The following is a 69496-nucleotide window of genomic DNA, read 5'->3' as shown; positions in this document are numbered from 1 at the left end:
TGGTTTACCACTGGAAAGAGAGTAAAGGCAAAAACCAGCATCAAGTAAGCAAAGCCAAACATGAAGGAGGTGTGATTAAAAACCCGACACGCAGTCTGGACATAGTGCTGCTCCTCGGTGCTGGCCTCGGCCAGCTCTCACTCTCGTACTTCTCGCTGGTGGCTGCTTTGGCTGTCGGAGTCGGAGGCATTCTTGAAAATCTACACCTGTCATATTCACTGCTCAGCCTGCTGGAGCTTGTGTTGCAGAACATCTTCATTATCCAGGGTCTGCACTCTCACACACACCCACACACACCATCACACACCCACTCAGTCAAGAACGAGATGGATGGTGAGAGGGATGAGGCAGAGCTCACCTGTGAGGTCAGTGTCAAACAATTTATTTATTTATTCATTATTTTTATTTATGGCTCAGTTCAATTCAATTTTATTTAATTTTATTTGTATAGCGCTTTTAACAATTTAAATCATCACAAAGCAGCTTTACACAATCAAAAGAATTAGGTTTGTATGAAATGTGAATGTGTATAAATCAAAAGGACGACGGCGACGGTGGCAAGAAAAAACTCCCTGAGATGGTAATAGGAAGAAACCTTGAGAGGAACCAGACTCAACAGGGAACCCATCCTCATCTGGGTGATAACGGATAGCAGGGATTGATGTGCATAATAATATGCGAGACTGGAAGTTCAGTATAAGAGGAGATGTGTAAGATTAAAGTCCAGTATGTTCCTGGAGGCTCAGGTAGACTGTGAGAAATTCCAGTCCTGAACTATTGAGCGACTGAAGTCACAGGTCCTCAGAGAACAGCTGTCTGCATCAGTCGAGGAGGACAGGACCACTAGTTGATGGTGTTTGTGTAATGTCTCAGTTGTAAATGTGTATAGATGTGGTTGGATGCAAGTGCATCCTGCGACAACTACAGGTCGAATTTCATATAGATTTGTAAGATCTGCCAAGATATTTCAGGGATGTTTGAGGGCATAGATTGATCAAGTCGTGCCATCACAACAAGAGGCAGAAATGGATCAAATAGTGAAGGTCATGACTTCCCTCACATAACTAAGTCAGAACCATGACTTGGGAATGTAAAAGCAATGTTTATTGTCACAGTTTACTCAGACATCCCAACTCTCCTGGAAGTTCTGGGAGCTTCTAACATATTGACAGCATCTCCTTGTCATCCACAAATCATATATGGGGTGGGTGAAAATTAGCTAGGCAATATTCAATGGTTATAGAACTTGTAGTATCACTGAAGCACCACCCCATGGTGCATCGCCCCACTATGCTCTTACTGTGTGTGGTTCGACCAGGATATTGGCTAAGATGACATGGACCTCGTGTTTCCCATAGAAGTCCAGATCTCACTCCATGTGATTTTTTTCCCCCTGTGGGCCTCCATGAAGGAGGAGCTGTACCAGACAAAGCCTCACACACTGGAGGACTTGGAGGCACGGATTCAGAAGGTTCTCAGCAGTATCCCAAACCACTTCCTTTACTCCATCCCTGGACATTTGGAGAAACTGGTTGATGTTACTGTTGCCTGCAGTGAAATTTAAGGATTTGTTTGCATTTTCCTATGAAATGAAGTACATTTAATAAATTTGTATTGGAGATATGGGCTTTATTATCTATTTTAATGCCCTAGTTACTTTTCACCCACCCTGTACAATATCCTGGATATTGATTTTGTTTTTAGAGTGATGGAGCACAGAGAGCGAGAGAGAGAGAGAGAGATAGAGATCTGACACATACAGTAAAGGTTCCCACGTGGTACATTTAGGCCACTAATAACAGTTAACTTGTGATAAGCTCTACAGTGGAGGATTTCTAGGTCCCTAAGGAATAATATTATGATAATACTGATAATAATGTGATAATACAGTGCTACAGTACTACGGGTCACCCTTGAATGCTATAGAAATAGCTTAATTTGTTTTAAGTGTCACTTTTACTCACTTTTTTACTGCATTTCCACATCACCACACACACCAGTTTTATAATTTAATATTTAATAAACATGTGAACGTGACTGTGAAGCAGATGATTAAGAAAGGAGAGAATACAGAGAGAGGAGAATCGTCGCCATGTCCGAAACCAGACGCTCATCACCGGAGTAAGAGGGTCATCCAGGAGATCTGTGCTTTCCTCATCCTCGCTAACATTATGGTATTTTATGTAGTTAACTGTTTATATATTTAATGTAATATTTAGTGTTTACTTTGTTCCTGAACCTGTTACATTTATACATTAGAAGAGGGAGAATTAAACAATTTGATACAATGTTTGTGTGTGTGTGTGTGTGTGTGTGTGTGTGTGTGTGTGTGTATAGCTGTGGGTGATCCCAGCGTTTGGAGCACACCCTCAGTTCGAGAGCGGAGTAGGGAAGGATTTCTTCGGGTTCTCGGTGTGGTTCGTGTTGGTGAATCTCAGCCAGCCGCTCACCGTCTTCTACAGGATGCACTCTGTAGGCGCGCTGATAGAGCTGCTCATCTCTGCATGAACATGAACACTAGGAGCAGAAACAGACATTTTAGTCCAACATATTCATGTATCTGTGTAAACATCTGTAAACATGTATTCTCTCCTTGAACTGTTGAAATAAAACGTTTTTGGTTAACACATTATCTAAGTCTTGACAGCTTGTTCCATGTAAGTTCCATGTAAACTCCGCCCACTTCAATTACATGATGTCATGTCTCACTGAATATGTCTATTAATTTGATATATAAATTAATTAATATGAACTTAATTTTGCTCTTATGTTTCATTCACACATTTGGAGCATCATGGACAAATAATAATAACATTTATAACTATAAAAATGAACTAGAAATATACCAACACAGGTTAACAAATATATGTGTTGTAAAGTACTAGTTTATGTTATTACATACATATTATACTCATAAAGCAATAATATACCTGCATACCTTTGATTATTTGTCCTATTTGTCCTTTTCTTTCCCCTTTTTTCTAAACTGGCCAATTACCCACTCCAGTTAAAGGTCAGGACTAAACCATTTCACTCAGCAGTGTGTAGACTAACTATTTATTATTCTCTAATCAAAGCATCTGCTGTATTTTCTTATTAAAAAAATTAAATATATTATTTATAATGAATTGCATAATTAAATAACAACTGTGGGCTGATTTATCCTTTGTGACAAATCTGTAGGAGGTAAAGTTGTAGCATTTTGTAAATTCAAAAACACAATATTCACCCTGAAATAACCAAAAACAATTTTAACACATTTTTGCAGTTGTGCCTAAACACCCATGTTACGGGAGGAAAACACATGCTTCAATCAATAAAAAAACTTGTTTTTCCCCAAACTGCAAAAAGATTGAAAAGTTCTCATTTACTTTTAAATTGTTCATATTTAATATAATGCAATATTAATCATCAGTTTGCTTCTGATGTACTAAAAAGGTATATTGTCATACATGTGACTTATATTTTACTATAAAGTAAATACTTATAGATTCATAAATCCAAATAAATGTCCAGATATCACAATAGATTTTTACATGAAAGTCAAAATATATGGTTTCTATCCTTATTTATCATTTTTTAAAATGCATAGCTTCTCCATGATAAAAATGAAATAAATGAATTGGTCTTGTGTTTGTATAAGTTAACTAAAGACAAATGTGTTAAAGTGTTACTCAAACATTATGTAAGAACTGTGTTTACGTTTAGATTTTATCCTGTTTAAAGTCATGGACCTTTACATCAATAAGGTAAAAATTTAATATTTAAAATTTGCAGACGTTCAATTACTAATAACTGTTCTGCGCCATTTTAATGACTCATCACTTTTCTGCATGTGTGAACACAATAAATTAACTTGTATGAAACGATTCAAACAAATTATATTTACAGAACTTACCAATGATCCTTTGTGTCCAACATTTTTCGGATTAACACATTCCCTTAGCCAGGCACCGGATCAGCATTGGGACTTCAGTGGATATTTTGAGGGATCTATGCTGTATTGGCTTTACTGTGAGATATGGGTGAAGCCTCGGGTGAACATGATCCTGTCACCAGTTCACTGCTACTCCAACATCACCTCATGTCTGATCATTTCCATATCTAGTCTGGTTGTTATATTTACAGCATGTATCTTTATCATCCTGCTTTTCCTCAACTTAGAAGTTCCCTGAACAGTTGTATATCTCTGGGAACAAAAATCAGATTTTTGTTTTACACACGCACACGCACACGCATGCACACTGACCTGCGCCGCAATTTAGGCGAAACATTTTGAAACTGTTAGAGACAAAATCAGGTAAGTTAGACTAACTGGATATATATTCAATTCGTTTTCTTTAACTAACTTCATGTCCTCTTTCACTGCATCCATAAATCTCCTCTTTGGTCTTCCTCTAGACCTCCTGCCTGGTAGTTCAAACCTCAGCATCCTTCTACCGATATATTCACAATCTCTCCCCTGAACATGTCCAAACCACCTCAATCTGGCCTCTCGGACTTTATCTCCAAAACATCTAACGTGGGTTGTCCCTCTGATAAACTCATTCTTGATCCTATCCATCCTTGTCACTCCCAAGGAGAACCTTAACATCTTCAGCTCTGCTACCTCCAGCTCTGCCTCCTGTCTTTTCTTCAGTGCCACTGTCTCTAAGCCGTAGAGCATTGCTGGTCTCACCACTGTCCTGTACACCTTTCCTTTCATTCTCGCTGATACTCTTTTATCGCACAACACACTTGAAACTTTTCTCCACCCATTCCAACCTGCCTGTACTCACCTCTTCACATTCAAATTTTCTTTCACCTGTTTCCTGCTCTCGTTACAAAGCACAATGTCATCTGCAAACAGCATTGTCCATGGAGACTCCTGTCTAACCTCATCTGTCATCCTGTCCATCACCAGAGAAAACAAAAAGGGGCTTAGAGCCGATCCTTGATGCAGACCCACCTCCACCTTGAACTCTTCTGTCATAATATGAGACTCTTTTTAACATTAATAAAGTTAGTATTTAATATTAACTTACCGCTCAATCGCAGGCTCTCTGCTGGACCAGGCTCCACGCTGTCTGGTTTGGATGATGAAGGTAGATGGTGTCATTGGACAGAGGGGTTCTGACTCGATCACACTGGATGGTTTTTATCCTATTGTTTATCTTTTTCTTACTTCAGTATCGCACCACGCGCTGTGTGCTGCTGCAGACGCAGTTTAACTCTGCACGGCCTACCTTAGTGCTGCTGTACTCACGTGTGTCCAAATGCTTACCCTTTGGCCTTGAAGGACTTAAGTATAAGGAAGTTTACAACTTACCTTCGACTGGAGAAGCTACTTGAATGAGTAGTGAAATGTTTCTACTAAACTAAGAAGAAGTTCAGTTGACCTTACTTAACTTCCAGATATCAAGAACTCGTAACCAACCAGATTCCAGCATGATATAATGTTGTGTTCTCATAGTAAAAGTTTATTTATTTATTCAACAAAATAGAGTTTTTCTCATTTTCTCTTAAATTTTAAATTTCTCTTTAAAGCTAAACTTTATTGTGTATTTACAACATGTGTTGTAGTTCATGCTCCAGCTGCCCCTGAGTAACTTTTTTGGGAGAGTCTCCTTATGAACTCCAGAGCATTTACGAATCCCGGTCACGCTGCTTTAAAGTGACCGATGTTGTAGAGAGCACGAATGTCCCACTGTTAATCCAAGGAAACAGGATTAAAAAAGAACGGAACCCCAGAAGAAGAGAGAATCTTGAGATACAATATAGTGAGCATCAGAGGTGAGTTCATCGCTTCCACCGCTTCTTTTTTCATGTAGTTATTTAATAAAGTGAGTAATTAAAGTAGACAAGTGCTTCTAGATAAGTAGTGTGCGTGTTTGTTTATATTTCATTATATAGAATAGATATAAAGATGTTTAGGGCAAAAAGAAATGCAGTTAAAGCACCTGATTTGTGTATTTTTCTTATTCAAACATATCTTAATTTTCAAAGTAGATTAATCGGTGTCTTCACATTTGCAGAAGCAGAGTGTGATGGACAAGGCCATGAAGAGGATCGCTCAGCGCTGCACCTCTGATCGAGGTTTACAAGCTCTGAGTGTAAAACACGAGGTGACTCGTACCTACGAACTCAAAGTGGTGGCCGAGCATTTTAGGACAAATCTCTTCAACTGGGAGGATGATGAGGTACCTCCTTTTAATTAGTTAGTTAATTAGTTAGTTAGTTAGTTACTTACTTACTTACTTAATTTGTTGGTGCCTATTGATACTTGTTTATTTCCTTAAAGCTTCCAAAGTTTTCCTGTAAGATCCAACAAATATATTGTTTTTTAAGCACCTGCACGCAGGGGCGCTGTAAAGGGGGGTAAACGATGACGATTCTCGGGGCCCATGACTGACAGGAGGCCCAGAGAAGCCCCCAATAAAATTGTGGTGCTGATAGTAAAAATTATTAACTTAAATTTATTCTATTTGCTGTTTCCTGGTGTCAAAAAATGTGTTTGTTTAGGAAACACAAACGTCGGTGAGCCCCTCTCCCCCTCTCGATTATCATAAAATGGTTCAGTCCGCCCAAATTGTATCCAGGCAACAGCTTGACTTCACTTATAGCGCCGGCAGAAACAAAAATGCCTCAAAAATCTGGAAGCCAAAAACGGAAAGAGAAAAAAATAAGACAAGTGAAAGAGGCAAAGGGTCGACAGTATGTTACCCAATATTTCAGAAGAAAAGGTGGGTTTGTAAGTAGGACTAAATTGTTAGTGGACCGCCCGTGTGACAATGATCGTAGCCTACGGTTTAAATATTTATTTACACAAATATTTAAACTACTTTTAATGAAAATTCATGTAGTTTTAGGAAAAGTCAGGGAGCAGCAAGGCTTTGTGATTTATTTAGACAAAGGTATTGAATATGCAAATTTCAAAACGGTCAAAATGACGCCTTGTTCGTTCTAGTGTTAAAGATAATTACCCTAAGTTTAAATGTTGCGGTTAAAACGACTGCTGGTGGCCGGTCTAGTGTTAAAAGTGCATGATAAGGGAACTAAATTTTCTCCCCATGTTAGATAGCAAGAAAACGCTGAAAAAAAAAAAAACAATACACAGTTTTAATTAAACGTTCAATGCAGTCAAACGCACTTTGTGAAAATTATACCTCGTTCCAAACAGAGTCAAATGAATAAGCAGCAGCAACTGGTCCAGCTGTCTCCCAACCCCTAACTTCAGCATCCCCTGAATCAGCCCCTGCGCTCCCACATGAAGAAGAAGGTGAGCGGCTATTAGTATTATGTTTAGTATTAGTTTAATGTGCAGTATTACAGAGGACAAATTACGGGTGTGGACATGGGATGGAGTTCAATTATCTGATTGACTTAAATATATGAGAATAATAATCAAAATACCATAAAAGCGCATGATTTTATGTAAATTAATATGAAAAAAGTCTCAGCTGTGTTGGGGGCCCTGTCAAGATTCTTTTCATGGGGCCCAAAATCCTTAGCAGCGCTCCTGCCTGCACACTTTTATTCATAAATTAGTGCTGTAATTCCAATAAGTAAGAAATGAATTATGTTTATTAAGTTGTAGTCATTTATTAAGTTGATTTCTGATCATCAAACACATTTAACTTTTAGTTAAAGATAACACAAGTAAACACAAAATGCAGTTTTTAAATGATGGTTTTTATTATTTAGGGAGAAAAAAAAATCCAAACCTACATGGCCATGTGTGAAAAAGTAATTGCCCCCTGAACCTAATAACTGGTTGGGCCACCCTTAGCAGCAATAACTGCAATCAAGCGTTTGCGATAACTTGCAACGAGTCTTTTACAATTTCAATTTCAATTTCAATTTTATTTGTATAGCGCTTTTAGCAATTTTTCATTGCCGCAAAGCAGCTTTACACAGTCAAAAGAATTACTTAAGTTTGTATGAAATGTGAATTTGTATGAATCAAAATGGTCAGTTTGTCCCTGGTGAGCAAGCCGAGGGCGACAGTGGCAAGGAAAAACTCCCTGAGATGGTAATAGGAAGAAACCTTGAGAGGAACCAGACTCAACAGGGAACCCATCCTCATTTGGGTGAAACAGAAAGCAGTAAATGATCTGCGTTTATACAGTATGTAGGGTGGGAGGCAGTTCAGCTATAATAGCTGATGTTAATTGATGTTAATATGGAGTCCAGGTAGTTATTGAAGACCCAGGTAGACTTGTAAGAAGTTCCAGTCATAAACTATCGAACTGTCAAGTCCCCAGAGAAACAGTTGCCAACACCAGTCAAGGCCAAAACCATTTTCTAGGTAGAGAGAATCATTCCCAGACACCAGACGCATCCCAGAGAGACACATCCATGTGACCAGATCTTCAGCCAGAAGCGGGGCACCAGGATGGGTCAGACAGGTCCGGAGGGCAGAGGGAGTCTGGATCACTGGCAGCTCAGGAACGACATGTGTAGCTCGACAGAGAGAGAGAGAAAGAGTGAAAGGGGGGACAGGAGGAGAGAGGAAAGAGAAAGAGGGGGGGAAAGAGAAGAAGAGGAGAGATGGCAGTTAGGTATGGTCACAGTCACACAATGTATAATGTGAATGTATATTAACTGTAGAGTGCAATCAGAGACTCCGGCAGGACTAACTATGACATCATAACTAAAAGGGAGGAGCCAGAAGGAAACACAAACATGAGGGGGAACTGAGATGTAAAGCAAACAATCACCTCACCGTCAGCAAACCTGAGTGATCAATGAGAGTGAGGAAGACAGCATCCAAACATACCAGTTCACCATAATACTCTACGTCCATGAGTCCCCCAGATCTGCTCCTTTACCTATGGCAAATCTATTTATAAAAATGCTTGGCTAAATAAATAGGTTTTTAGCCTGGACTTAAACACTGAGACTGTGTCTGAGTCCCGAACACTATTTGGAAGACTATTCCATAACTTTGGGGCTTTGTAAGAAAAAGCTCTGCCCCCAGCTGTATTTTTCATAATACGCGGTACTGACAAGCAGCCTGCATCCTTTGATCGAAGTAGGCGTGGCGGATCGTAAGACACTAGCAGTTCGCTCAGGTACTGCGGCGCAAGACCATTTAATGCTTTATATGTCAAGAGTAGTATTTTAAAATCAATGCGAAATTTCACAGGGAGCCAATGGAGTGAAGATAACATAGGGGTGATGTGCTCATATCTTCTGGTTCTAGTGAGGACTCTCGCTGCTGCATTCTGGACTAGCTGAAGCTTATTTATGCATCTAGCTGAACAACCAGACAGTAAGGCATTACAATAGTCCAACCTAGAGGTGATAAAAGCATGAACTAGTTTTTCTGCATCGTTTAGCGACAATAAATTTCTTATCCTGGCAATATTTCTGAGGTGAAAGAATGCTATCCTGGTAATATTATCTACATGTGCTTCAAATGAAAGGCTGGAATCAATAATCACACCAAGGTCTTTCACTGTTGCATTTGATGGAACAGAAAGGCCATCTAAAGTTACGGTGTGATCTAAAATTTTATTCCTAGCTGTATGCGGTCCTATGACTAGAACTTCTGTCTTATCCGGATTTAGCAGAAGGAAGTTAATTAGCATCCAATTTCTTATGTCCTGCACACATTGCTCAATTTTAGTAAGCTGTTTTTTCTCATCAGGTTTTGCTGAGACATATAACTGTGCATCATCAGCATAACAATGAAAACTAATATCATGCTTACGGATTATGTTGCCCAGAGGAAGCATGTAAACGGAAAAAAGCAGTGGACCTAAAACTGAACCCTGCGGAACGCCAAACTCCACTAGAGAGCATGCAGAATAATCACCATTTAAGTCTACATACTGATAACGATGGGTCAGATAGGATCTGAGCCAGGAGAGGGCTGTACCCTTAATTCCTACTACATTTTCTAATCTGTGAAGAAGAATAGCGTGATCAATGGTGTCAAAAGCTGCACTGAGGTCGAGTAATACAAGCATAGTTACACAACCCTGATCAGAGGCCAATAGGATGTCATTTACTACTTTAACGAGTGCTGTCTCTGTGCTGTGATGAGGCCTAAATCCTGACTGATACAGTTCATGTATGCCATTTCTATGTATACTGTATATGAGCATAGCTGCTCCGCTACTATCTTTTCCAGAATCTTAGAGATAAAGGGGAGGTTTGATATTGGCCTGTAACTGGACAGCTGACAGGGGTCGAGGTCAGGTTTCTTAATTATTGGTTTGATAACTGCTAATTTAAAAGATTTGGAACATATCCAATGCTGAGTGAAGAATTAATTATTCTCAACAGGGGTTCTGTTATTGCTGGTACTATCTGTTTAAGAAAATGTGTCGGTACAGGATCTAATATACAGGTTGATGAATTTGAAGAAGAGATGAGTGAAATTAGTTCATTCTCTTCAAGGGGAGTAAAGTATTCTAGGTTCTGATCTGACATGGCTAGATTAACATCTGCATCAATTACATTGTTCGGTTTCAAAACCTCAATTTTATAAAGTTCATGAAGTCCTCACTATTGCATGACGTTGTTGTGGAGATTTCTGCAGTGGTCTTATTTCTGGTTAATTTGGCTACAGCATTAAATAAAAATCTAGGATTATTTTTGTTATTTTCTATAGGAGTGGAGAGATATGTTGATCTAGCTACACTAAGGGCTTTTCTATAGTTCAGAATGCTCTCCTTCCATGCTATTTGAAATACTAACGCAATTTACGTTCTAATTTCCGAGCGGTCTGTTTTAAAGTGCGTGTGTGATCGTTATACCAGGGAGCAAGTTTCTTATCTCTAATAATTTTTCTTTTAACTGGAGCTACATTATCTAAGGTATAGCGAAATGTCGACTCTAAATATTCAGTCGCCTGATCGAGTTCTGTGGGGTCAGACGGTGATCTAATCGAAGTTGGGAACTCTGGGAGATTACTGATAAAACTCTGTTTGGTAGTTGATGTGAATGTACGTTTCATACGGTAGCGCGGCGCTGTGCGTACATTATTACTGTGACACACTTGAATTGAGACAAGGAACTAGACCAGCTACAGATACCGGAATTAAAAAAGAACCATTTAGTAAGAATGTTATTAATAAAGGCAAAAGCGGCAAAAAATAAATAAAAATCTTAAAAACCCACTGACACTCAGGAGGAAGAAAAAATGGACGGAATCTAAACAAACCAAAAACTATAAATAAGACTGTATGACTGAACCTAAAATAAAAGGAAAAATTAAGTTGGAGTTGTTGGTGGGTGTTGCGTCTGATGGTGGGTGTTGCGTAGATCCGAACACCACAGTGGGATGGAGGGTCAGGTTTTTTTTTTTTTCTTTATAATAAAAAAAAAAAAAAGTACGTATGTTTAAATATCGTGTATGGGTGCACGTATAAGTGTGTGTGTATGTATTTAAATTAGTATATAAATTGTAAAATAGTCCCCTTCCTTAATTTGTAATAATAAAGTGAATTTAAAACCTCAACCTCTCTCTCTCTCTCTCTCTATGCAGTTTGTTTTCACTCACTCACATCTGCAGGTTTAAGTAAATCTGTGTGAGTGCTGCCAGGACGTTACGTCATGTGATGATTTTCAGTTCCTTTTTTAATTAATTTGATTAATTACATCTACATAGTTTTTATTGACTCTTTGTCACCTTCACTAGCACTGCAGCCATTGATCTGATTTGATGCGACATTTGGGAAACACATTACATTTACTACTGTGATTATTTTGTTCATAAATACATTGAATACTTGGTTTTTGCTCCCTGTAAAATGATACTGTGAAAAATGATACTGTGATATGTGAAAAGAATTTGTACCTAAAGCTACAGTACACAAACTATAGGTCTGTATAAAATCTCCAAAAGTTTCTTTACCAAAGACCTTTTTAAAGCTTTTTAATAAACATTTTTGTTTCTTAGAAGTATAAATGTATTGAATCATATTTGTGATTGTGATTTTCTACTGTAATCAAACCCACATCCTACAATAACATGCATAAAAGATTTGACATGCATTTATGTTTTTTATTTATGCAACTTATGATTCATGTATGTAATAAAACTCAAAAACAATACTTTGATGGTTCATGTGTTCCTTCTTTTATTCATCATTTTCTTTTCACTTTTCTCTCTGGGAGTTGTGGTGCTAACAGGCTGAGAAGGTCAGCCCAGTTCTCATAAACTGGTTTCAGCTCCTCCTGAGGGATTCCCAGATTTTCCCCTCAAACCTGTGAGGTATACTGTAGTCCCTCCATCATCCTGAATCTCCACTGAGATCTCAATCCCTTGGCTTCTTTCCGCAGCTCTCCCCAGGGTCCCGTTAAGATTGTTGACCTCCTGAGATTACATCTAGGTGGAACCCCATTTCACCGGCTGAACTCACAACCATAATCAATCAAAGGAAAAATAATGTACACCCTCACCCTTATTTGTTAGATATTCACTAACACTTCTTGTATGTTACAGGAACTAAACTGGGAATTATTGCCCCGCCCCCCGTACAGCCCTGACCTCACTCCAAAACATTTTCACATGTTTGGGACATTAGAGGAGTTTCTGGTAGGCCAGTGTTTCAGACATAAATCAGACAGTCAGACAGATCACGGCGCCGGCGTACTAAGAAAACTTTCGACTACCCAACTTTCACACTGGGAAAAGTGCAATACTGTATCAGGGGATTATATAGAGAAATAAAGGAAGTTTTTACTCTCAGAACTGTGTTCTGTTATTCTGTACAAGCAAAAGTTTGCTTTGACTTTGCACAATATATCTAGAATATGGCACAGTCTCATATCCACATTACAAACCCAGACAATAACATACAGGCATGTATAAAAGTTAGTAACCCCACTTTTATGTTATGTTGAATGATGTTAAAACATAATATAAACAATTCATTGTTTGTTTGACTGTTGCAGATCTCAGTATTCGGCAAATACAGCCTCAGATGTACCGTATATTTTTTTTTACACAGTGGAATTATTTATTTAACAAAAATTTACTCAAAGAGAAAGAATTATGTGGGCAATACTGAGTACCCCTGATTCAATAGTTTAGCAGCAATAACCTAAAGTACAGTGAACCCTTGGATTGTGAGCATAATTTGTTCTGGAAGTGTGCTTGTATATCAAAATACTCGTGAATCAAAGCAAAATTCTCCCACAAGGAATAATGAAAACTGAGATTTTTTGTTTCACAACCCAAAAAAATAAACATGAAAATAATAAAAAATATAAAGTAAAAATAAAAAAAAATTACCTGCACTTTACCTTAGAAAAAAGTACAAATAAATTCCGATGCATGTTTCCGTTAGAGCAGTGATTCTCAAACATTTTCTGTCAAGCCCCACTTGTCAACAAAATGATAACGAAAACGGCCAAGTGTACTATTTATTGAAAAATCAATTTATAAACCAGTAAAATCAAATAACACCAAGTTTAAAACAGATAAAATACACGTGCAATTGTTATAACAGGCTTACTTTGTCACTTATCTAGAGCTTTCTTTCAAAAAAGTTAAGTGGCTTATTAACGTGACTGGGGTGTGTTGTCGATAAGTGTCTGCCTACTTTGTCTCATGCTGTCTGCTGCCAGCGGTTTAAGACACAAAACACACAAAGGTCTCTCCTCTGCCCCCATCCCCACCATGAATCTAAGCGCAACATAGGCTTCATCATGTTTTCCTTTCGGCTGGATTTTTGGTTGATTAGGCTGATGGGGCTGAATCACCTGCTTTTTTGTGGTCCATGTAACAAATGTATCCATTGATGTTATTATGCTCACTACATACAGTACGCTACTGTGTTATGGTCTAAAATGCCCCCGACCTAGGCCACGGATTGCCTACCTAAATTCATAGGTTTATGGTTTACAAATTACAAATTATAACAAATGAATTCAATTATAAAGTAAGCAATATTAAAAAAAAGGTTGTATAGGGGGAAAAATATATAAATTATATATATTTTTTCATATACCACATGTATATGTTTATATTGCTTATTTTATAATAAAAATCGTTTCCTGTAATTTTTCACCACAAACAATATTTATTTAGTGTAATTTGTGATACATAATTTGTTATTTGTACATTAACAAACCCCTGCAGAATAAATGTGCCATAAAATAATCATTTTGGGGGATTTGTATTAATCGTCTCGAAGTGTGTCACGTGCCTAAGGGTTAATTATAATAGTAATAATATATTCGATAATAATAAACCTTTGAATGTATGTCCTAATACAATATTTGATAGAGATTATGTAGGGGGGCAATCCGTGGCAGGGGGCATTTTAACACCTGTTTGTATCCGCGGTAAAGTTAGTTTGATATTCGCATCTCCGAATTCAATAGCTGCGTAAATAAACCCGCGAATAAGATACCCACATATATTTCCTCTCTACATTGTCTTTAAGCTACATCCGCCTTAAATTATACATGTTTAAAAGCATAAACACCATTATTCTCTACGGCACAACGAATGATTTAGGGATCATCGCAAAATGCCGCACACCAACAAAAAGCGTAGAGCGATATTGATCTTCCCTTCTGTTCAGCGCCTGAAGGATCAAAAAGCAACTTTGTTACCACACTGGAAACTAGAAATGCCAGACTAGTACTGCCTGAAAAAATATTAATGTTCAACAAAAATACAGAAACATCAGCATACACATTGGAATAAATGAAATGACATATATAATACCGAATGTTTCCTTATATTTTGTTCCTCTGCAATTAACATGCTGACGTTAAACCGTTATTGTTGTACTGTGGTTCCACTTTTTCTTTGATGTTATTTTAATTTACTTGTATTAATGATCCATTTCTTTGTGTGTCATTATTTAGTTTCGAGTGTCCGATAAAGAAAATAAAGATTAAATAAATTAATAAAGAAAAGCATCATTTAGAATAGGTACTTTCCTATTATTTTCCACTAATTCCCTCCCGTTCATTGCGCCCCACCTGTCATATCTGTATTCCCCACTAGTGGGGCGCGCCCGCGTGTGTGGAAAGCTAAAGTAAGATGAGAGGAGGAATGACCCCCCCGCCCCGTCTTGTCTTACACAGTAGCCATCTTGTTTGAGAGGAGGGAGGGCTACTGTGTGGGATGACTTTCTCACGCACATACACACACGAAAACTGTTGTATATGGAAACTTTTAACAAAAAATCTCTCCAATGACACTCAAGTGTGCGCACACACTAACAAAATTACTGCTGTAAAGTATTAATAAAATAAATCAACCTGCACTTTACCTTTGTAAAAACTTGCGACAGAGCAGTGTGTCCGTTAGAGTGTGTGTGTGTGTGTGTGTGTGTGTGTGTGTGTGAAGGTGAGAGGAGGAGGGAGGAGTCACACACTCTCTAATGATACTTGATACACACACACGCACACACACTAACGGAATCTCTGCTTTCTGACACAAAAAGAGAAAAAGAAAAAAGGTGTGTGTTACAATAAACAGTACATGTGCGTGTTAAAGGACAACTTTCTCACACACAAAAACACAAAATAAAAGATGCCTTACACACACACACGGTCACAGTGTTATAGTAAACTGTACACACTGGAACCCAGCAGGGAAGACGATTACCCACAATTCCGCAGCACGAGAGAGAGAAGAACCATTGGCTCAGTTGTGATCACAAGGCGCTGAGCGTCAAAACAAGAGGACCATGTGTGCTACGTGATACTCGATGATACTTGGTACTCGTATATCAAGACTCCTCGTTTATCAAGTCAAAATTTATTAAACAAACATTCTTGCTCTTGACTTTATTGTTTGCTCTCAAAAACAATCTTCAAACACTGACAAGACCTGTCTCTTTAGGTTTTACACAGATCCCTGATCCTTGATTTATTGTCTCCTAATGCACAGAGAGCAGAAGCCCACAAATGATTTAATGAAGAGAGGATGACTCAGAGAAAACAGGTTTTTTTTTTTGTGTGTGTGTGTGTGTGTGTGTGTGTGTGTGTTTCACTTTCCGACTTAATAAATGCACTAAAAATGCACAAACCTTCACTATACTCTTTAGTATAACCCACACATTACTTCTACATAGTTTTTTTTTTTTTTTTCATTTTGCTAAATCTTAAAGCGTTCACAGGAGGTGACATTCAGGAGGACAATCCAAGCAGGCAGAAAAGAAAACACTAACAGCAGCAATAACACAGCCTTTTATAACCACTACAGCATGTTATATTTTCAGGTCTGAGTTCTGATTTAGTAATAAAAGGTTTTGAGTTGTGAACACAGACCTTCATAATCAACTATAAAAGTCCCTGCTATTCCCTGCAAACTCACCCAAGAGAGGAAACAAAAGTAAAACTGTTCTGATTACAAAAGAACACTTGATTCACATGTTTCACTTAAAAAGAAACCTAAGCTGCAGCGGCTGCTGGAGAGACGAGAGGTGAGAAACAACATATTCCTACTTTGTAAATTTTCCTAATGTTACTTCTAGTGTGGTTACTTAATATAAATAAAAATATGCAGAAAGAATATATTTATTCTAGTTAGAGAGAAATGAGTTAAGAGTTCAATTCAAAGAGTTGATTTGACTAACATTTGCCTGTCGAATGGATTATGAAAGTGTTTTTTGAGTTTTTACATGATGGATTTTTGTTCTGTTTATTCTGATTATTCGTATTATCAGTGTTGAGCTTATATAACTCTGTACCGCAGTTTCCAGCCGCATCACTCCTGGGTTATTTTTTTTTATAACATTGTATTTCTTTTTATCTGCGTTGTTTAAAGCTACACGTGAAAGCGAAAATAAGACCAATTCTATTCATTGTTCTTCAATTAGAACCAGAAATGATTTATTTATTGGAAAAGGGATGAGCTTCCTCTAGATGTCCGTACAGCCAAGTCACTGGCTATCATTAAGTAAAGACCAAAGACTGATATGTTTCTTAGGTATTTGAGCTAAATCTACTACCCACAAAAAAATCTTTTTCCCACTGTGTTTGACTGATGGCTAGAAGTTAGTAACGTAAAAACCCAGTGTAAATATATATTTACTGTAATTTTACTCTGGATAAGATCATCTGCCAAATGCCTAAATGTAAAGATTTATTTCACATGAAATCCTTTTCTGCTTTCTAGTCAATATGGGTAACAGCAGCGGTAAACAGTGGGTTCTCCTGGCGGCGGGTTCTAAAGACTGGAAGTACTACAGACACCAGGCGAGAATCAATATTATAGATAGTGTGTACGAATATAGCAATAATGTGCATTATATTTAAAATTTACTATTGATAGTAGTTTCTTACTTTCTTACTCTAAACCTTGTACTTCTGTTACAGGCCAACGTGTGTCATGCTTACCAGGTCGCACATCGTAATGGGATTCCAGACGAACAGATTGTGGTGATGATGTATGATGATATTGCTTATAATGAAGAGTAAGTAGTACACACAGTATTTTATTGTAATCTATGAACACATTAGGTAACATATTTTATAATGCTATACTTTATGCTGCTTATCCCTCTACAAGTCTAATAAAAAGTTAATCTGTTGTCTGCCTAAAGCAATGAAAGTAACGTGAACATAAATAAAATAAAGTAAGCAAAAGTATTATTGTGACAGATTCAGCCAGAGGATAAAAAACATGCATGGAACATTTATTGACAAAAATTACCCAGGCAAACATTGTTCAAAACTGAATCCTAAAACCCTGTACAGAATCAGGCAACAATAATATTCAAAAGTGCAGAACCGCAGCCTTGACCAGCCTAAATACATTCACTACAACATGTTTAATGGTTTTAGTGGCACAACAGCTTACATCATTTTGTCAAGCTCTGCCTTTTTTCTAAGCTTTTCTGACCTCTGCTGGCAAGGAAGGGAAATGTGCAGAATCCACTTTTCATATACTCTATACAATGAGTGACTTTTGCTTGTACAGAATAACAGAACACAGTTCTAAGAGTAAAAACTCCCCTTATTTCTCTGTATAACCCCCTAATTCACATTTAAAACGCTGGCCTCCCAGGACCTCCTTTAATGACCCAAACATGTGGAAATGCCTTGGAGAGAGTTCAGGACTGTACGAGAGATGTGACAATAACTAACAGCTGAGTTCCTGTAATGAGCAAGTGGTGTTGGTGAATGTGTGTGTGTGTATCTTTTGTGCAAGTCAGTGACAAGTTATCCATCAATTTTCAAAGGTCAGACGCTCCACTAGCTGAATGTTCACAGGAACAACTTCAGTTTGCGCCATTCAGATGTTTTACTGCAGCTAAGAGTCTCATCACTGTATTGTGCTTGAAGTCTTCCATAAATGTCAATCCCTGTTACTCCTTCATTTACCAGAAATTTCAGCACAAGTTTCAATTTGACTTTAACACCCCTTGTATACAGTACACACTCAGCAAAAAATGAAACGTCCACTGACTTTCAACTGTTTTTACTTTCAGTAAACTTAATGTGTAAATATTTGTATGAACACTAAAAGAGTCAACACCATAAGACATAAACTAAAAATGTTTCCCAATGTGTCCCTGAATGAAGGGAGGCTCAAAATCAAAAGTACCAGTCAGTATCTGGTGTGGCCACCAGCTGCTTGAAGTACTGCAGTGCATCTCCTCCTCATGGACTGCCTATTGCGGACAGTCTGAGCACTGATGGAGGGATTGTGTGTTCCTGGTGGGACTCGGGCAGTTGTTGTGGCCATCCTGTACCTGTCACGCAGGTGTGATATTCGGATGTACCCACCCTGTGCGGGTGTTGTTACACGTGGTCTTCCACCGCGAGGATGATCAGTCGTCCTTCCCGTCTCCCTGTAGCGCCGTCTTAGGGTTATGCACGGTGCGGACATGGCGATTTATCGCCCTAGCCACATCAGCGGTCCTCATGCCTCCCTGCAGCATGCCTAATGCACGTTCACGCAGATGAGCAGGGACCCTGGGCATCTTTCTTTGGGTGTTTTTCACAGTCGGTAGACAAGTCTTTTTAGTGTCCTGCGTTTTTAGAACTGTGACCTTAAATGCCTACTTTCTGTAAGCTGTTAAGGTCTTAATGACCATTCCACAGGTGCATGTTAATTAATTGATTATGGTTAATTGAACATGCATGGAAAACATTGTTTAAACCCTTTACAATGAAGATCTGTAAAGTTATTTGGATTTTTACAACATTATTGTTGAAATGAAGGGACTTTTTTTTTTTTTTACAGAAATCCCTTTCCTGGAAGAATAATCAATGTACCTGATGGGCCGAATGTTTACTGTGGAGTTCCAAAGGACTACACTAAAAAGGTAGTGTGTTCGGTAACATACAGTGGATAAACACTATGACCAGACTTTTTTTTTAAGTGGAATGAATCTGTTTAAATTGCTCTTTAGGAAGTATCAGCTAAAAACTTTCTTGCTGTACTGCGTGGAGATTCAGCTGCGGTCAGGAAAATAGGAACAGAAAAAGTCATACAAAGGTAGGAACTATCTCATTTGCTCTATTTAGATTTATAATGTTAGATCTATCTGTTTTAATCAAGAATTGTATATCTATTTCACATGACCTTTTAGTGCTTCTTGATTCAGGTTACACCAGACTGCTGTTGAATCCTAGATTCTAATTGGTCAGAAGGTGTTGTTTAGTTTTCAGTGTGAGGACAGTGGAGTTTATGGTTTGTGGCTCCTTAGTAACATGAAAAGCTGCATGTTTTTTTTATTTTTTATTAATAATATTAAGAGAGAGAAGAAAGCAAGGGTGGTGAGGTAGTGTGTAGCTACTATAATGTAAGTGAGAACAGAAGCTAACTTGTTTTATGGATCTTCCACAACAAAACATAAAACAAATATTATAATCTGTTTTAGTGGAGGAAATGATTCTATCTTTATCTACTTAACTGACCATGGCGGATGTGGGATCTTCCATTTTCCTCATACCACTGTAAGTCTAATAACAAGTTACCAAAACTGTTGAGTGCCGGTTTCACTACAGTACAAGGTAAACAATGTGTGAAGAAACTGGCAGTGTGTTATATTCTTTACTCCCATTAACTGTATAATTCAATTCAATTCAATTTTATTTGTATAGCGCTTTTAGCAATTGTCATTGCTGCAAAGCAGCTTTAACACTTTTCTGTTACAGCTTTATGCACATGACCTCATTGAGACAGTGAATGCGATGTCCAGCAATGGCAAATTTGCAAAGGTGCATTTTACATTTTTTTAACTTCCTGTTTTCATGTCAAATTCAAATTCAAATTTTATTTGTCACATACACAGTCATACACAGTACGATATGCAGTGAAATGCTTATACGACCGCCAGTGACCCTTAAAAAATAAAAGCTTATACATAAGAAATAAATATGAATAAAATGAAATATGATAGAAAATAAAATTAACTAGTGAAATATACTGTACGAATAAGGACATAATAACAATATAGCAAAATATAAAAATATAGAAGAAAAAATTTAAATTTGTAAACATTTTGAAATGACTGGGGGTGTGGCCAATTATGCCTAAAAAGTGACTTATTAAAGTGTCTTGTGCAATGGTCCAGAAATGAAAATATAAATAAGTAGTGCAAGTGTGCATGAATGTGTCCATAGTGGCCATGAATGCTCAGTCAATCTTTTCTCTCTTTCATTTTCTATCTCAATTTCCTATTTAATATTTACAAGTATGCATTTGGGTATAAGTAAGGGGCCAGTAAGTGGCATTTTTTGTGGTGCTAGGTTTAAATCTGTGATTTACCAATGAGCTGGTTAATGGCTTAACCACTCTGCTCTACCCGTGTCCATAATGCAATGTAGCAGAGCCAAAACTAATCAAGCATGAGTATCAGAATCAAGGTAAAACAACTGCAAGAGCAAAACACATAACAGAGGACATGCATGCAGTTCAAAACAAAGCAGGGTAGAATTATAAACAAAAAATCCAGGCAGGATCAAATCACAAATATCAAATCAGTGAAACATGGCTAAGTGAATGACTGGTACAAGAGACACATTTGGGTGAGTGCAGAAAGAAACATTACAGTATAGAGTGCAGCAATTTGTAGTCTGGTGAACTTCAGCATGTATGTTCTGAGAGAGTTCTTATCAGCCAGGTTTGTACTGTATGTGCTGCAAATGATGTACAGATGCACTTCTGTCAGATAGTTGTTTAAATAAAACAACTTTTGACCAGTGCTGTGATATTAGATTAGATGTGCCAAGTCCTGCTGGAAAATGAAAGCAGCATCTCCATAAAGCTGATCAGCAGAGGGAAGCATAAAGTGCTTTAAAACCTCCTGGTAGACGGCTGTGCTGACTTTAGACCTGATAAAACACAGTGGACCAACACCAGCAGATGACACGGCTCCCCAAACCAGCACTGATTGCAAACACTGGACCTCAAGCAGCTCTGCATTCTGTGCCTCTCCTCTCTTCCTCCAGACACAGGGACCCTGATTTCCAAATGAAATGCAAAATTTACTTTCATCTGAAAAGAGGACTTTGGCCCACTGAGCAACAGTCTAGTCCTTTTTGGCACATTGCTGCAGTAATTCATGCAAAGGGAGCCCTGACTATTGAGTGCTGTACATGTCCATACTTCTCAGGAACAAGTTTTTTAATTGGTCTTAAGTAATATTTAAATGTACTGAGATAGTGAATTTTGGGTTTTCATTAACTGTAAGTCATAATTATCAAAATAAAAAGTATTAAACACTTAAAATATATCAGTCTGTGTTTTTTTTTTAGATGATATTCTTATTTATCGAGAAGCACCTGTATTTATGGAAAGTTGACTAGGCTGTTGTCAAAAGAAAGATGAGAAACACCCGACCCAACAATACAGATAGACTGCTAACAAAGCAACCTGATTAATGCTGCAGGCTGATCACCTCCAATGAGGCATTGATGGAGTAATAGTGATTAAGCCATGATCAGCTGTTTAAAATGCACAGGGTAAAAAATATTTAATATATGATCACATAGTGGTATCTTTCATAATGCCTTTGCCCTTTGCAGGCAAGGATTTTTGTAAGTGTCCTCTATCATATAAACTGTCATATATTACAATGTGCAAACTCTTCCAGATGAATTGCAACACTTCCCCTCTCTATCTTCATTTATAAAATGTCTAAACTATGTTTGTGGCCTTCTATTTCTTGATCCCATAATATGATATTTGAACAACTTTGTCAATGTTTGTAGATGGTGATTTATTTGGAAGCGTGTCATTCTGGATCCATGCTGGAGGAGCTTCAGAACAATGGCAACGGTCAGTATGATTTCTACTGATTAAAAACAGTTTAAAACCAGAGTTTTAATATGTATAGGTGTGTTATTGTAAGTCTGAATAGTTTTAATGGTGTGTTACAGTGTACGCAGTTGCTTCGTGCGAGCCCTCTGAAAAGACCTATGCTTTGTTCTGGGACAGTAAAAGAAAAACCTTTCTTTCGGACGTCTTCACAGCTCACTGGCTATACCACACTAAAACTGTAAGTGTGTAACATGATTTTCTTATCTCTTCTCTTATTGAGAAATGTCAAAACCATGCTACTTAAGAACCCAACTGACCCAGTGTGAATTTGCTTGTAAGCAAAAACGGTTCTATTAATTTATATTTTAAATAGAATTATAAATTCAGGGCATACATTTAAAATGTAAAAAATGTGTACATTATAGCTTTATCAATTTATACCCAATGAGCAAGCCAGAGGTGATGGAGTTAAATAAGACCTTTGAACCTTGAAGGGGACCAGACTCAAAAGGGAACCGATCCTCATTTAAGGGCTACCAGACCAATTTGGTTAAATGGGCAAAACAACAATTGTATAGCAAGTAATGTAAACCTGTTTGTACAAAATGCAGTCCAAAGCCATCTCCATGGTTATTAAGTGAATTATCCCCAGATGTTACATGCATCTACAGACGGACCATATGGGGGCCATACTTAGCAGCAGTTAGTTGTCTCTCCGTTGTGAGAACTCCAGACATAATGAGAGGAATCAGGATGGATCAGGCAGGTATTTAGGATTGGGATCACGGGTATCTCAAGCTGCCATGTGTAGCTTGAGTAAGAAAGAGACAGAGTAAGAGGGAAAAACACAATTTGTTATGCCCACTAGGTACATTTAAATGGACCCCAATATTTTAATTAATGTGAATAATCACACAATAAAAAAACTGCATCATTTAAACACCTCAATCAATTAAACCTTAATAATCTGTTCAGTCTGTAAATATAAGCCCTGTAAACAGTCAATACATTAGTTCATCTCTTGATGGAATAAACATTTTCTTTCTAAGCATGTTTCCCGCACATGAATTGATGAGATTCTTGGAGAGAAATTTTAACTCTGTTAGAAAATACACTCTCCCATCAATCTGTAGTTTGGACTCATTGGGTCTTTGGTGTGGGAAAGGCACCATTTGATCCGATTTTATCCGCTTGGGACCGGCACTGCATGCCTTCCACATGGCAGGCGAGAAACCTACCACTTAGTCACCAATGCCCTAAAATATTACACCAGTGTATTTCTTTATTACTGTGCTAATTGCTTATATTAATTATTATTTTTATATAAAGCAAGTTCAACAGTCTTCATCACTACTTAAAACACTGCACATAAACATTTCTCTTCTCTTCCCCATCACCTGTCTAAATGTAAATCTGATCCAGTCTGATTCATCATCCCTACCGGACATGCCCTTGTGATTATATTTCTCAGTAATAAACCTAGTGGCCCCTTCTCCCTTTAAAGAAAGAAATTTAGAGATAAATGCCTTCTGCCTTAGTCATCAGATTGCAGCGGATTCTGCACTGAGAGTGCTGAAGAGTTTTTAATCATAGGATTGGGCCGAACAAGCCTTTGGCTTACACAGCTTTCTTAGATAAAATAATAAAAAACTGACTTTGTAGTAGGCAGAGCTAAATGTTAAACTAAGACACCGTAAAATCTGTAATTTATCTAGATTGTTGTGGATGCGGAACACAAATGCAGGCTATGCATTTTTAATTAGAGCGTATTTTATACAATTCCTTTTAATACACTGATAAACAATATTTTACTGCAAATTTATGCTCAAAATGTAACTTCTGGTTGGGTTTGGCCAGAATGACATTTTTGAGTGTGCACTCCAATTGGCATCTGCCTATTTCATCTACAGGTATCTGCTTTATCTATGCTGCGGAGAAATCTACTGCACAGCTTTAACTTTTGTGTCCATGTGCTTTGTTTGGAAAACGTTACCTAGCTCAGTGTCTTTACAAAGTACATTTGTGTGTTAATTATCTACCATATAGATTTTGGGTCTCAAAACAGACACTTCTCTGACCCAATTGGCCATATGGGCCTCCAGTCCACTGGTCTCAGACGCGGCTTATGTTAATATAATAGACTAGGTTGTGGACAGCCGGTTTGCCAGTTCCAATGATGCCTTCAAATCTTTGGCTGTCACTCTGGATGTTTCTTTACCTCATGGATGAGTCCTCGTTGTGCTCTTCGGGTCATTTTGACTGAGTGCACATTCCCAAAATGTCTCCATTGATCTAACTGTAGACAGGTAAATTTCTAGTCTTTGAGATCACTTTATAACTCTTTCCAGTTTTATGTGAATCGACTTCGTAGATCCTCTGAAAGCTCGTGTTGGTGAGGCATGGCTCACATGGGCGTATTCTTCTTGTGCGAAGCAAACTAGAGCTACTTTGTTTTTCTTTAGTCAAAGTAGCTCTAGTCCACACCTTCAAACTCATTTTCTTAACAAGACTCCAGGTTCGCTAACACCTGACTCCCATTAGCTTTTTTAGGGTAATTTACTCAAGGATTCACATACTTTTTCCACTAGCACTATGAGGTTTTTATGGTTGTCCTCAATAAAGACATGAAAGATTAGCATTTTATTCTTGTATTTTTGTGTTATTATTTTAGGCACATTATATTTGTCAATACTCTTGACTTCAATGAAGATCAGATCACATTTTATGACAAATTAATGTAGAAAACCATGAAACTACAAAAGGTCCACATACTGTGATGTGATGATTATGCTTTTACACAAAAACACATAGGGTTAAGAGAGGGGATACAATTTTTTACACGACTGTAAATCCATGAGTCCCCCAGATCTGCTCTTTTACATAAGGAAAAACTATTCACAAAAGACTTGTTCTTGAAAGGTTCTGCAACCTACCACAGTCTTTATTATATTAGGCAATACAAATAGCCAGCACCTTTTGATTGATGTTGGCTTTGTGAACTACAGAATATTAGCAGTCCAATCAGATAATATGGGGTGAGAGAATTTTCAAGACGTTCAATTAAACGTGCATCCAAATGCACACAAGTATTTTAAAAAAATTAAATAAAAAGAATATTTAAAATTCTATGTTTTTGTTCTTGCCTTTTCTATGAAGGTAAAACTCAACATGACTTCATTTGGAGAACAGTTTTCCTATCTGAAAAAGAAAGTCAGTGAGGCTGTGAGGAAAATGACAGGAATGACTGAGACACCATGTAACTATGGAGACATGGTATGTTCAAATACAAAGTATTTTTTTTTGTAAGTATTGTTGTTATCTTTTGAAGAATGCCACTTCTGGTAACCAGTTAAGGAATGAAGTGAAACACAAATAAGTAATTTCCAGATCATTTTAAAACCAAGGAAAATTAATTACTTTTTAATGAATTGCTCAATTGCTGTTTACCCCAAATATTAATTACGTTTAAAGATGACCTGTTTGTTTTTTATTTATTTTATTTTCCTCTTTCTACTAATTCAGCATATGCTTCAGTTAATGTTGAGTGAGATGCTTGGACAATCTCCTGCTTCTAGAGATGGCTACACACCCCAGCCCTTAAACTTCTCAGTGTCTGATGTGGTAGACAGTACAGAGGTTCCACTGATAATCCAAAAGAACAGGATTAAAAATGAACAGGACAGAAGAAAAAGGGAAGCCTTCAAAAGACAATATCTTGAACTTGTAAGGGTAAGTAAGCCATTTCCACTGTAGTGCATTAATTACAGTCCTTATTTCTTAATACAGTGGATATTTTTCCTAAATAACTTTTGGCCAGGTTATGATTTTGGAGGTGCAAAATACTCAATTCATATAATTAATACATACTGTATCCATATCTTGATTACTCATCAGCGTAACCAAACACAAATTATATCAGTACAAAATTAATTTATCAAACAGAACATGAATGCAATCATTGGCATTTATTATTATTTTTATACAGTTTTCTTGGGCAGCAGATTTTGTAATAAAAAGCAACAGTATTTTACATAATCCATTATATCAAATTTATCAGTGCCTTTTCCGGGGTTATTACTCCTCTGGGTCATGTCTAAATCCACCCATCATATCCTACAACTCCTCTCTGACATAAAGTATTGTGGCGTGGGCGGGGCGGCGGCTGACGACCAGCATGCTTTGCGGGAATGTCGGTGTGTTCACCATAATGGGGAAAGGTGTTTGGGTTAGTGACTTCGGCCCTGTTTGTGTGTGTAGTGTGTGACGTGTGAAATGTGCTCTAGTTCAGGCTGACGCTGAATTAGAGGTAGGCGCCTGAGTGAAGGTGCTGCTTATGCCATACCGGCTGTATGCTAAATAAAGTACTCCCAGCCATTGCATTGGGCAGCAAATAAGCTCGCTCGTCTCTCCAGCATTTCTTCAGGCGTAAAAACGCTACATTGGTGTCAGAAGTGGGATGGAGAATAACGGGTTTGAGCGCACAAAGGAGGACCTTCTGAAAATCCAAGCGGGCCGCCGAGTCGCGGAGCGACTACTCGCGAAGAAGAAGCGCTTTCCCGACGGCGCTAAAGCGAGCACACCACGGCAACCAACGCGGAGCGGCGAGGTGAAAATCCCGGCGCTGGATCTCGGGGCGGAGGCTGGCGCTGCGCATGCGCCGGAGCAAGATACAGCTCCGTGCGCCGTCAGCCGGCAAAGCGACCTGCCGCTGCGCGAGGCTGAGCGCGCTGAGCCCATATCGGCGGTACATCACGGCGGAAGAGCCGAGCGACCGCCCGCAGCTCAGTGGCGCTCGGTTCGTAAACCTAGCCGGGGACAGGGCTACCCGTCGCGGCTAGGCAACGAGCAGCGCTCCGACGTTTCGCGGCGAGGCCGAGGCACGGGACAGCGTACACCAGCAGCCGCTAAACTAGCGCCGGGAGGACGCGTGGGAAGCCGCGCTGGGCTTTACATTGACTGTGTGCTGGATGGCGTCTTACTGCGGGCGCTCGTGGACACCGGCTCCACTGTTTCGCTGCTGCGCTCTGGAGTACTGGGGCGAAGCAAGCGTGTTCGCCGACGGCCTGATCCTGCCTTCAGCATCCGCACCGTTGCTGGGGGCTACGTCAAGGTACGGGCGTGTCGCACGGTGCGAGTCCAGGTGGGTGGTCGAACTTACGCACACGAGTTCTTAGTGGGGAGTGTCGAGGAGGACTGCGTTTTGGGGTTGGACATTTTGGATAGATGGGGTGCGGTGCTGAACTTGTCCAGCGGAACTCTGCGTGGTAACTTCGGGGTAGCCAGGTTGCTCGTACCCAAACCACAGCCGGACAGGTTAGCAGCACACCGTGAAATGAAACTCCCAGTAGCCGACGTAGAACCCTCGATGCAGGACGTTTCCCCTGTGCAGCCCTCCAGACCCTCCGGTGGTGATCAGCCGTCCAAGCCAGCATGCAGCCGTCTTACTGCGTCACCCAGAGCGTCACCCGCAGTCGCTCCGCCGGTCTCGCCGGTCTCACAGCTGAACTGTGAACCGCTCATCGCCAGGCAGAAGGGCCCCACCCAGCGTTCGCGGGCACCGCTGCAAGACTTTCGGGTGGGGGCACCTATGGGGCGAATGGGCGTGGACACTCACAGCCAGGGGCGAGATTTTGCTGCTGGCGAGCAGGTGTGGGTGTGTTCCTCCGGAAGGAGAAGGAGGGGGCTCTCGGCCGGGCGTGTGTCTCACTGGGTGGGCCCCTGTACGGTAATAGCTCGGCTCTCCGATGTCATCTACCGGGTGCGGTTGGCGGGGCGGGCACGAGTTTTGCTCCACCGGGACCGTCTTGCGCCTTGCCAGCCGCACGCCGGGGAAACATTGAACTCTGTGGAGGCCGGACCGCCTCAGGACTACGTTTGCGTTCATCCCTCACCTGCCAAAGGACGCCGGCGTTCCCACCGCCAGCGCCGACCGCCTCTACGCTTCCGAAACAAAGTTCCTCATGGTGACCAGGGACGGTCACAGCTCGGGTGGGGGCAGTGTGGCGTGGGCGGGGCGGCGGCTGACGACCAGCATGCTTTGCGGGAATGTCGGTGTGTTCACCATAATGGGGAAAGGTGTTTGGGTTAAGGACTTCGGCCCTGCTTGTGTGTGTAGTGTGTGACGTGTGAAATGTGCTCTAGTTCAGGCTGACGCTGAATTAGAGGTAGGCGCCTGAGTGAAGGTGCTGCTCATGCCATACCGGCTGTATGCTAAATAAAGTACTCCCAGCCATTGCATTGGGCAGGAAATAAGCTCGCTCGTCTCTCCAGCATTTCTTCAGGCGTAAAAACGCTACAGTATGTTACAACTCTGTGCTTCTCACCTCAGGACAATTATAAACTCTATAAAGGGAGACGACCATTGATTAGAAGACAACATGCAAGTGCATAAATTTAGGAGTTGGGAATTTGTACACAAAGGAGATCAAACGCAAATACACAGAATGGTAAAATTCATTAGAATTCAAAAGAGGGGCGAGTGGTAAAGTGCTCGCCCTATCACCTGGAGATCCCCGGGTAATGCTGTAACCTCCCACAGCCGGAGGTCTAGAGAGAGCTGATTGGCCGAGCTCTCACAGAGGGCAGGGATGAGAGGTACTTAGTGCTCCCACATTAATCATGGCTCTACAGCCAATCAGGGGCGTCTGTAAGCTTGCGCACGTAAATCCCCAAGAAAAAGGATTCAAAAGAGGAACACAACAGAATTATAAAAATGTCTTTCATAGTGCAACAAAGAGATCCTATACATCTGGGCAGAATATGTACAAGTTCCTGGAGGAAGCTGATGTTCTGTTTAGGGTTGGGGGTCCAGACTTGATAATGTTAGCAGTGGAGTCTTCCACATGATGTTGAAACTTGACTAAAACCAAGCCACCACTGTTTGGCCCTTGAGCAAGCCCCCAACATCAGATGCATAATGAGATAAATGTAGAAGCAGGTGAAGCATTGATTACATCCTCCGTGCAGTGAGAAGGAGCTAAAACATTGATGCCATCTTCCCTGACGAAATAAGAAAGTGAAACATAGCTGCCATCCGTTATGTACTCAGGAGTAGGTGAGGAAATGTCATTCTGAAAGTAAAGTGGGCATCATGGAGATTAATCACAAAGGCTGGCAGTAAAGTAAAGATGCCATCCAGTAAGGCAGCCACAGTAAAATGTATATACTAAAGTTAGATAAAAGACATGTTGACATCCTTGGTAAAGCCAGAAGGCAGTAGGAAATTTGTGGAGGATCCTGGAGCTGGAGCTGCATCTTTGGCCGAGAACTGATCCGCTGTGAGTGCAGCAGGTGGTTGCATTTAATTTGGTCTAGGATGTTTTAGTTAATGGGACAAACATGGTTCTGTTCATTAACAAGTATGAATTACTTTCTGCCTGGTCGGGACCATAATGCTTGCTATTAAGTCTCAAGTTTACATGCAGAAAGGGTTCAAACACAATGGTTGATATCACAGTTTCTGCCATTATGTAATGAATTACACATTATCATGTGACACAGTATGTGAATTAATTTAGATATTTTATTTGGTAATGATGAATTTGATGAATTTATTGACTAAAAGTGCACATTTTGACCAATTTTATAGAAGAGGAAGACAATGGATTTAGCAGTAAAGAAGATTGCTGAGCGCACAAGAATTTCTCGAGCTTTGACAGAAAAACATGAGGTGACTCGCATGTACGAACTCAAAGTCGTGGCTGAGCATTTCAGGACAACTCTCTTTAACTGGGATGAAGATCCGGTATGTTTGTTTGTATGTATGGTTATCTAGCATTAAGTATAATGCAGCACTAAAGATAATTTAGGCAATAATATACAAATAGTAATTTTTACATTTTTATGTTCTTGGAATATTATTAAGGCATGTTCCATCACCTTAAACCAAGGTGCCTCTATCCCTCCCCACAGGAAAAAACTCATGCCCCTACCATATCACAGAGACCCTGGTCCGACATCGCACTTGACTTTATCATAGATCTGCCAAGGTCCAGGGAAAATACAAAAATCACAGTCATCACAAATAAATTCTTGAAGTCACTGGATCTAATTGAGCTAATTAAGAAATTTGATGGTTCCTGAGAAGTTACAAATGCAAACAAAGGCGGTTGATATTTCTGCACATGGCGATCCCCCTTCCAGTGTATGCTAGAAACCACCCGTCTTAATTCCTGTGAAATGCCAACACATCAGATTTTGCAAAGAATCAACAATGTAACATATAACCTTGACCTACATCGTCCCTGTTGCTAAGCCCCATTCTTTCACATCTCACAAGGTGGTAGCTCCTTGGGGAGGCTCTGTCAGACCACCTGTAGCGACACATAAAAGGCAGGACAGAAGCAGGCTATGATTCCCAGCATGTGTGCTCTGGATTGCCAGAGTTCCCGCTATGCATATCTGATCCAAATTACCAGAGAAGTATAAGTAGAGCTCTATAGTATACACTCTTGTGAGCTTACTCCAGATTCTATCCAGCACCCATGATATACTGGTAACTTTTCCATTATGCTTTTCGTATGTTTTATTCTGAGTGTTTCAATTAAAAAAACTCTCTTTTATATCCGGGGTGCCCAACCAGTTGATCGTGGTCGACCAGTCGATCACGAGATTAAACTGCCTTCTGGTTTGTCCTTACTCTTTCTTCACTGTTTCCATGTCTCAGACCTCAAATACATAAAATATTAATCTTTATAGATATAGTATTTATTGAGTAAAGAAACGCTGTACTTATTTTAAAAAAAGGTTCTTTATTTACCCTTACAAGGTCACTGATTACGTTCGTCTCTGTGCTGAAAATTTTAACCGACGGAATTAGTAGCTGAATTTGAAATCACATACTAACATACTACTCATACTATTTCATATAAATGTATGGCTGAAATAGCGAGAGTAGTATGCTAGTATGCTAATCTGAATTATGCCAGTGTTTTAGCTATAGGCATGTTACATTATTAGTAGGGACTCACTGTTTAAGTAGAGAAGTTGAGAGAGCTGCAACTTCAGCAAAGTAAAACCCAACTATGGCAGAAGCAAAAAAAAACCTAAAACATATAATTTTTATTCAGATTGTGAAGAGGATTATTTTTTGGTTTATTCAAATTTGAAGTCCATCTGTCTTATTTGCAATGCGAGTGTGGCTTTACCAAAGAAGGGCAATTTGGAGCGCCATTTCAAAACTGTGCACAAAAGCTACGATGCAGATTTCCCGGCTAAATCAGCTCTACGCCCCTGAAAAGTCCAGGAATTAAAGAGGCAGTTAGCAGCATACAGTAGCAGTCCATTTTCACCAGGGCAAACACCAAGGGTAAGGCTGCAACTATAGCATCTTATCGCGTCAGTCACGTTATTGCAAAACACGAACTCTTTCAAGGATGGCGAAGTTGTGAAAGAAGCATTTGTCAGGGCTGCAAACGTACTATTTGGTGACTTTAAGAATAAAAGTGATATCATAGCTGCCATTAAGGACGTGCAATTAGCACTGCTACACGGCAATGTGAGGGAATGGCAGAGGATGTCGAGGCACAGTTAAAAAAGGATATTGAACAGTGTGAATGTTTTTTTCTTCAATTTGATGAGTCAACTGATGTTGACATGGGTGCAAAAGAAGAGCTGCTCACTATTTTGCCATCAAAAGGACACACTAGAGGTGAAGATATTTTCCATGCTTTCCTCTTTCATGCTAGAGGACCACCAGTGGCTATTGGATTTAGCATTCCTTACCGATCTCACTGACCTGCTGACTGATTTTAATTTAGAGCTGCAGGGTAAAGACAAACATGTAATCAACATGATCAGTTCAGTGAACACATTTAATAGCAAGCTACAACTGCTTTCAAGTAGGCTGCAACACTGTGACCTGCGAAACTTTCCTCACATGCAGGCAGAACTTCGGAGTCAGAGCAAAGACTTTGCGCAGCTTGACAGTGCAGGTTATGAAGAGCAAGTTCAAAGCATCTTGTTAGAATTTGAGAGGCGCTTTACAGATTTTGCATCCATTGAGCCTGTTGCCAGCTATCTGTTCTTTCCATTTGGTCCAAGTATTGATGTGGATAGTATTGCCTCAAAAATTATATTAATGTTTTACTTAGATAACTCTGCTGTTGAGAATGAGATTCTCACACTGCAAAATGACATTGAGATCAAATCCAGGGCAACACCTGGCATGACTGGACAGTTCTGGAACTTACTGCCAGAACAAGAGTATCACAACCTCAGAATATGTGCTTTCAACTTGACTGCACTTTTTGGATAAACCTATCTGTGTGAGCGGCCTTCTCTCACATGAAAATCATCAAGTCAAAGTACAGATCTACAATGACCTTGTGGCCTGCTTAAGGCTTGCAACCAGCTCCCACTGACCTGACTACGAGAAACTAGCTTTCGTCTCCCAGTGCCAGAGTTCCCACTAAGGTAGAGAAATACCTTTATTGTCACTACAATTGGACTATGTTTTATTATATATGGATTAGGGCTACTTTCTGTTTGTTTTGTGCACATTAAATATGGAAATATGCTATTAGTAGCAACTGGCTTTCTGTTTGGACTGGTAGATCTCGGCACGCTGACAAAATAAAAAGTAGATCTTTGTTCACAAAAAAGTTTGGGCACCCCTGTGTTATATGCACTTGTGTTCTTCCATGGGCTGAATCTTACAGTTAAATCATGCCAACTCTTTTTCTCTCTCTGTGCAGTTTGTCGTCACTCATTCACACCTGCAAGTTTTAGTGAATCTGTGTGAGTCTGGGATGAACATTGAGAGGTAGGTGAAGAGTTTCTTGTCATGTACATCTACATTTATAATTTTTGAATTGTAATATTTTCTCTCTTTCTTTCTTTCTTTCTTTCTTTATTGTTTATCAGAATCAAAGCAGCCATTACCTGGGCAAACCATGATGAGGAGATTACGTTCTGAGGAAAATGTACACATTCCTGTTCACAATCATTGTACTTTTCTAAATCTAATTAACTTGCTTATGCTTTTGAAACAACAACAATAAAAAAAAAAACATTTGAACTCAATCAAATCAGCTTAATTTTTTCCTGACAAAAAAAAAATTACAAGGACCATAATAAAGACTTGAAAAGCAGTTTGTGTTGTATATTTGTAATTAAAAAATGGAAATCAGTTTATTTTTTCAAGGATTAATGAGCCACGCTCCGTTAGAGCTGCACATAGTAGCGGATAAAATCAAGTGAAACATTGTAGTTAAATGAATTCATAATTACAGTATTAAAATTACAGTACAAATGTAGAATTTAAATTAAATTAAATCTTATTAGGATTGAATTTAAGCAAACTTAAACATTAACACAGTGAGCCTTTAGATTTTATTATGTGTTATTAGAAAAGCTACGCATGTATGTTTTTTGTCATCTTATATTTTGTGTTCTTTAAATTTGTAGTAGATTTATTACCTGAAATAAACGAAAATAAATTACCACAAAAATTCTAACATTGTCAGGCCGTGCTACTGTGTCAGCAGATGTCGATGTGTAAATGCAGTAGGCTGTTATGATCATCATAATGTTCTTTAATAAATAATAACATTTTAACAAATTACATTTTTACATCCCAGCACCCCTGTTGCGCTCTACCACCGCCGGCAAAAACCTTAAAAAAAAATACAAGTGAAACATTAAAAGAATTTATCATCACAGTACTAAAATTACAGTACAAATTTAAAACTTAAATATAGGTGTTTCTTATTTCCATCGAATTTAAGCAAAGTAAATGTTAACACAGTGAGACTTTATCATGTGTAACACTCGCGTAGCCAGAAAACTCTGGGTGTGTGTATCAGGAAAAGTGGGTGAGTCACTGGTGTTGTCAGATTAATGTGCAAAAACTATATAATAAACCTATATAAGCTACATAGCCTTTATAAGACTTTACTTTTATTTAAGTGCACGCACAATGACGACAAAACGTTATGATGATGTAAAATAATGAAAGCAAACAGGGATACAGCGCTATTCTGTATTGGTTTCTGTGAACTTGAGCGCATCAGAAAATGAACCGAAACTCCGTGTATACTCGCCTCACAGACGTGAAAAATATATACTTACAGAAAGCAAAATGTCTGCTTTTATATAAACTAATGGGGAAAAAAATCAGCTTATGTAATTCGTATAAATGTGGATTAGTACAGCGCATCCACTCACAGCCGAAATGAAAAGACATCAACTTATCAATGAAATAATAAAATCGCCAGTCAGTTTCCTTGCTGTTTTCCCCGACGCATTCATAATCATTAGTCTAGTTCTGCCGGTGCGGTGTTTCTTATCCCCACCCCGTTAAAACAGTGTATTCAGAGGCTCGCCCACGAGAGGTTGTGCGCGCGCGGTTTACTACACGGCCAAAACACATTTGTATATTATGACTGAGATAAGGCGGCTCACATCGGCGTGCGTTTCGCACAGCGCCGCAAAGACAGCGCTTATTTAACACGTATAAATGTGTTTGTTATATTTCTGGGAAAGAGAAATCTCTTATAAATCTCTCATATCGGTGCGCGTGGTCACGCGAACATTTTACATTCACTAAAAGGTTTATTCACAACCACATTTCAGCCATTCACACACATGCATTGTGCTATGTTGTTTGTACACTTTCACTTTTCTCCTTCTAATCTCCCCTTTGATCAAAATGCTCCCGATATGAGCCGACACGAGCAGATTTGTTTCAGTCATAATATTCACCTACTGTATCATAAAGAGAGGTGACATATACTTGCTGATTAAACACTGCATTTCTTTTTAAGTGAAAGCGCACGCGATTTGAGTAACTTTAATTATTGATAATTAAATAATTATTAAGTGGTGGACATAAACAGCAAAAGAACCAATATTATTCTTTTGATTATTATCATGTGCTTTTGCTGTTTGAGTTCAGCTTCATGTAGATTCATGCCACGAGTCATTTTATCATGCAAACATTATTACGTTGTGCTCGGACCACTAAGCGTCTGTGGATTCCAAAATTGACATTTTTACCGTTTTTTAATCACTGGAATGGAAGAGATAGAAAGTTTCCTTATCATAACACGTCTTATATTGTTTTATATAGTTTCTCCAAATGTGTAAAGGTGAGAACAGCTGATTCACACCTAGGAAGGGTGATTTATTTGCATTTTAATGTGTCTGACATTGCAAAGCGCACACTGCAAGAACAACAACCTAAAGTTAATAGAAATAAGAGGTCCTGATTATACTGCATAAATATTATTTAGCAAAACAAAATTCTTTAAATGTAATTTTTTTAAATAATAATAAACCGATACAAACAGAAGCTATATAACAGTTCATTCCTTGTACAAATAAAATTGTTAGCTATTGAACTTAATTTGCTAGTCAAATATAATTTTTTTTGCACAGCGCCGCAAAGAAAGCACTTATTTAACACGTATAAATTTGTGTTTGTTGTATTTCTGGGAAAGAGAAATCTCTTATAAATCTCTCACATCGACAAGCGCGTTCATCTGACATTAGATCAAAAGTCGGCAAAGTGAAAGAGCGCACACGCGCGCCGCGCTGTTTGGGGGAGGGACGTGCTAATGACTATTTGGTCTGCTGTGTGTGTGTGTGTGTGTGTGTGTGTGTGTGTGTGTGTGAAAGAAAGAGTGTTGTCGAGAGGTCTGACATACTCATGAAAAGTCATTTTCAATAATTCAGTGAAACATACTGTAGGCTCTGCTGAAAAACATTGGGCACATCAGTCACTTTACCCTAAGTAAAAATCTAAGTGGCTCTAGATAAGAGCGTCTGCCAAATGCCTGAATGTAATTGTAAAAGGGGGTAAAATTAATAAACCAAGATGCGTGTTTCTTAGCCCCACCGTCGTGAACACAGCGTATTCAGAGAAAAGCGCCCCCGCGAGAGGTTGTGCTTGGTGACGTAAATTCCTGTTTTTGTATCGTTGCCGCAAAAGTTTCACATTTGTATTAGCGTTTAATTATATTGCTTTTTCGTTTATACAATAATAATATTAATAGCAACTAGTTTTTACATCTTCATACTATTTGGCTTCGCCTTTTTTGCCCTTTTTTCCGCTTTTTGGAGAACGCGTGAGTTTCTTCTTCTAAGAACAACAAACGGAATTCAGCTCCAAACAACTAAACTCCAACTCAGGTACAATATAATGAATAATATTCACCTCGTTCAGTGTGTAGAGTGCAGGATGTTTAGACATTCTTCCTCTGTCGTTAGTGGTAATTTTATTTGTGATAGGTGTGTGTTAGTGAGCACTCTGACTGAGAAGATATCAGCATTAGAGGAGCGCATCCAGACTTTAGAGAGGGTTAGAGAGTGTGACAGCAGCGTTATTCCTGTAGCGGACAGTCTGGGTGCCGCAGGGGGAGATAACCAGCCCCCGACTCAGGCATTAGAGCCCTCACAGCTGCGGGGGGGTGACGACTCGGCGGCATACTCGTTCAGCCAAAGCTAACGCTAAGGCTAGCCCACCGGAGCACACCTCTTCTGCGCTTCACGTGTCCAACAAGTTTGCTCTCCTCAGTGATGCACCCGCTGAGAAACCTGAAAGAGCTCTGGTTATAGGAGACTCTATAATGAGACACGTGAAATTAGCTAGACCTTTAGGGGCACCAGCGGCAGTGGTTAGGTGTATCCCGGGAGCCAGAGCACTGGACATAGCAGGTAATCTTAGGGCTCTAGGACAGCACAGGTTCTCTAAGATAGTGGTACATGCTGGAGCTAATGATATACGCCTTCGTCAGTCAGAGGTTAGCAAGAATAACTTCTCAGAGGTGTTTAAATTAGCGAAGGCAATGTCCGATGGAGTAGTATGCTCTGGTCCCATCCCAATGAGACGTGGCGACATAGCTTACAGCAGGTTATGGTCGTTGAACTGCTGGATGTCCAGGTGGTGCTCTAAAAACAACGTGGGCTTTATAGATAATTGGAAGACCTTTGAGGGTAAAACTGGCCTGTTAGGGCGGGACGTCCATCCCACTCTGGAAGGTGCTGCTCTCATTTCCTTTAGTATAGCTCATAGTCTCAGAAGAGGCCTAGTTAATTGGTGACAGTTCAGAGCCCAGGCCAGGGAGCAGACAGACAGGCTAAACCAACCGTCTGCTAGCTGCATAGAGTCGTCACTCAGGGTTCACTGTATTAAAACTGTGTCTGTTCCCCGAGTTAAGCAAAAGTGTAGAAAGACTCAGAAAGTCTGTTTTAGTAATTTAATTAACATAGATACCACAAACTCGGATCACACTGAATGCGCAGCCGGCACCTCTGATTTAAAGCTAGGACTGTTAAATATTAGATCTCTCGCATCTAAAGCAGTTATAGTTAATGAAATTATCACGGATCAAGAATTTGATATTCTCTGTTTAACAGAAACCTGGATTAAACAGGACGAGTATGTAGCTCTAAATGAAGCTAGTCCTCCTGGATACAGCTACAGTACATACACCAGCCTCGGTTAACTGGTAGAGGAGGAGGCGTCGTAGTTATTCACAATGATAATTTGACTATTATACAAAAACCCGGACACAAATTTAATTCATTTGAAGCGCTCTTTAGTAACATAACAAGTTTAGCTACAAATATTAAGTCAGCTCAGTCGATTCCTGTAAGGGCCATATTTCATTCTTGTAATTTGTTGTTGTGTTTATTTCATTTCAATTTATTAGTTAAGCATTAAGCATTAGGTCTGTTATTTAAGCATTAAGCACTAAGTCCATTAAGTGTATTAGTTTAAGCATTTAGTATTATACTCGTAAGTTGTATTTTGACATCATTTCATAAGTTGTTCTGTGACATCTTCCCACATTTATGTAGCTGTATGTCTATCACGCATGTTAGTTGTTCAGTTGCTGTTAAGACACGGAAGGATACAGAAAGTTTTGGAGTACACAAGCTTTTGACCGTGAACCACGTGAGACTGTAAGTTAAAAGATACAGTAAAATAAGTTGTTGTAACTGTAATTTACTGAAGCTACAAAACACAGCAAACGACTTCTCGTGACTACAGTGGATTTATGCAAGAAACTGTAACAACCGTTGTACTTTGATGTTGAAAATAAAACAAGAGACAAAGAAATCAACGTCTGGAGTCATCAGTGACACTGTGTAACAAAAAGACACGCCTCAGAACTTGTGAATAACATACACGAACAATTCCACTAATTGTCATTTACAGACCTCCAGGGCCGTACTCTGAATTTCTTAGTGAATTTGCAGATTTCCTCTCAAACCTAGTCGTTTCTGTAGACAAGGCGTTAATTGCTGGAGATTTTAATATTCATTTGGAGAATCCAGAAGACCCTGTGCGTAAAGCATTTATGTCCATACCGGACTCAGTAGGAGTAAATCGGTGTGTAGTAGGACCCACTCATAAAGCAGGTCACACTTTATATTTAATAATATTCTTCGGTTTAAGTATAAGAAATTTATTTACAAGTCCATTGTCTGAAGTTATATCAGATCACTATCTTGTCTCAATTCAAATGTGTCATAGTAATAAAGTACACACAGCGCCGCGCTACCATACTAAACGTACATTCACATCAACTACCACACAGAGTTTTATCAGTAATCTCCCAGAGTTATCAACTTTGATTAGATTCAAAACCCCAGGTTCAAACCCCACAACCACCAAGTTGCCACTGTTGGGCCCTTGAGCAAGGCCCTTAACCCTCAACTGCTCAGATGTGTCATGAGATAAAAATGTAAGTCGCTCTGGATAAGAGCGTCTGCCAAATGCCCAAATGTAAATGTAAATTAGATCACCGTCTGACCCCACAAAACTCGATCAGGCGACTGAGTATTTAGAGTTGACGTTCCGTTATACCGTAAAAGATAGCTCCAGTTAAAAGTAAAATTATTAAGATAAGAAACTCGCTCCCTGGTATGACGATCATAAGTTTTTCAAATAGCATGGAAGGGGAGCATCCTGAACTATAGAAAAGCTCAGGGAACTATAGAAAAGTAGGGTTGAGTTAAAAGTGATGAGAGGTTGGTCGTGTCAGAGTGGTTAAAGGGACCGCAACTGTACTGTACCCCTGAAGAAGCGACGATAGAAGTTTGCAAACCCGAGGAACCGTTGAAGTTGTTTTAGGGTCTTGGGTAGGGGCCAATGATGCACAACTTCTAGCTTCTGTGGGTTCATGGCCACACCCTGGGGTGAGATGACAAAACCCAGGAACATGGTGGAGTCCTCGTGAAAAATCAAACTTCTCCAAATTACAGTACAATTGGTGGGCGATCAATCTCTTAAGCACCGCTCTGACATGTTTAATGTGTTCTGTAAGGGTGCGTGAGTAGATGAGTATATCGTCGAGGTAGATGAATACCCACCGGGCGAGGATGTCTCTTAGAACATAATTAATGAAGTGTTGGAAAGCTGCTGGTGCATTACAAAGTCCAAAAGGTTGACTAGGCTTTTGTAGTGTCCTGTGGGGGTGATGAAGGCCGTCCTCCACTTATCACCCTCTCTGACACGCACCAAGTTGTAGGCGCTCCGGAGGTCCAACTTAGTAAAAATGGTGGCACCAGAGAAGGCGTCCAGGGCTGAGTTGGTAAGAGGCAAAGGGTGTCGGTTCTTAATAGTTATGTTGTTGAGCCCCCGATAATCGACACATGGATGTAGGTCGCCGCCGTTCTTTTTCACAAAGAAGGATCCTGCGGCGGCAGGCGATGAGGAGGGCCGTAAGGTGCCATGACAGAGAGCAGAAGACACATACTCCTCCATTGCCTGCATCTCGGAGGTGGACAGAGAGTAGAGACGGCCACGTGGAGGGACAAAACCCGGCTGAAGATCTATTGCCAGGTCGTAAGGGCGATGAGGAGGCAGGTGAGTAGCGCGTCTCTTATAGAAGGCTTCAGCCAGGTCCCGATAGGCGGCGGGAATGGCGTTGGTGTCAATATCGGGGGCCTTGGACTAACCAGTCTTCCACATACCTAACCAGTCTTCTGATACGCTATAATCCACCACGTTTCTTAAGATCACAAAACACCGGATTTCTGGTAATTCCCAGAATTTTTAAATCTACAAAAGGGGGCAGGGCATTTTTATATTTGGCTCCAAAGCTTTGGAATAGCCTTCCAGACAGTGTTCGGGGAGCAGACACGGTTTCCCAATTCAAAAGTAGACTCAAGACGCATCTCTTTAATCTGGCATACGTGTAACTCATCCCATAACCTCATACTCCAGTACACCTATCCTGAATGGCAACTACGCTAATTCTCTCCATCTTTTCTGTATTTTTCTACCCATCCCGAGGCATCTGGAGATTGTGCCAGCTTTAGTAGACAAAGGCCAACCCTGCGAGGTTTCTAAGGCATCCAGAGAAGGACCAGCTCTAGCTGGATTTTGCTTTATGATGGCTGGAGCTACCATCCTGCTCCTGTGCTCCCAGTGATCCAGACCCCATCTGCCCTCTGCACCTACTGACTCCCTGTGCTGAACTGGACCTCATGTTAATCTACACAACTTCTGTTATATTGAACTTTCACCTGCACAACACACATAATGTTATTTCTATCTGTTATCACCCAGATGAGGATGGGTTCCCTGTTGAGTTTGGTTTTTCTCAAGGTTTCTTCCTATTACCATCTCAGGGAGTTTTTCCTTGGCACTGTCGCCTTCACCCTTAGCTTGCTCATCAGAGACATTTCATTCATCATTCATTCATCTCATTATTATCTAGACACATTTTTTTCACATATACACACTTCCAAATATTTTCTTTTCTAAAAAAAAAAAAAAAAAAAAAAATTCTTTAATTTTTTGTGAAGCTGCTTTGATGACCATTGTTAAAAGTGCTATATAAATAAAATTTTATTGAATTAAATTGGACTACCTAGAGCACATCCCAGCCGGAGCCCGCAGGCAGAATTCGGAACAGGTTGGCCCCCATTGTAAGATCCGGTTTTGGCTCCAGGAGATTAGAGGGTCATGTCGTAGGAGCCAAGGGTGTCCGAGTATGATGGGTGGTGATGAGACAGAGGTGAGGTGGAACTAGATTGGTTCGTGGTGCTGGTCGATGATGAGGGTGATGGATTGAGTCTGGGTGATGATGGGGCTGAAGGAAAGAGGCTGACCATCGACTGATGTGATTCGAACAGGCTGGGATAACGCTTCAAACTCCAATCCCAGTTTTTTGGCATAAGAAGAGTCAATAAAGTTACCTGCGGCACCGAAATCGATGAACACAGTGCTTCTGACCCGTTTGTGGCTAAACTGGAGGTGTACATGGACCGTGAGACGAGAGACGCTAGGTGTCGTGGCAGAGAGGTGGAGGTGGCCTGGTGAGCTGCTCCCATCGCTCACCGGGCATGAGTGTTTCCCTGGCGACGCAGGCACATATTAACCACTGCAGGAGGTGGAGAATCGACATGGCGGCAGGGTTCTCGGGGCTGGCTTCGGGCAAGAGAGGAGCCGCTGGTCGATCTGGATGGCGAGTTGAATCAATCCCTCCAGCATGGCGGGAAGCTCTAGCCCGGCTAGTTCGTCTTTGATCCTGGAAGCCAGTCCTTCGTAGTAGGACGTCCGGAGCGCGACGTCTCCCCAGGTGGTCTGGACGGTGAGAGTAAGGAATTCTGCAGTGTACCAGCTCACGGACGATCCTCCCTGCCGCAGGTGGTAGAGCTTGGTTTTGGTTTCCACCTCGCCGGCAGGGTGTTCAAAGGTGAGTTTGAGTTGCCGGGCAAATATGTTATACAAATGGGCGGTATTAGAATCATTTCCAGTTGGTGCCATCCCATTTGTCTGATAGAGAGAGGAAAACATCAGAAGGGGGGGAGGTTGCGGGGCCGCGGCCACGACGGGAGGCCGGCTAGCCGCACTAGCAATAGCCGCGCGGAGATCTGCGTTCTCCCACCGGAGACGTCTTGGACGCTCCGGCGCAGATTAGCAATCTCTCCGGACTGATCTACCACATCGCAGAGGCGCACATGATCTGCTGGGTTCAACCGCGGAGGGCTCTGTCATTCTGTCAGTGAACTAACCTGAATGGACCAGAAGACGTAGCTTTAGCGGTTAGCCCCATTGTAGCGTGGATGCCAAAAAACCCAAACGCAGAAGCAAGCGAATAGGCAGGATAACCACGCAAATTAGTCTAAGGACCCTCACAGAAGGGGAGCAGGGAAAAAAATAACTTTACCCGTTTCCTATAAACCACGCTCGAATTAGAAAGTAAAACCCAAGAAAGTGAGTACTCACGAAATGGTGGACGAACAGTCTGAACCGAAATGGGCGAACTCAATGACTGAGCGAAGTGCCATGGTTTGTTTACTCCTCTTATACTTTCTGGTTCGCAACCGCATTACTTCTAGGTCCTAGTGCCGGTCGCGGATTGAGTGTGTATGACAGATTGCCCAGGAATCGATTTTTCACTCCTTTTGCATGACAGCGCTAAGAAAGACAGCATTTTCTATGCAAATTAAACATTGCACAAAATTCTTCCAATAACGTTTATTTTCGATATGGGTTAAATTATTAATAGAATGCCATAATATACAAATATATAAATTAAATCACTAATCGTCGCTAATATTTTCATGTAATCTGTAGTGGCGGTGAAACGAACCAGGTATACAATCATAGTTGATTGACAGCTGACTACACTTTTCACCAGCTTCAGAAACAATGTGAAGCATGTCAGTTGTTGGGGTTGTATAGCGGACTTATGAAATAAATATGATGAGATGATAGAGTAGAGGTGTAATACCCCTATCTCACCTACGCGGTTTCCTTGCAGCTCTTTTTGCGGAACGTCGGGCGATCACTTGAGGCGGCCCATGGTGCCTAATACCCCTAGCTCACCTGTGTGACTTGACTCATGATGAGATGTGATGTTAGGCACCGTGAAGGTCCGGAAGCTTCCGCGAGAATCGAAAAAAAAATTAAACATGTTTAATTTTTCACACGAAAAGATGGAAACGTAATCACAGCGCAAAAACTCGGAATGAATCATGATGAACCCTACTTACGGCCACCGCGCGTAACCGAGTAGGTGAGATAGGGGTAAAGCATTTACAATCATTAGAAAAATTTATGGATGCGGGGTTTGAATGATTTGGCAGAAACTAATTATCACTACATAAGTACCCCAACACCATTGATCATGAGTTTCAGCTGAAACTAATTCTATACATGCAACAGAAAATGTAGATGCAGATTCCAAATGTATAAAGATGCATGCCGTATGTGTGTGTGTGTGTGTAATCGAGGCTGGCTCTAATCAGGGGCAAGAGGGGCAGCGCCCCCTCAACTAAATGATTGCACATATTGATATATTCCTAAAATTAATATATTACAAGTTGATAAACTGATCTGGTTTTTGTGTGTGTGTGTGTGTGTGTGTGCACGCATACTTCGTGTACTATTATAAACATTCTAAATATAAACAAACAAAATACAGCTTTTTTTCTCAGAGGTAAACGGAAAAGTGAAGTTGTTCAGCTGTTTAGTGTCACTATGCAGATGTTACACTCAGTGTAGTTACCAAAATCTTTGATTTAGTTTTCATTCAGTGGCCACACATCACTTCCCCATTTCCCTCGCTTTTATTTCATGAGCATAAGCAGTGAAACTATTCGCAGGTTTATAATACACCGCGGCCAAGTGCACCGCGTTCCCGCCGATTAGGCGCGTGGTTCGTTGCCTAGCAACACTGAACGAAACGAGGCATTATCGTGGTGTTTGCTTCCGTTATGACATAGCATTGTTTATCATCTGCTGTGGTAGATCTGATTCATTCAAATTCAATAATAGGGCTTTATATCCTCAGGAGGGGTCATTACATATGTAATATGTAAAACAATATTGTTTTAAAGATAATTTCACGGAAGCTTTTTCAAACAAAATGAACAAACTAATGAATTTCCTCAAAACGTTATAAAATTAAGTAAAGCGAAATCCCCTAAATGTCCTTATAAAAAAACGTATATATATATATATATATATATAATAAACTGCATATATGGAATGAAACCTGAGATGGTTACATATACGCACTGAATGAAGCATAGATAGTATGCGCGATCCCTTGCGCCATCTGCTGAGAGAAATGAGATTCGCAGGTTGAAAAAGGCAGGAAACGGCATGACCGGCGTGCAGTTTCAGCGATTTCGCGTAAATAAGAGCAAAATAGCTTTATACTGGCTTTTACTGGTGCGATTTAAAAAATGTAAGCATACAGGGTGATTAAGCTCACAGAACTAGGAAAAGTCATGAAAGGAGGGTCCTGGAATTTGATCGAGTGTGAAGTATTTTTTTTTTACCCCCTTGTGGTCAAATGCTCGGCGCTTCTAGTGTTAACTAAACCAAATTTCATCATCAAATAAAACGTGTCAAAAGAAAAGCCCATCCAGTCATGAATGATGGCTAATGATCAATTAAACATATTTTAAACAAAAAGCAGCAAGCAGCTGGACATCAGGACATAGAGCGTACAGTAAGTATGACGCGTTAGCCTGGCAAGCGCAGGTCTGAGCAGGTCAAGAAGCTTCATAATCTGTTGCCTTGGAAGGCACTCCAGCACCACCACACTGAGCACTGGGGCCCCACAAGGCTGTGTGCTCAGTCCCCTGCTGTTCACACTGCTGACTCACGACTGTGTAGCAACACACAGTTTGAATAACATCATTAAGTTCGCTGATGACATGACCGTGGTGGGTCTCATTAGCAAGAACGACGAGTCAGTGTACAGAGAGGAAGTGCAGAGGCTAACAGACTGGTGTAAAGACAACAACCTGTCTCTGAATGTTGACAAGACAAAGGAGATGGTTGTTGACTTTAGGAGGACACAAGGCGACCATTCACCGCTGTGCATCATCGGCTCCTTTGTGGAGATCGTTGAAAGCACCAAATTCCTGGGCATCCACCTGGAGAAGGACCTCAGCTGGTCCCTCAACACCAGCTCCATGCACAAGAAAGCCCAACAACGTCTCATCTTTCTAAACACCTATCCTGACCACCTTCTATAAAGGAACTATCGAAAGCATCCTGAGCAGCTGCATCACTGTCTGGTTTGGGAATTGAGCCATATCGGACCGCAAGACCCTACAGCAGATAGTGAGGACAGCAGAAATGATTATCAGGGTCTCTCTCCCCTCTATTAAAGACATCTACACCACACGCTGCATCCGCAAAGCCACCAGCATTGTGGCTGATCAGACACACCCCTCTCACACACACTTCACACTCCTGCCATCTGGAAAAAGGTACCAAAGCATTCTGGCACACACATCCAGACTGTGCAACATCTTTTTTTTCACAAGCCATCTGTCTTCTCAACAAAAAGGGACTGGGCTGATAAACACACACACACTCACACAACACACACACACACACACACACACACACACTCAACTACCTCAAAACATTGAGACTGGACTGACTAAATCAACACAAGCGCAAACACACTGACCTATACTACCAAACTATTGTACACACCAACCTGTAAATGCTCTTCTTTGCACAATATACATTACTCGATTACTTTTTGCACTAACTTCCTAATTCTTGCTGCTAATTTAAGAAATGTTTACTGGTTCTGCATTACCTCAGCTCACCACCTCGACACCAAAAAGTATTATGTCATGTTGTGTTTTTCACACCGTCACTTTGCTGCTCTTGTTTGCACATTTGCACGTGCACTTTATGTTGTCTGTTGTCTGTAAACCTCTCTGGGTTAGCTAGCTGATCTTTGTTAATTTATGTTGTTAAAATTTATGTTGTCAGGTCAATCTGTCTGTCTGTCTTGTCTCGGCTAGCCAGCAAACTAGGCCTCTTAGTTAGCTAGTTTTAGCTCTTCTGTTAATTTGTGTTGTAAATTTATGTTGCATGTAGCATCTTGGTCCTGGAGGAACGTTGTTTCGTTTTACTGTGTACTAACTGTATATGGTTAAAGTGACAAGCCTACGTTTTCAGCCCCAGACGTGACTCTAGATAACGACGCAACTTTGTCGGAAGTGCATGTCGGAACTGTAACGAAAACAAACATACCACGGTTACACATTGCATGACAGACAGATTGTGTTTAGCATGCTTCTCCCCAGAGCACACAAAAAAGACATGTCTTAAACAACCCTCTGCCCAGGCACAACATGAGGGAAACTAGCAGACCCGTATTTGGAGGAAAGAAGTGCGGGTCATCATTATGGTAACTCCCAAGTTGTTGATGATTGTGAGAATGCTTATCAGTCAGCCAAATCAATCAGAATTTATTTATCAGAACATTAAAGGAAGATTGGAGAAACAGTCACGCTAAATGCAATGTTGTGAGAATGCTTATCAGTCAGCCAAATCAATTAGAATTTATTTATCAGAACAATAAAGGAAGATTGGAGAAACGGTCATGCTAAATGCAATGTTGGACAGCGATTTGATGGCCTGTACTATAAATGAATCTGCTAATATGGCTCTGAGATCAGCTGGGGCAGTGAATGAAAGATCACTGTTCAATCTTGCCATGGAAGTGTATGGTATAAAGATGATACCTACATTAGTAGTTCCTGGACAACATGATGAGCTAATACTTATTTGAGCTTATTAGAGCTTACTTGAGCTAATGTTATTGAACACATTCTTAGATATTTCAAAATGAGTGAGGGATTTTGGTAAGCAGTGTCTAAACTCAATTCAATTCAATTTTATTTGTATAGCGCTTTTAGCAATTGTCATTGCCACAAAGCAGCTTTACACAATCAAAAGAGTTATCAAAATGGTTAGTTTGTCCCTGGTGAGCAAGCCGAGGGCGACAGTGGCAAGGAAAAACTCCCTGAGATGGTAATAGGAAGAAACCTTGAGAGGAACCAGACTCAACAGGGAACCTATTCTCATTTGGGTGAAACAGAAAGCAGTAAATGATCTGCATTTACACAGTGTGTTAGGTGGCAGGCAGTTCAGCTATAATAGCTGATGTTAATTAATGTTAATATGGAGTCCAGGTAGTTATTGAAGACTCAGGTAGACTTGTAGGAAGTTCCAGTCCTGAACGATCGAACTGTCAAGTCCCCGGGGAAACAGTTGCCAACACCAGTCGAGGCCAGAACCATCTTCTGGGTAGAGAGAATCATCCTCAGACACCAGACGCATCCCAAAGAGACACACGGGGCATCCATGTGACGAGATCTCCAACCAGAAGCGGGGCATCAGGATGGGTCAGACAGGTCCGGAGGGCAAAGGGAGTGTGAATCACTGGCAGCTCAGCAACGACATGTGTAGCTCGACAGAGAGAGAGAAAGAGTGAAAGGGGGGACAGGGGGAGAGAGGAAAGAGAAAGAGGGGGATAAAGAGAAGAAGAGTAAAGATGGCAGTTAGGTATGGTCACAGTCACACAATGTATAATGTGAATGTATATTAACTGTAGAGTACAAGCAGAGACTCCGGCAGAACTTACTATGACGGCATAACTAAAAGGGAGAGCCAGAAGGAAACACAAACGTGAGGGCTTCCTGTAAGGCATTACAATAGTCCAACCTAGAGGGGATAAAAGCATGAACTAGTTATCTGCATTGTTTAGCGACAATATATTTTTTTATCTTGGCAATATTTCTGAGGTAAGAGAAAGCTATCCTGGTAATACTATCTACATGAGCTTCAAATGAAAGGCTGGAATCAATAATCACACCAAGGTCTTTCACTGTTGCATTTGATGAAACAGAAAGACCATCTAAAGTTATGGTGTAATCTAAAATTTTACTCCTAGCTGCATGCGCTTCTATGACTAGAACTTCTGTCTTATCCGGATTAAGCAGAAGGAAGTTAATTAGCATCCAATTTCTTATGTCCTGCACACATTGCTCAAATTTAGTAAGCTGTTTTTTCTCATCAGGTTTTGGTAAGACATATAACTGTTTGTCGTCAGCATAACAATAAAAACTAACCATGCTTATGGATTAGGTTGCCCAGAGAAAGCATGTAAAGGGAAAAAAGCAGTGGACCTAAAACTGAACCCTGCGGAACGCCAAACTCCACTAGAGAACATGCAGAATAATCACCATTTAAGTCTACATACTGATAATGATCGGTCAGATAGGATCTGAGCCAAGAGAGGGCTGTACCCTTAATTCCTACTACATTTTCTAATCTGTGAAGAAGAATAGCATAATCAATGGTGTCAAAAGCTGCACTGAGGTCAAGTAATACAAACATAGTTACACAACCCTGATCAGAGGCCAATAGGAGGTCAGTTACTACTTTAATGACTGCTGTCTCTGTGCTGTGATGAGGTCTAAACCCTGACTGATACGGTTCATGTATGCCATTTCTATGTAGATATGAGCATAGCTGCTCCGCTACTATCTTTTCCAGAATCTTAGAGATAAAGGGAAGGTTTGATATTGGCCTGTAATTGGACAGCTGACAGGGGTCGATGTCAGGTTTCTTAATTATTGGTTTGATAACTGCTAATTTAAAAGATTTTGGAACATAACCAATGCTAAGTGAAGAATTAATTATTCTCAACATGGGTTCTGTTATTTCTGGTACTGTTTAAGAAAATGTAACGGTACAGGATCTAATATACAGGTTGATGAATTTGCAGAAGAGATGAGTGAAATTAGTTCATTCTCTTCAAGGGGAGTAAAGTATTCTAGGTTCTGATCTGACATGGCTAGATTAACATCTGCATCAATTACATTGTTTGGTTTCAAAATCTCAATCTTATGCCTAATATTTACAATTTTATTATTAAAAAAGTCCTCACTATTGCATGATGTTGTTGTGGAGATTTCTGCAGTGGTTTTATTTCTGGTTAATTTGGCTACAGCATTAAATAATCTAGGATTATTTTTTTATTTTCTATAAGAGTGGAGAGATATGTTGATCTAGCTACACTAAGAGCTTGTCTATAGTTCAGGATGCTCTTCTTCCAACATCTTCAAAGCCTGAGAGCGAAAGTTTCTTGTCAATGCTTGCGGGATTGAACCGTTGGAGAGGAGAGGAGATCCCTGAGATGATAGGGACAGTACGATGCAACTAAGCTGTTCATCTCGAGCCAGATTGTGAGTACTTAGTATGGGGGAAGTTGCCCAAATCTGCTGTTGTCTCCTGAAAGTGCAGTCATGATTGAGCCTACATCATCTCACTTTGCTCCCAGATGTGTCATGGTGGCTAGACTGATCACATCTCTATGGGGAGATGGATGGGTCCCCTTGAAGCTTATTAACACATCAGGCAGGCCAGTATTATTAAAAAGAAATGCAAGAATTGCAGACCTCTATCCATGTATTGCACTTGAAGATTTTGATCACACTGATATTGCCAACCCTCTGCTGGTAAATTGCTTGGTAAGATCTTCGGATGAAGTAGCTGATGCACCACCCATGACTGAACAACTTAGGTCAGTTGGTCTGCATACTCTTGACATTGATTTATGTGACATCTCACAGATGCATGTAAGCAGCGGTTGGTAAACATGATTACGAGCTATGAAGATGTATTTTTACATAGCCACCTTGATTGCGGGGAAGCAAAGGGCTTCGTACACAGGATACACCTCTCAGACACCAGACCATTCAGGCTTCCATTCAGACGAGTAGCATCCAGTCAGTATCAAAAACTGCGGCAGGTGTTGACCAAAATGGAGGAGAAGGAGATAATTAGGCGATCTACCAGTGAGTACGCCTCTCCTCTTGTTTTGGTCCCGAAGAAAAATAGGGACTTGCGTGTATGTACAGACTTCCGCTGGCTGAACAGCAGAACACTGAAGGACGCGCACCCCCTTCCACATCTAGCGGATTGTTTAGCATCTCTGGGCGGAAATGCTTTATTTAGCACGATGGATCTGACGTCCGGATTTTATAACATGCCGCTGGGGAAAAAGGAAAGTCGCTGACAGGTGGAAGTTGACAGTTTATACTGTCGTGGATCGTAAACCAGACACTCATACTTACAGGATCTGTAATCCATCTACTGGTCAGGAAAAAGTAGTTCATAGAAACCTGGTAAATTTCCTAATAGTGCATGTAAAGAACTCCTTGTCTGATCAACTTTCAGAGGCATCCACATCTTGTCAGAGTCTGCCTTCAGTCCTTTTATTGTGTGCGGTGGAGGATGGATCTTTGGGAAGAGACGCAGGACTGTCGGAGCGTGAGGAGGACAGCTGCAGAAGTGTTATGGAAGGATCAGTAATGGCAGGAGGCAAGGCGTTATCAGAATGTGATGATGTTGCCATTGGCCATGAGAACGAATCTATGGCCGTCCATGACAGAATCTATGACCTGCCTGACAGACGCGTTCAAAGCGAGTCTGATCGAACCCTAAGTGAAATTCTGCCGGTTCCCTCAACTAAGGTCACTACTGCGGCAGCAGAAAGTCACCAATCTGAATTGGTTAAAGAGATGCAAGACTGTCTGCGTCTGGTGACATTGAAAGTGACAGTTCAGATTTGCATGATTTAAAAGCAGAGACAGTTCTGTCTGCCCAGCCGCACTCGCAGGCTTCTGAATACATATGCAGCTGACACTAGAAATGTATCATTAAGTACTAGCTCAGTCACACAGGTCAGGACTCGCTTTGGTCGCATTATTAGACCTGTTGACAGATTAATACATGTTATGTCAGCACAAGATATGGTTAAGGACACAAAACATAGTGTTCAAGCTGTTTCTAAGTCAGTACTTAGAGCCTTTTCTGCTTAGAAGTCATATTTTATTTCATGTCTCTAAGTATGTTAGTTTGAAATTTGTTTAATTAGTCTTTTATTATTAAGTAAACCCCCCCCCCCCCAAAAAAAAAAGAAAGAAAGAAAAATTACTTGATTAAAGGGATGCCTCCGCAAACTCTGATGGGATTCTAAATATTTTTTTAAGTATAGTTTTCTTTTTGCTTCAGCGTTGTTAAGCAAGGTTGAGAATGGAAAGATGTTGTGGAATGTATGTAGATGTTCTACTGTCAGTGTCTGGTGGGGGAGCTTGGCGCTACTCTCCCATCGCTTCATCCTTATGGGATAATTGTATTTTTGACACCTAATAGGAAATCCTTTTTTATTGTGTACTTCTTTACATTGAACTAAGGAAATAATCTCTTAACACTCCACTTATGATACATTTATTTTATGTGATTTAGAGGGGGTGGATGTAACATGGTTAAAAAGAAGGTTTAATTTAAAGGAAAAGAATCTTGTGTGAATTTCATAAAATAAAGGTTTTGTTTATATATTCGTTGGTGTATGAATCCTCCCCTCCGGTGGCTGTCTGGTGGTACTGCAGATGTAGTATTTCGCCCCTTTTCTTTTTCCTTACCTCAGCAGAACTGAGTATCACCTCTGTGGGTGTGTGTGATTTTCCATGCTCTGACTCATTAACGTATTAATCGTGAAAATAATATGTTTTATGTGAATCTTTTCGATGTAATTAACTGCATTTATGTATTTGGATGTGTATATAGTGTATTTACCACTTTAGCAAAGTTGTTGAGGTCTTATATGAATAGGAATATCAATTATATAAATATATTGAAACACGAGTGGTAACAAGTGCATTTCACATGGTCAAAATCCCAAACAATTAATGGTAATATGAGTTGAGTGAAAGTGCCATTTCTGTTTTTTTGTTTTTTTTTTGTAATATGTGGATCTGCAGTCTAATGTCTTCAGCCAACCAGTTTTGTGCCTGTTTTTCTGTTAAAAAGGGATGTTGCCTAAATGTTAACAAATGATTTTAAAAATTCATTGTTAATTTATTATCTCATTGTTGCCTATGGTTTACTGTTTAGTTTACTGTGTAGTACTGTGTAGTTTTGTGCCTCTTTTTCTGTTAAAAAGATTTGAGTTGAACTGCTGTGGATAAAAAGAAGTTAAAGCAACCCCGTGTGAGCATGTCCTTCCACATCCGTAACACTAGCATCCCATTATCATATTAAATAGAATGAATTATCATATCATTAATTATATAGTTATTTAAACCTTTAAAAATAGCCACACTATTAATCTGCCTCTGCTGCTAGCAATTTTAACAAGAATGGCTAGAAAGTGTCTTGCCGCAGGTTTGGATGTGTTCCAAATCGTTTGGGAAACCTTGCCAAAAGAAAATGTGAATAAACACTCTTCTGAAAAAAAAAATTGCAAATGTGGCAAAAACAGAAAACACCACAAAAAAACAAAAAAGGGAACTTAACGAGATGTCTGCTGGCTGGCGCATTCATCTGGAGCCAGAAATAAACTAAAGAAACAAAAAACAGTACAAACAAAAAGGGATGAAAACCCCCAAGCGCTAACCTTGAACTCGGTTCAACTAACTAAGTCCAGGCTCTGCAGACGCAGCTCAGTCCTGAGAAGTATGTGGGCGAAAAACGAAGTGACACAATGGTGGACAGACATGGTGCTACGGGTTCGGCTGGCTTAAAGAGGCAGACACACGAGGTAGACACAGGTGATACTATTTACTGACATAGTGAAACACATACAGAAACACCAGAGGAAGACAAAGAGTCAGCTCAGTAATCCGGGGAGCCGGATCGGCTGACTTGGGGCTGGGATGGCACAGATGTGACAGAGAAAAGCGTTTAACTGTTCATGAGGTAAATTTCTGGGGGAAAAACTGTTTTTGTGTCTGACTGTGCTGGTGTAAAAAAAATTGGCAAAAATTCAAAGAAAAGGTGGCTTGGGTGTGAGGGGTCTAAAAGGATATTCCTTTTATTTATTAATTTTGGGGTGGATTTTTTCCGATTTTCTACATAATTTAGTCGTCTCCAATTCCTCTCTGTCACTGGGGCACTTTACAGTACATTTAGGTTACTAGTACCACTCAGTCGGGAGAGCTGAAGACTATCCTGTGTTTCTTCCGTACCACGTGACGCCTGCCGTCCGAATCTTTTGCAAACTGCTCGCTCACACACTGTGAATTTGATTTTGTGCACACCACATCCAGTCTACACCATGCTTAATACACCGAAAAACATTTTACAACAGAAATATCCTTCTCTGGCTCTGATGACCCCTTATGGGTAGGAAGATTAAAATGACATTTCCATTGCTTGAGATAAATCTTTAGCCTCAGTGACCAAACCTTAAACTTGTGGGGAAAAAAGATTCCATGGAAAAGCAAAAGCAGGTTTTCTACTTCCTTAAAAGAAATACAACTTGCCAACAATGTTTGACTAATGGTACTAACCTAGTAACCCAGTGTAAGGATCTATCCAATAACAGAAACTACAAAGCACTTTTGTAAGTCGCTCTGGATAAGACCATCTGCCAAATGCCTAAATGTTAATGTAATGTACTTTAACCATTACCACTGAGCTGGACCCTTGCTATCGTTGAGGTCTGGTAATGCTGTGCTAACAAAGTTGGACCAACTAAATCACCTGGGAAACAGCTGCTGTGGTCCGATGAGAGAATACAGCTTCTCAATCTTTTCTATTGGGACACATCAAGAGGCAACGATGAGGCGTAACCACCATCACTTTCAGCTCGTCCCTGCCCCGGCAGAATGAAACCAAATTCTGGTTCAAAGAGCCTGAGTCTACAGTAAATACTGGGACGACTTTGTCTCAGGCCCAAATGGCCCAGAGATGAAAAAAGAAAGAAGAAAGGTGAAGGACAATGTTACTAATATCTATTAAACTCTTATGACCAGTATAATGTCCTTCAAAAGGGTTAGAGTAAGCCATGAGAAAATTAGGAATTAAGTTTTGTTGAAAGATGTTAATCATTTATCAGTAACCAGAAATGTTTAAGGAATATTCAATTCCGTTTTGAAAAAAAGGGAAACTTAAAAGGGGAGATGTAATGGGCGTATGCCTTTAAGAAAATGTGTTTACATTGTGTTTACACAGTAAATCCAATACAGGGGGTTCTGTAAATGTGTTCACCATTCCAAATGTGAATAAAGTGGCTCTGGAGCTCTGTTAAGACAAGTATGTTCATTCAAAATCATTACGGATATTATAGTAAATGTATATTTTATATTTAAAATGTCAAATATAGTTCAGTGAATCAAAACAACGAAGAAGCTTATGCAGGATTTGTGGTTGGTCAGCTCTGGCGTGCACATACACAGCTCATTTACGCTCCATTCAGCTGCACATGCTGCTCCTCTCCATAGTTGCCAATTATGTTTATAAAACACGAGTTTTGTCTTTTTTTCTGTAAAGTCATTTAAAAAAATTATGAGAAGCGTTTTTTTTTAAGGGGGGGGGGGGTTGATTATTGATATGGTTGCTTGATAAAAATATTAGACAAGCAATTAAACTTTTTATACATTGTCCCAAAATTCATGGATTGACACTGTCTGCACCCCCCTAACTAATCAGCACTGAAACTTCCTCCCACACACCCCATATGTAACTATTCTGCATAGAGATCCTAGAGATCCTGCTCCCCAGGGACGTGTTCTCTGTCTCCCGCCAACAATGTGCACGAAGAACAGATAAAAAATAACAAACATCGTGAAAAGGAAAAATGTAAACGTTTAAATCTCTTTATAAGGCAGGCCAGTAATTAATTCCTGCATAGTTTACATTCTTTACACAGTTATGATGAATTTAATTGTTTCTGCTTAAATTTGTATCCCTACTCTTGCGATGAACATTCTGAACATTTTTGATAGATGAGTGTGTCTGGCCTTCTACCAAAAAACTGTTGCAGACATTTTCGTAAATTTGTCTTATAAAAGTTTGGCATACATGTTTCTCTCTCCTACTGATTGATCAGAGTAAACGCTGAAAGATGCAGTCTTGCATGGGGAGTAGGACTGCATGTTCACAGGTATTCATGGTGACTTTCCTCTGGAGAAAGTAACTAAAATTTGACCAGAAATTTGCTAGATTTGTTGATAGTCATTTTTTTATTTAATAGAAGTCACTAAATGGGTCTCAAAGGTCACTAGATATGTATCGACAAAGGTGGCAACACTGTCCTGAACCCCCTGAATGACTCAAACTGAAACCTGAAACTGAAAGTTTCCTCACCAGAGTATAAAACTCCTGCTCTGGACATTCACTCAGACTGACGGAGAGCTGAAGCAGTTACACAAGAGACAAGGGTAAGACTGTGAATATATTTACTCCTTTCTTCTTTAATGTAGTTTTATAACTTACATTTTTTTTAATAATAATTACAGTTTATGCTCAATCTCCCATAATTTTTCTCTCCCTCTCTAGTTTCCCACTGATATTTTCTGGTCCTTTTACTTGAAAATGGCAGAAGATCGACCAGGTAAACTTACAGTACTTGGAAATTGCTGCATGTTTGTTTTAAAACAATATTATGATTTATACAACAAAAGTAAAATACAGAACTCCACTCAATAATTTTACTTATTATTCTGAAATATTTTATTTATTTCACAATATTTAATAATAATATATATATATATATATATATATATATATATATATATATTTATATATATATATATATATATATATATATATATATATATATATATATATATATATATATATATATAGGATATTAAAAAAACACTGTGTGTCTTGCTGTTATTCCACAATACAGTGTGAGAGGGTGCTGACAAGGTACTGTTACCAGCTTGGAGTGCGTTATTTTAATTTATATTTATTTTTTAGGTTATGTTTAATATTGTGGAATGTTCATGTTTTGTTGCTATGTCACTAATAATTTTCTCTTGAACTTACAAAGAAAAAAAAGCAGCTTGTCATATTATAGAGATGTATTCTAAAGAGGTATAAACTCCCCTGTCCTGAGAGCTGCGGTTATAAAAGTAACACTTTCTGACCAATCACATTCCAGAATTCAGCAGCACTGTGGTGTAAACTAGTTTATTTATTTATCGTTTTGAACAGGTAAGGCATATGCTGAAGGACTGTATGCCAATGCGCACACCCATCCTCATACTAAAGATCACCCAGGTGGAGCCATAGCTGAAGCTGGTGTAGGACGAGCTGGAGCGGAGTTTAGTATCTTCTCAGCTGATGCTAAAGGTCCAAATGCTTCTGTCGGGGTTGAAAATGGATTCATGGGTCGAGCTGAGGTTGCAAGTGTGTCAGCTTCAGCTGGTCCAGTTGGAGTGAAGCTGGGAGTGGGAGTTGATACTGGTGTCACTTTTAGTTCTGACAAAACTGAACTAAAGGTTTTAGGCATTGGAATAACTGTGGATAATGAAGGAGTTGGCATTTCAGTTTTGGGAAGTGAGCTTAAATGTAATGTTATGTGAAAGTAAATGAATTTTCTTTTTAAGATGTAATACAAATAAATTTATAATAAAATATGGTGCTTCTTCTAAACACTGTATTTTTTTTTCTATAACATAATACCATAACATTTCTTTGGTCTTCTCTTTTCTCTTTAATTTTTTTATTGATCTTTTCCTGTTTCCTGACCATGATTCTGAACTTTTGTTGTTTTTTTGTATTATTGGTCAGGTTTATTAAAAATCTGATTGTTACATTTTCTTATCTGCATCTATTATTATCTAATATCACATATATGATTATTATGGGTTTCAATAATAATAATTATTATTATGATAGATAAAAGGACTAATTTGTTAATCCCAAAGGCAAATTTTGTTGTTGCAATTACCTGTAATTAAGCTTAATAAAATGTGAGCACAAAAAAAACGCAAACATATTTTACTTAATCTGTATCCACATAATTTAACAGACTGTGTTGCTGTCACAATTGGTGGATAGGATATTTGCGTAAATGACCACATACACAGCTGTGTGTGTTTGTGTGTGTCTTAGCACCAGACATAAATTAGCACCTGGTTCACTTTGGTGCAAAAGGGGTGTAAACCTATGATTATTTATTTTTACATCAAATGTGGTCAAACATTTGCAGCTACACTGGTTAGTCATTGTCTTCGTCTGGTTTTGGATCTGGTTTCAGATTAGTCTGCATGCTCATACAGTATATAAGTGCTTTCTTGCTGTTCTTAGAAGGTGTGTATGTTGTATCTTTGTCTGAGGCTTATGTTTGTTTAGGATTTCATTTACTTTATTGAGAACATTGAATAATGAGCCAAAATATTTAGATTAAGCAGATAGAGGCAGAATTATATTATACTTAATCTAAGAGCAAATAAAAAAATAAAAAATACACAAAACATAAAAAGACGAGACTTAAAGGGGAAATAAGAAAGAGGAAAGTGTTAGGTTGTAGTGAGAGACAGAGTAAGAGAAACAGGAAGCATAATATTAAGTTAAGTTGCTTTGATGTTCTCACGAGCATACACAGTGCTATCTGATCTTTTTTTAATGTAGTCAACTTCTACAGTTGATCTTGACTGATTAATTTTAGATGGGCGGAGGTGGGGGGAGGGGGGGGGGGTCATGGGGTGTTCATTAACTAAAAACTCTCTGATTTTATAGCCCTGCCCTAATTTGTAGGCATTAAGTAATATCAGTGTTCTTGCTTGGGGGTTAGAGAAGCTCATGTTTATTTAGAATTATCACAAGGTTTGAAAAGTCAGATTATATTATACCCTGGAAATGTGATTTATTTAAGTTAGTCAGATATGAAGTAGCTGTGCCTTATCATTAGTTGAGCAGTTTGCCTTCACTTAAAGCATCAATATTAGATTTTGCCGCAGTGTTCAAATGCTGTCTAGTTAGTCACTATCTTGCTGGTTTTGGTCTAGTTTTTAATTGTCTTATTTTTCCTCTAGACGTAGTCCAAGTTAGACTCACTGCATTAAGTAATGATTGCTTGTTCTCTCATCTTGTTTCTGTGTGATGTTCTGGATTTGTATCTCTTTATATAAGTTTTTGAGTATCTCAAATCATAACCTACTATATTATTTTATTTTAAGTGTGCTATTATAAAAAAAAAAATGCTACAATGTTTATCTGTTTATATGTGTTTATATCGTATTCTAAATATATAAAATAAATAAAACTGAAATATTATTACCTACAAAAAGTAAAAACGTTTACGTTTATGTTTTTTAAATCTGTGGCAGATGCAGATGTTTAGAATTTCAAAGCCAACAAACACTAACACTGGTCTGAATCGGTTTTCGTGGTTTTCAAAGTGTGGGGAATACAGACATGACAGGTGGGGCACAACGAACGGGAGGGAATTAGTGGAAAATAATAGGAAAGTACCTATTCTAATTCATGCTTTTCTTAATTGACAATAAAGATTGGACACTCGAAACTAAACAATCACACACAAAGAAATGGATCATTAATACAAGTAAATTAAAATAACATCAGAGAAAAAGTGGAACCATAGTGCAACAATAACGGTTTAACGTCGGCATGTTAATTGCAGAGGAACAATATATAAGGAAACATTCGGTATTATATATGTCATTTCATTTATTCCAATGTTTATGCTGATGTTTCTGTATTTTTGTTAAAAATGTATATTTTATCAGACATTACTAGTCTGGCATTTCTAGTTTCCAGTGCGGTAACAAAGTTGCTTTTTGATCCTTCAGGCGCTAAAGAAAAGGGAAGATCAATATCGTTCTACGCTTTTTGTTGGTGTGCGGCATTTTGCGATGTTCCCTAAATCATTCGGTGCGCCGTAGAGAATAATGGTGTTTATGCTTTTAAACATGTATAATTTAAGGCGGATGTAGCTTAAAGACAATGTAGAGAGGAAATATACGTGGGTATCTTATTTGCGGGTTTATTTACGCAGCTATTGAATTCAGAGATGCGAATATCAAACTAACTTTACCGCGGACACAAACCAGGTCAGTAGCGTACTGTATGTAGTGAGCATAATAATGTCAATGGATACATTTGTTACATGGACCACAAAAAAGCAGGTGATTCAGCACCATCAGCCTAATCAACCAAAAAGCCAGCCGAAAGGAAAACATGATGAAGCCTACGTTGCGCTTGGATTCTTGGTGGGGATGGTGGGGGCAGAGGAAAGACCTGAACAAATTAGGAAGACACTGAGACAACACACCCCAGTCACGTTAGTAAGCCACTTGACTTCTTTAAAAGAAATCTCTAGATAAGTGACAAAGTAAGCCTGTTATAACATTAGCACGTGTATTTTATCTGTTTTGAACTTTTATGTTATTTGATCTTATTGGTTTAAAAATTAATTTTTCAATAAATAGTACACTTGGCCGTTTTCGTTATCATTTTGTTGACAAGTGGGGCTTGAAAATTCGCCCACCTTCTTAAGTGGGGAATGACAGAAAATGTTTGAGAACCACTGGGTTACAGGAAGAAAACAGCACAGGATCATCACTTTTTTATGTAGAATGTTAGCCTTTAATTATGTGTGTAAAAACAAAGCAGGAAAACCCACATAGCTGGAAAACCCACAAGCACCTCCTCAGGACTCACAGACACAATAAGTTTGATCTAAATCAGTCTTCGGGGAAAAAACAGCTGAGAATTAAGGTCTTCTTTTGTGCAGAACCAAAAATAAAATAAAATATATTTGTCGAGAGAATGCTGTAATAAAAAAACATATATACACTATATATATCAACACACACACTCACACACACACATTTTATATGTATATACATTATATATACAATACATATATTTTGTGACGGCAGGCCGCTCAGTGCTGGTGCTTCTCGCCCACACACACTATGCACATAGCATAAGCCAACAGCAAGGCACATCTAACAAGGGAACCGGCCCGTGGACTTTACCTGGGCTGGAAGTGGATCACCTTGGTTACCATGCTGCGTCCGTGTGGCCTTTTAAGAGGCTCCAACTCCTGTTCACGGTGAGTAGTATTTCTATAAACTTTAACTCATATGCATCTCCTGTTCCCTTAGGCTCTCGAGTGGTCCCACGTCCTGCTTGCCTAGAAGAAACCTGCCTGCTGTCCTCCACGTGCCCACACTTCTGTCCTTGGTTACACCCGTCTCCTGCTCAGCACTGCTGGTCTCACCTGTACTACATATACCTGTGTGCTTTCGCCGACACCGAACCTGCTGAGAAACGACCCAAACGACCGCGACCTTCACCGAGACGGCTGTAAAGCCTGTGTTTTCACTGTATGCAGAGTACTTTACAAAAAATTGCACACTTTGCTGGTAAACTAAAGCTTTTAATTAAACTGCTGTTGAGACATTGACTTCTGCTTCCCATGTGTTGTGTCTGTGTGCCAGACTCGTTACACTGGTAGAAAAATGCAGGCACATAAAACCGAACCAGCCCCAAAACAGTCCCCTGAGGAATACTTAGGACACCTGCTCGAAACGAGCATTCACCAACAGGCGCCTTGAACACTGTTTGGAAAAGGTTACCTATTGTATTATTACACGAAACTATGTGAATCTGAGTGGGATCTCTTGGTGGTTCCCCATGCGAACTGCCAAATATGTGAAAGGTCATGAGTACATCTTGGTGATTTTGGACTATGCAATGTGCTATCCTGAGCTTTTTCCGCTGAAAAAAGCAAGGCTGATCACCAGAGAGCTGGTGCAGCTGTTCAGTGGATTTGGCCTCCCTAAGGAAGTGGCCCGACCAATGAGTCGGGCCAGTGAACTATTCAATTCAATTCAATTCAATTCAATTTTATTTGTATAGCGCTTTTAGCAATTTTCATTGCCGCAAAGCAGCTTTACACAGTCAAAAGAATTATTTAAGTTTGTATGAAATGTGAATTTGTATGAATCAAAATGGTCAGTTTGTCCCTGGTGAGCAAGCCGAGGGCGACAGTGGCAAGGAAAAACTCCCTGAGATGGTAATAGGAAGAAACCTTGAGAGGAACCAGACTCAACAGGGAACCCATGCTCATTTGGGTGAAACAGAAAGCAGTAAATGATCTGCATTTATACAGTGTGTAGGGTGGGAGGCAGTTCAGCTATAATAGCTGATGTTAACTGATGTTATTATGGAGTCCAGGTAGTTATTGAAGACCCAGGTAGACTTGTAAGAAGTTCCAGTCATAAACTATCGATCTGTCAAGTCCCCAAAGAAACAGTTGCCAACACCAGTCAAGGCCAGAACCATTTTCTAGGTAGAGAGAATCATTCCCAGACACCAGACGCATCCCAGAGAGACACACGGGGCATCCATGTGACGAGATCTTCAGCCAGAAGCGGGGCACCAGGATGGGTCAGACAGGTCCGGAGGGCAGAGGGAGTCTGGATCACTGGCAGCTCAGGAACGACATGTGTAGCTCGACAGAGAGAGAGAAAGAGTGAAAGGGGGAGACAGGAGGAGAGAGGAAAGAGAAAGAGGGGGAGAAAGAGAAGAAGAGGAGAGATGGCAGTTAGGTATGGTCACAGTCACACAATGTATAATGTGAATGTATATTAACTGTAGAGTGCAAGCAGAGACTCCGGCAGGACTAACTATGACAGCATAACTAAAAGGGAGAGCCAGAAGGAAACACAAACATGAGGGCTTCCTGACATGTAAAGCAAACAATCACCTCACCATCAGCAAACCTGAGTGATCAATGAGAGTGAGGAAGACAGCATCCAAACATACCAGTTCACCATAATACTCTACGTCCATGAGTCCCCCAGATCTGCTCCTTTACCTATGGCAAATCGATTTATTTTTTGAGCTGAAAGAATGCTATCCTGGTAATATTATCTACATGTGCTTCAAATGAAAGGCTGGAGTCAATAATCACACCAAGGTCTTTCACTGTTGCATTTGATGGAACAGAAAGGCCATCTAAAGTTACGGTGTGATCTAAAATTTTACTCCTAGCTGTATGCGGTCCTATGACTAGAACTTCTGTCTTATCCGGATTTAGCAGAAGGAAGTTAATTAGCATCCAATTTCTTATGTCCTGCACACATTGCTCAATTTTAGTAAGCTGTTTTTTCTCATCAGGTTTTGCTGAGACATATAACTGTGTATCGTCAGCATAACAAGGAAAACTAATACCATGCTTATGGATTAGGTTGCCCAGAGGAAGCATGTAAAGGGAAAAAAGCAGTGGACCTAAAACTGAACCCTGCGGAACGCCAAACTCCACTAGAGAACATGCAGAATCATCACCATTTAAGTCTACATACTGATAACGATGGGTCAGATAGGATCTGAGCCAGGAGAGGGCTGTACCCTTAATTCCTACTACATTTTCTAATCTGTGAAGAAGAATAGCGTGATCAACGGTGTCAAAAGCTGCACTGAGGTCAAGTAATACAAGCATAGTTACACAACCCTGATCAGAGGCCAATAGAATGTCATTTACTACTTTAATGAGTGCTGTCTCTGTACTGTGATGAGGCCTAAATCCTGACTGATACAGTTCATGTATGCCATTTCTATGTAGATATGAGCATAGCTGCTCCGCTACTATCTTTTCTAGAATCTTAGAGATAAAGGGGAGGTTTGATATTGGCCTGTATTTGGACAGCTGACAGGGGTCGATGTCAGGTTTCTTAATTATTGGTTTGATAACTGCTAATTTAAAAGATTTTGGAACATAACCAATGCTGAGTAAAGAATTAATTATTCTCAACAGGGGTTCTGTTATTGGTGGTACTATCTGTTTAAGAAAATGTGTCGGAAAAATGTATATATATATATTATTTTGTGTTACATGTACAACATATACAGTGGAACCTTGGATTACAAGTATAATTCCTTTTGGAAGCAGCTCGTATTCCAAAACACTCGTAAATCAAAGCAAATTATTCACCCTTATTGGAAATAATGAAAACTCAAACTATTCATTCCACAGCCCAAAAGAATAAATACAAAAAAAAAATAATTACCACAAAATATAAAGTAAAAAATAAAACAAAATAACCTGACCGTTACCTTTTAAAAAAAGTAAAAATAAATCCCAACAGATGTGTTTCCGTTTGTGTGTGCAGGCACTGTGTGTGTGTGTGTGTGTGTGTGTGTGTGTGTGTGTGAATCCAAAGTAAGCTCCCCTTTTCCCCTTCTCATCTTACACAGTTACCCTTCCTCCACTCTTTTCACACACACACACAACGAAAACACTGTTTTAACGGAAACATAAACAAGAAATCTCTCTAATGACACTCGATTGAGCGACACACTTACTGAATCACTGCTGTTAAGTAAAAATAAAACAAATTAACCTGAACTTTACCTTTGAAAAGAATCGCGACAGAGCAGTGTTTCTGTGTGAAGCAGAGAAAAGAGTGTGTTTTTGTCTGTGTGTGTGAAGGCAAATGTAGGAGGGGTCCGTGTGTGTGTGTGTGTGTGTGTGTGTGTATATATATGTGTGTGTGTGTGACACAAAGAGCAGGCTGAACCTTGGCAGGGAGAGAAAATGGATCTTTACCCTCTAATAAGACTTGCTTTTGCATTATATGCACACACACACACGTGTTATAAGAAACAGTACATGCGTGCTGTACACACACGCATACAGACACAAAATAGAATATGTTTTGCGCACACACACACCCACACACACACACGTGGTCACAGTGTTATAGTAAACAGTACACACGTGAACGGATGTTGATTATACCAGTAAGAGACGAGCACTAAGACCTAGCAGGGGACATGATTACCCACAAATCCACAGCGCAAGAGAGAGAAAAACCGTTGGTTCAGTTGTGATCACGTGACGCTCGGCATCAAGACAAGAAGCGCATGTGTGATATATGATACTCTGTACTGGTAAACCAAGACTTGTTTGTTTTTCAAGTCAAAATGTATTTTATATCTTTGCTTATCATGCGAAACACTCGCAAACCGCGTTACTCACAATCCGAGGTTTCACTGTAGATATATGACTATACAGTTAACATATAAGAGTTAACATTAGATATATGATAAACACAAAATGTGTTGCATTTACAGTAAAATTTGACAGGCTAATAGGATGAAGCAGAGTTGCTGAGTTACAGTTGTTGAATATACAATATCTGGCCAAAAGAGAAAAAAAAAAAATCACACATACTCATATTTTTCTGGACCCCCTTTGCTTTGTTTACCGCACACATTTTCCATGGCATTTTACATTTGTATAAGCTTATGCTGTCAGACGGGGCAGAGAGATGAAGGGAGTTAGAGGAGCAGGACCCAAGTGCAGATTTGCAGCGCCAAAGAGGCGTAGGTCAGAAGTGGTTTTGAACGAAGAAGGCGTGGTGCGCCGGCAGCGGTGGAGAATCCTAGTGACGTAATTCAGAGCTGGTGCAACAGGTCAAAAAGCCAGTTAAATCAGTCAACGGTGCATGAATCAAAAAGGAAGCGAGCCAAGATGTAGTCGTGAGCCAGTGCGAGAGTTCAAAGCCAATGAGTCAGTCAGCGATGCGAAAAATCCAAAAGGAGAGCGAGCAGAGAAACGTGCGAAGCGAAAGGTCAAAACCAGCAAAGAGACAAACAGCGAACGAGATCCAAACAAGGTTGAGAACGGAAACATTAACATGGAAAAAGAAACGTGAGAAAACTGGGCTCTGAAGGCACGCAATAATCTGGGAGCGAGACAGCGCTTTGCGATTCCTAAAATGCCGGGAGAAATTACTTGTAAATGGGATGCCGGTGTGTAAAGGGGCGAGGCATGTGGAAAAGCATGACAGCCAGGAGGAAAACATGACCATGTGAGAGGAAAGACATGGCAGTGTGGGAAAAAAGGAAAAATGATGGAGGTTTGTGATGGAAATGTGACATATGCAATGTCACAACATTTATTTTCGTCCAGAGTCGCATTAATTTTTTCTCCAAGATCTTGTGTTGATGATATGAGCTGCATAAATTCTTGTCCATCTCAAAAATTCTTAAGGTCTGGACCCTATGCTTGTCTTCAGGTTTTCTCCTGGACAACATTAGGCCTTTCTTCTCCACAGGAGATACAGTATACCTTACTTGTAGTATTTATCACTTAACTCATTTAAAATCTTTTTACACATGGATAGTATATACACTTGTCAGATATTCCCCATCTCAATTCCTTGTGCATATCAATACATGCTGCATTTCTTATCACACATCGTTGTTGAATTTATAATTTCATTTTTATAAATTAGCACGGTCTTTACAGTTTAGTAAGGACTAAAAACATCTTTCTAAGTGCAGTCTGATGCGTTTTACAGAGACTAGGTTACATGGTCCCCAGTGGATTTTTTTTTTTTTTTTTTTTTTGTAATATTTTGTGTATTACAAATATATTGAAATCCTCGATAGTACATTGCAAATATACTAACAAACAATTGTACCATCAGTTAATATATAAAAAGTATACTAACATCATGCTTTTACCAAATTTTGGAATTATACTTTAAATATACTTCAAAATAATTGTATTATAAAATACAATTATTCCAAAAAATATATTATTGGAAAATATACTTTAAGTGAAAGGTTTTTTAATTTTCAAAGTATACTTATTTAAACTTGTTTTTCAATGTATTTTTGGTATATTTTAAAAAATATATATTTTTGAAATAATCATTGTACAAATGTACAGAAAGTATACATTAGAAAACAATTTTTGCGTGCGTTCGTTGGTATCGTTATTATTTTATTTTCATCAACATAAGGTAAATTTAATGGTTTTTGTTAGGTAGTTTGTAATTAATTATATATTTTAATCTATAGAATTTATTGTCTAATGTGTTGTCGCTAAATCTCATGTACTTTGCTTGTGGTATAATGGCTCCGTAGCTCTCGGCCTGTTTTCAGTCTCTGTGTAACAGAATCAACACACCAGGTTTAAACTAATACTGTACCTGTATACTCTAATACTGATGTCTGTCTGTGTCCACACACCAGGTTTAAACTAATACTGTACCTGTATACTCTGATACTAATGTCTGTCTGTGTCCACGCACCAGGTTTAAACTAATACTGTACCTGTATACTCTAATACTGACGTCTGTCTGTGTCCACACAACAGTTAATATTTAAGTTTTTGTGTTTGTAAGACAACCTGACTCTGTTGAACACAAATAAACTATAGTTGTGCTTTTTTGTAACCTTGTGCAAATGAAATCTGTTTAACTCATGGATAAAATCTGCCTCATAATGACTGATGTAATGCTTTTCAAAAACATGTTACTGTATAGTGTAGAAAATACATTTAGCATTTGTAAATTATCCTAAACACCTTTAGTGTACTGGTAACACATTTGCAATAATGGAATATAGAAGGTTGTGTGTACTGTATGATATAATAAAGTATATTTGCATTACCCACAAAGTGTACTTTTTTAGTATTTGTAATTGACCAGAAGTATAACAGCTACTGCTGTAACAAGAATATACTCGTAGTATATTAATCATGTATTTGTAACACAGTAAAAACAGCTGTAATGTACTTATAATATATTAAATATATACTTAAATTGTATTACTTACTGTCAGGTATGTACGTTAGTACACACACAGCCATATACTTCAAGTGTACTAAGTATACTTAAAGTTGTTCCACTTTAGCACACAAAACTTAATACACTTAAAATTGTGCTTTTGTACAATTTAATTACAACTGAAATACACTTAGTACAAAATTATTTGTTTCAAAATAGCAAACTTTAAGTGTACTAATTATAACTAAACGCGAGAGTTTATCCCCGGAACCAAAACACAAACTCTTTGAGACATGAACCATATCAGGTATGATTTTATAAAGGTACAGCAGTTTTCTTTAACTTTCTTTAATCTGCTTAACTAAACCCCCTTGCTACAGCGCAAGACCATTTAATGCTTTATACGTCAAAAGTAGTATTTTAAAATCTATGCGAAAATTTCACAGGGAGCCAATGCAGTGAAGATAAGATAGGGGTGATGTGCTTGTATCTTCTGGTTCTAGTGAGGACTCTCGCTGCTGCATTCTGGACTAGCTGAAGCTTATTTATGCATCTAGCTGAACAACCAGACAGTAAGGCATTACAATAGTCCAACCTAGAGGTGATAAAAGCATGAACTAGTTTTTCTGCATAGTGACAATATATCCTCAACTTGGCAATATTTCTGAGGTGAAAGAATCCTCTCCTGGTAATATTATCTACATGAGCTTTAAATGACAGACTAGAATCTATAATCACACCGAGGTCTTTCCTTCAAGGAACTCAACTAGAGAACATGCAGAACAATCCCCTGTGTGTTCTGTCTGGAATGCATGTGGTGACTGGGGACGGTTCCACTTTACCACAAAGACGGTCCTGTCCTCGGCTGATACAGACAGCTGTTCTCTAAGGACTTGTGACTGCAGTCGCTTGATAGTTCAGGACTGGAGTTTCCTAGAGTCTACCTGGGCCTCCAAAAATGAACTGGATTCCATATTAACTTAAACACACCTCCATACTGAACTTCCAGCCTCCTAACACACAGTATGAGTGCAGATTGTGTTTTTATCTAATTGTTTTACCTCTCTTGGCCTTGGGTTGATGTTTATATCTCAGAATAAAATGGGTGTTTTGCCATTTGTGTTTGAATTCCATTGCACAGGCTGCTGAATGATGCAAGCCAAATAAATCTCCTTCAGCTGAGTCATTAACATGGAATGAGTGTGCTCATTCCCCCAAACAGCACTCATTATTATGATTACAATGTAAACTATTAAGTTTATTATTTAATTATATAATTAAGTATACAATGTAATTAACTACCATTATTTTTTCGACAATAAATCCATTAAGATGTTTAAATGTATCATGACTTTGATCTAGTCTGGGGAAAATGTCACTTTCTGCCTCTATGTTTTTCTTATTAATGTACCTCTCACCACTCAGGGACATTCAAGTCAAAACAGACTTTTAATAGCACAGAATAACAGAATTCTGAGAGCAAAACCCCCCTTTATTTCTCTATATAATCCCCTGATACAGTGATGCACTTATCCCAGTGTTTCTCTAGTGCTTAGATACCATCAAGATAAAAAGTTTTCTCAGTACATCAGTGATGGATTGGGCTGCAATATCATGGTTCGGTAGTCCTTGTGCACTGCCAAGGACTACCGAACCATTCTGGAGAACCATGTGCACCCAGTGGTTCAAATTGTATCCTGAAGGCGGTGCTGAGCATCAGAATCATAATGCACCAAATACACACACAGTTAGACTGGTGACAGAGTGGTTTAATAAACATGAAAGTGAAGTTGGACATCTCCCATGGCCTGAACAGTTACCAGATGTAAATATTATTGAGCCACTTTGAGGTGTTTTGGAGGAGCGAGTCAGGAAACATTTTCCTCCAGCAGCATCACCTAGTGACCTGGCCACTATTCTGCAGAAGGAATGGCTCAAAATCTCTCTGGACACTGTGCAGGACTTGTATCTGTTATTCCCAAGACGAAATTGATGCTGTATTGGCTGCAAAATGAGGACCTACAACATACTATTGTATACGAATTATTGTGGTCTAAAACCAGGCATTTCAGTTTCATTATCCAACCCCTGTACAGTATGTGTATGTTTTCCTCTGTTCAGGTCACTTCATTCCAGATTTAGTCTGGACCTTCCTGATCAGTTTTATCTGCCATTCCTTCCACTCCAAAGTTAACATCATCAATGAGTGACCGCATATAAACTGCAACAGAATACAGCAATGGTAGCTTTGTTGACATGGTTGCGTTAGTGCTGTTGTTTCTGAGTCTGTGCTTGTGTTAGACTCAACTATGCTTTGGCTGCTTGATTGCTCTGAATTGTAAATAATTGCATTGTATATAATAATTAGCCACCATTTATTTTTGGTGTGGGCTTTTTTGGTCTCTTTCATCCCTGAACTTATCCCATGCTGCTAGATTAACTAAACTATCATCTGGTGATCCTTCTGGCCCTCTCTGCTGCATTTGACATAGTGAACCACAAAATTCTATTATCTATTGACCCTAGAACATTGAAACACAAGGACTTACACATACAGTAATAAAGGTGTTTGATAACACATGAGGCAGACAGCTGGAGAAAACAGAGATGAAACATGAACCAAATCAATATGCACATGGCCATATAAACAAATGAAAAAACGCAAAAGCAGTGCAGTTAGTGCAGACGTCAATGACATGTGGTGAAAACTGCAAGACTGGCACACACAGCGAGTTGAGAGTTAAGAGGGGGAATACGTGACAAGTTTTTGTGCTTGTGGGTTTTACAGCTACAGTAAGCAACCTTGCATTTTGTTTTACCCACATACTTTCAGGTTAACATTCTACATAAAAAAAGCGCTTAACCTGAGCTGTTTCCCTCCTGTAACCGATTCAGACTTATTTTAGTGTGTGGGGGTTCTGATTTGTTGATTTAATATAATTTATAAATATAAAAGTAACATTCTTCATCTACTAGAGATGTTTAAAACATAATGTTTTTTTTTTTTTTCAATTTTCTTTTTTTCAATTATAAGAAATGATACTTAGGCTTGGGCAATGCAACATACACATTTTTTAGAACCAGTAACGATAAAACATTGCAAACTTAAAAAATAAACAAACACACACATATATATATATATATATATATACTACTGTGTAGGTCTTAGGCTGTAATGTATTTTTATATGCTGTACCAATTTTGTTATATATATTTTGCATGTCTGCATAATTATGT

At 39.4% G+C, this 69496-nt stretch overlaps 2 protein-coding genes across 4 annotated transcripts in view; both read left to right on the top strand.

The window, feature by feature from the left end:
* Positions 1–2637, top strand: part of LOC128541061 (proton channel OTOP3-like) — a 10305-nt gene extending 7668 nt beyond the window's left edge. Inside the window, exons 5-7 of one of the 2 annotated variants that reach the window (XM_053511161.1) lie at positions 1–365; positions 2049–2174; positions 2338–2637. The exon at positions 1–365 is cut by the window's left edge and continues 393 nt beyond it. In XM_053511161.1, coding sequence (XP_053367136.1) covers positions 1–365; positions 2049–2174; positions 2338–2508 — 662 coding nt within the window. In that variant the 3' untranslated portion in view covers positions 2509–2637. Of the gene's footprint in view, positions 366–2045; positions 2175–2337 lie in introns of both variants that reach the window. The other variant, XM_053511160.1, reaches the window with a different exon arrangement.
* Positions 2638–16365: 13728 nt separating this feature from the next.
* On the top strand, positions 16366–33222 carry LOC128541065 (legumain-like). 2 transcript variants are annotated; one of them, XM_053511166.1, is made up of 14 exons: positions 16366–16382; positions 17078–17157; positions 17278–17375; positions 19151–19232; positions 19320–19405; positions 19791–19866; positions 20068–20130; positions 22126–22192; positions 22294–22412; positions 25331–25447; positions 25697–25903; positions 29763–29918; positions 32869–32936; positions 33038–33222. In XM_053511166.1, exons 2-14 carry the CDS (start codon positions 17083–17085, stop codon positions 33087–33089), a joined length of 1266 nt encoding a protein of 421 aa, XP_053367141.1. In that variant the 5' UTR covers positions 16366–16382; positions 17078–17082; the 3' UTR covers positions 33090–33222. The 2 variants fall into 2 exon arrangements, with proteins under 2 accessions (XP_053367141.1, XP_053367142.1); XM_053511167.1 differs by lacking the exon at positions 29763–29918.
* The last annotated feature ends 36274 nt before the right edge of the window (positions 33223–69496 follow it).

Source organism: Clarias gariepinus, chromosome 14, assembly GCF_024256425.1.
Source record: "Clarias gariepinus isolate MV-2021 ecotype Netherlands chromosome 14, CGAR_prim_01v2, whole genome shotgun sequence".
NCBI classification, from domain to species: domain Eukaryota; kingdom Metazoa; phylum Chordata; class Actinopteri; order Siluriformes; family Clariidae; genus Clarias; species Clarias gariepinus.
Note: the sequence above shows the minus strand (reverse complement) of the source record. Positions and strands in the feature narration are given on the sequence as shown.

Coding starts and splice junctions, on each gene's coding strand:
- LOC128541065 (XM_053511166.1), top strand. CDS start 17,083: ATGGGTAACAGCAGCGGTAAACAGTGGGTTCTCCTGGCGGCGGGTTCT. Junction 19,233..19,319: donor CAAAGGACTACACTAAAAAG/GTAGTGTGTTCG, acceptor ATTGCTCTTTAG/GAAGTATCAGCTAAAAACTT. Junction 25,448..25,696: donor CATGTAACTATGGAGACATG/GTATGTTCAAAT, acceptor CTACTAATTCAG/CATATGCTTCAGTTAATGTT.